Consider the following 72,036-nt stretch of genomic DNA (forward strand, 5'->3'; position numbering starts at 1 on the left):
CACTAATCACTAAACCATAAAAAGAAATATAAACCCTAACTCAAATATCAAAATATGCACATTGTACATAATATAAAATATTATTAAAATAGAATAGTAACGAAAGATATAACATAGTACATGTTGTTGAAATAGCATAGTACAACTGAGAACTTACAGTATAAATGAGGGCACCTCAACCATAACGCCATCAAGATCTGTAGATTTTAGAAGCGGAGACGTGTGTAGGTAAAAATGATATATGCAACAGAGATTATAGATTTGGAGGTGGTTGTAGTAGCTATGGTGATAGTGGCTCAGTGACACTACAAAAAAAGTCTATTATAATAGATGACTTAAATGAACTGCTATCATAGATGACTTGAAAAATTCCGTATTAACAGTATCAAAACTATACTAAAAGCTCGATAACAAAGCCTCTGAGCGTGTCCACGTTGGAGTGGAAAATCAACCAGTAATATTGCGTCAAACTTCCACGTCATCTTCGATTTATTTATTTGTGGGCTTGGTTTGTTTTCGGCCTGTTAGTTCTGCAGCTCATCCATGTGAAGCCTGTTATTTTATTTCGGCCTGCAAAGTAACCCTTTTTCAATTAAACTTTTTAACTTCTAACAAAATACCGTAATATCGTTCATCGCTTACCTTTCGACTCCCACGATTAATCTTCTCTCCGAATCCTTTCAACGTTTTGCTTCTCACCACTATCTACTCTACAATCCTTTGCATTCAATGGATTCCTTTCACATTACTCTCCATTTGTCTATTTATACATCTCCTCTCTTAGCTTATGTCTTGATTACAATTGATAAGATTCTCTCAGACAATCTTCCCGTTGGAACCCAGAGGAAACGCTCCAGTTTCCAGCGACTGCAAGACCACCAAGAAGACTGTCGCCTCCTCCGTAACTGCGAAACCGAACGGAAAGTCAACTGCTTCCTCCGCGATTGTGATGTAACCTAACGGCAAGACTCATGTTTCATCTGCTATTCCGGTAAAGCCAAACGCTGCGACCGCTCTCTCCTCCGCGCATGGCGACCAAGTGATGTTCTTCAGAGATGTTTCACTTGGCCCACACAAAGTCGAGTTGAAGTTTCGTCTGATTCATTATTGGGAGGCTCGAATCCTCACACGAAAACCCTCATTAGACAGGCGATGCTCCCAATCGACGAAGAGGTTCGTCTACGAAACTTTTTCTACTTTAATATTGCTCGATTGAGATGGTATTTGTATTAATCGTGAATTTCAAATGATATATAGGGAACTGTCATTCAAGGTTAGCCAAAGTGAAAAGATATAACTGGCGGCACAGAATGGAAAGACACAAAAGCTTTACAACACTCGCTTGAGGCTGTAAGTTTATAGAGATACTAATCTCAGTTTCAGTTTCCTTTTATTTTTAACTTTTTGGACTGAGCCTAATCTAATTTAGTTTATGCACTTTGTTGCAACATATTGACCCCTATACATCGGTGTGGACACAATATTTATTTTTACCACAAGTTGCTCCGCTGTCAGAGTAGAGACCCTTACTTCTACTGGTTACTTCTAACCAACTCCTATTCCCATTTATGACAAAAGATTTGAGACGAATCAAGAAAAATAAACTTAGATGCGTGTTTGATTGAAATGTTACATGTTTGATATTGACGAGGGAAAAGAAGTAAACGTTGTGGGGAAGTGCCTTCAATTTAAACTTAAACAACAGTGCATCAATTACACTGGTCTGGTTAGTATCTTTTTCTTTTACCTGCTCCGATAAAGTTGAAACCTATTTCTTTTTGTTGTCATGTTTATGATTTGTGTATATGGAAAGGAAATCTTCTGAGGTTGTTGTGGAAGACAGAAACTCTTCTACAAGAACAGTGGAGAAATTTTGGTGCGCAGCACATCGACAGTGTTATACATTGGGGAGAAGAAGGGTCCGTTTCAACATTCAAGCTTCTTCGCTGGAAGAGCAATGGTGCTGCATGAAGTTTTGTTGTTGAGAATGGTAGTCTTAAAGGCTGCTTGGCTATGGTCCATGCTAGGTTGCAAATTTTAAATTTTAGTATAGTAGATTTTATAAAAAATAGATTAAAGTTTTCAGCGTGCTGCAAGTATTTTTTTATGCTAATAAGAAAATCCTGAAAAAAATGTGTTCAAAAAGCTTAAGGAAATAAATAAGATATTTAAAAAAAATACATTACTCTTATTTGGTTTCAGTTTCAGGTATGGGATTGTCTAATTCTCATGGCATGAGGGTTGGTCTAGGAATGACATCAATCATCAAACTATCATTGTAAATTCTGTGTACTAAAAGAGGTCTTTTAGTCGGATGACTCACACGTTTGATCACCACAAGGACAACGAGCGTCTTGAAGAGTGTCTTATTTGTTTGCTGCAGATAATTTTGAGTATCTTCGGGATAGTTTACTGCATTTGAATGACTTCTCTTGGTTTTGATTATCTTAGGAGGGTGCGTGCAGACTTCCACCTGTCTGTAACTTTGCTACAGGAGACTTCATTGCAGCAGTAGGGAAAATCGCAGAGGCTCTTTCAGATTTAGTGATGGGATCCATCTCGGTTAATCCTGCATCTTAGAAATGGGAGTTGTGTATCCGTCTATGATTCACGCAACAACGCCTGGTGTTCAAGTGGTGAAATTCGGTGATGACGTGGTCAACAATACACTCCACACTCTGTGAGTCTCTGGTTCCTAGCCTTAACATTCATAGTTAGTACCTTGTGCGGTATCTCACGAAACTATCGGTTTTATATAGGCTTCTTGACCTTCTGGAATTTTTTTATTTAAGGAACCTTTCCTTTTGCGTGGAGTTCCATACTTCGTAAAGACTATCCCCAAATTCTAATCATAACACCACCTAGCACCGTGTGGATGAAGACTTACCTCAAAAAGCCTCCGTCAATGATTGAATGGGAATAAAAGATGAGTATGATCAGTTTGGCTTTTTTCGTGTGTTTATGGACGTCTGTATTCATGCTTATTACTATTACAAGCAGGCTATATAGTTTCTGAAAAACCTAATATTATCGATCTAAAGCTTGCTTAATGTTAACAAAGGTTACTTATATACGTGTTGTAGTTAACTTACTCATCTTAAAAATGAGTTGTATTTAACTTCATTTATGTTTTATGTAAACTTATGTATGTTATAATAAGATATACTCGAATTTAATAATATACACAGGTGTGCATACTTTTTTAAAATGACAACAAATGATATTAAAATTGGATAAAATACAATCTTAACTATTTTAATACCTTGTTTGAGAAACCCACAACTATACGAGATTCTAAAATAAGTCAAAACAAGAAAAATAAATTTAGAAAATGTTGAAGTTTTCTCTACTACAACACAAATATATCTCTACTTCTATTCATGTTTATCAATTGAAAATTTCTACTACCAATATTCCATGAACTCTACATATCTGACATTATGGCATCTGTCATGAATAGTTTCTTCAAATATAAGAATCTATAGGCTGCTTTTCAAAAACAAAAGAATCTAAAGTTATGTTTCTATTGACAAAAACATATAATTACAAACCCCTTTATTTTGATTATAGATATAATAATAATAAAAAACTAATTTAATTTTACTCCAAATATTTATGTTTAGTTCTTATAAAAAGTAAATGCCCCTTACCCTAAAATCCTGAACTATATACATTTACATTAAAATACTGAAACCACGGTTAGGTGATAGTTTTGACCCAAAAAATATTAATATATATTTATAATTAATTTATGAACATTATTATTAAAATAGAAATTTTTAAAAATTGGATTCCGTGATCAACACTTAAAAATCTTGAAAGAAAAATAACCACAAATTACCTTCTCCATTTTTTGTTTCATATAGCTAAAATTTATTTTACAAAAACTTTATCACCGGGAGATAATGGAAAAAGTTATTTAAAACTAAAATTATCCATTATACCAATAAGTTAAGCCCAAATATAAGTTGAAACTGGTCAAACAAAAAGTAGGAAAAATAAAATAAAATAAATTAAATACTATGTTTCTTTCTTACTAAATTTTCATTTTGACATTTTTCACACAAAATAAAATATGATTAAATTCATGTTTATCCCTAATAGTTACATATGTTTATGTAATGTTCATTGAGATCTTAATGTATTTTAAGATCACAATCATTTTTTATGATAAATACTAAGATTAAATATGTATAACCTTTAAAATTATATTGAAATTATAAAATGACATAATTTGTATATTAAGAAGAAAAATGTCAAACAATGCCACTTATAAAACCAAATAAACATACAAATACAAATCAAATATAAATATAAAATATTAATTAGGTTCAAACATGATTCTCGAAATCTTATCTAAATCTTAAAAATTATCAACTACTTCAAAGAAAGATAAGAGTCAAGTTCAACAATGAGTTAGAACTACACATTCTAATTGTAGCTAAAAAGATAATAATCGAGAAAACACAGCTATGAACATCTTCCCGGCATCATTTGTGCTGTTTTTGTATTTTAAACTCAGTTTTGGTACTTTAGTAGACTAATTAAAAATTTTATTACAAAAATACGAGAAAAAAATATATGCAGCATTCAAACAACAACAGAAACAGAGCATATATCCCTTTATATACTATATCCTATATAATACATATAAAATTATGAATTATTTTATATTCACATAACAAAATTAATTGTAAATTTTAAAAAGTAATTATCCGCGCGTAGCGCGGAAAGACGATCTAGTTATACTAAAAACTCTTAATACTCCACTCTAAAGCCATCCAGATCACTTAAAAAAAATCATCCAATAGTAAAGCTTTATTGTGCCACGTCAAACTGGCTTCACATTTCACAACATAAATCAGGGCCATTCTTATGGGCTGGAGATACATTTCTAAATGGCCCATCTTTAACCCGTTGAATCGTTGATGGTTAATCGTCTTCTACTTGGTCGTCACCGTTTCGGCTCTCTGTAATTCGCCGTTACGACCCAACTTTGATTAATCAATTATGTTCTTCACACTTTTATATAGAGCTTTCAATTCCTCGACATGTTTTGTTACTCATCGTGTGCAGGGTTTCAGTCTATGTGGATTAATTTGTCACCCGGGAAGCTTCAATAACGCTGCTTGGAAGTTCGTCGTCTTGGATTCTCTTCCTCCTCTGGTACGTATCTCCTTCAATCCAATTTCTCAGATATTCATTGACTCAAATCAACCAGAAAATCTATTTGTTGGTCTACAATCGCGTCGTTCTAATGGTGAATCTAAGTGGGTGAAGGTTGGTCTACAATCGCGTCCTTTGAGCTATTTTCTGAACATTTTTCAGGTTTCCGTTCGACGCCAGAAGTTTACCGGAGATTTTTTTTGGTAATCAGTTACGGAGAGATTTGTCATGGCGTCATCTTTAGTGACAAGATTCACAATCACCAGAGAGTCTCTAGCGGATAGAGAGTTGCTGGTGAAATAAATAAAAAACTTCAAGCTCCAACACGTCTGTTTTGGTAGGGGATCAAAACTGTGAGATTCACAGATGTTAAAATCGTAGGGCTCTTAATCAATCGTAGCTTTTGATTCTTTTTTTTACCTCCTTTTTAAATATTTGATCTAGCGGTTGTAGATGAGTCAAAGAGGCCGCTACACGCTGGGTATGAACAGATTTCTGAGAGAGATGACTGGAAAGTCGACGCCGGCAAAAAGTATTTCTTCACAAGAAACTACTCCACCATTGTTGCTTTTGTAACCAAACTCATGAATGATTGTGAGATCGATTTATCTAAAGTTTCTATCTTTGTGAACAGATATGTAGCTGGAAACGGATTCCATATTATTGGTGCTCACACTGATATAGCCCTTGCCTCAAACTCAAGCCCGTTTCAAAGGTGGAAGCCTTTTTTTTGTTTCTTTGTCAATTCGCATTTTCAGTTTTGTTTTTTTTTTAAATTTAAAATCATGGATTGGTGTTGACAGATAACTAAAGGTGGATGCTTGGAGAGGTTGGTGTTCAAACTTATGGACGCCATTGCTCCTGACTGATGATGCTCGGGTAATTAGCTTGAGCACTGCATATTCTTTGTTGCTGAACCTACAAATTACTCTCAGTGAAGACTAGGCTGCAAATGGTTGAAGTCTATGATTGAGAGAAAACTGGGAATTGAGAAGAAGACACGGTAAAGAATCTTACAGTCTTTAGATTGTGATAGTTGGAATCTTACAGTCTTTAGATTGTGATAGTTGTTTATACTGAGAAAAGTATCAAATTATTAAATCTCAACGTCAAAGAATACAGATCACTCTCTTACACGTATCACGTACGTATTTATGTACTTTAGAGAAACCAAATAGTACTGATATAGATACTGAGGCAGTCAACAAGTAGTACAAATATATATATATATATTTCACGAAAGACATTCCTAATTTTTATATTTCTGTACACACGTTTCATACGGTTCTGTTGATAAACAATACTAATAATCTCCTCCCCATCTTTCATGATTCAGTACCCAAAAACAATAGTCAGACTTTTAGAAGAAAGAGGTATAGAGACTGGTCGATGCCTAGCTATCATCCCTTGCCTGTAAAGCTTCAAGGTTTGTTGGACACTGATGAAGAATACTTTCCTACATTTTTTACAAGTTAAACGAAAAGGTTGAGAATCTGAATCTAATAATGTAAACCCAAGGGCTGAGGAAGCTGATAAGTGACTATGGTTAGATAGATTAGGATATTTTACAATTAGAGTTTGATAGTTTTCTATTTAATAATTGGTTTTAAGTTTTCCAATTTATGTTAGGGTTTTCTATATTCTAAAAGTTGTATCCCTATATAAGGGTTTCTTATTATTAATAATAGACAAGCTTCCAAAAATTAACTTAATCTCTAAGAGAGATTAGGTTAAGAGGAAGTAAGCGTTTTGGTTCATATCAATTTGGTATCAGAGCCGAACGATTCGATGGAAGACAAGAATTACTGGAAATCGTTATCTGTGAGTTAAGCTTATATGAGATATGTGAGTAATGATATGAGATATGAGTTTTGGAATAAAAGTTATGATTTTGATGATTTACTATTTACGTTAGATTAAAGAAGATTTGGATGTTTTCCTTTTAGTTAAGCTTATAGGTATTTTCCTCTTTTAATTAGGTTATGATATCTTGTGTCATAACCTATATAATGGTTTTATATGATTAATAAAGATTCAACTTCCAACAATTAACCTTAATCTCCAAGAGAGCTTAGGGTTAAGGGAAGCTTAGCTATTTATCTTTCTTTTGTTCACGTGTAATCACGGCACCGGTTACGAGATCACAAACAGCTCGTATCAATTTGGTATCAGAGCCGAACGATTCGATGGAAGAGGGAACAAATGTTATGGAGCAACTTGCTATTATGATGGCAAAGATCGAAAACATGGGGAGTGAGTTGAAGAGTGATTTGAGATCCCTAACAGAAAGAGTGAATGCTTTGGAATCACAGCCTTCATCTCCTAAAGCTCAAGATATTAAGAAGAAGGGGGTTCTTCAAGATCGTTCATCGGCTATCAAATTTTCAACAGAAGAGCTATCCGAAGTTGAGAACTTTAGTAGGAGCAAGGGAGGAAAAGCACTGCCGCTACAAGCAGGGGAAGCAGGCACGTCCCTTGGAGGATACCAACGACCCGGTAACTTCAGTGGACCATGGCAGGCACGAGCGGTGGGCAGAGAACGAGGAAATCGTCGAGCTGATGGAGGAGGAGACTGGAATGTCAGACCAATCGGAGCAGCACCACTCGACTATCTTCCAAATCCTGGAGATTTTCGAAACTCGGAGGGGTTACCGGAGAGAGAATATTATGAAGCTCGTGAGGACAGAAACAACAACTTCGAAAGAAGATGTGTGAAGGCAGCCAAAATAGAGTTTCCACCGTTTGATGGGACAACGAATGCTATGGAGTGGTTACAAAAGTGTGATGATTTTTTTTCTGACCAAAGAATATTCAGTGATGACGCAAAAGTCAGACAAGCATCCTTTGTCTTAACCGGACAAGCTTACCACTGGAACCTCAACTTACGGCGATTGGTAACACATAAGCTTGGATGGGAAGAGTTTAAAAGGGTTTGTAAAAGTCGATTTGGAAAAGCAGATGCAGTAAACCCAGTGGGAGAGTTGTCGAATCTTAGGCACACGGGAACAGTGGACGAATACTGTAGTCAGTTTGAAGAATGCTTAAGCCGACAAACAAGACTCTCGGGTGATCAACAATTATGGCAGTTTTGTGCTGGATTAGCTGATAATTTGAGGGAAGAAGTAGAGTATTTACGTCCTGAGACAATTTTTGAAGCAATGGAGTATGCTCGAGACAATGAATACAAGATTGATGGTGATAAACGAGCTAGGACGTTTGGAGGGCATATGGCTCCACTATCTGGACATTTAGTCCAAAACACTTGGCAAAAAATGCTAGAGAAGAAAGATCATGACAAAGAAGTTCATCAGCCCCGAAAAGAGGAAGCAAAACATGCTCTGCAAAAGCAATATTGGAAGAAACTGACTGTAGCAGAAATGGCGGAGCGTCGAGCAAAAGGACTTTGTTTCAATTGCGATGAACTCTACACGCGAGATCATGTTTGTAACCCAGTCCTTTTTCATATAATGCCTGTCAGGAACGGAGATGATCAAGAGGATGAACCATTCGAAGAAGAAGAGTTCGTGGAATATGTTGAAGGAAGAAGAGAAGCTGCTAGAGGCATGCCTAGAGTTGGAGCTTGAGGACAAGCTCCTAGTCGAGGAGGAGAGTAATGATATGAGATATGAGTTTTGGAATAAAAGTTATGATTTTGATGATTTACTATTTACGTTAGATTTAAGCTTCTCATATCATTCCAAAAAAATCATCACACTTTTGTAACCACTCCATAGCATTCTTTGTCCCATCAAACGGTGGAAACTCTATTTTGGCTGCCTTCACACATCTTCTTTCGAAGTTGTTGTTTCTGTCCTCACGAGTTTCATAATATTCTCTCTCCGGTAACCCCTCCGAGTTTCGAAAATCTCCAGGATTTGGAAGATAGTCGAGTGGTGCTGCTCCGATTGGTCTGACATTCCAGTCTCCTCCTCCATCAGCTCGACGATTTCCTCGTTCTCTGCCCACCGCTCGTGCCTGCCATGGTCCACTGAAGTTACCGGGTCGTTGGTATCCTCCAAGGGACGTGCCTGCTTCCCCTGCTTGTAGCGGCAGTGCTTTTCCTCCCTTGCTCCTACTAAAGTTCTCAACTTCGGATAGCTCTTCTGTTGAAAATTTGATAGCCGATGAACGATCTTGAAGAACCCCCTTCTTCTTAATATCTTGAGCTTTAGGAGATGAAGGCTGTGATTCCAAAGCATCCACTCTTTCTGTTAGGGATCTCAAATCACTCTTCAACTCACTCCCCATGTTTTCGATCTTTGCCATCATAATAGCAAGTTGCTCCATAACATTTGTTTCCTCTTCCATCGAATCGTTCGGCTCTGATACCAAATTGACACGAGCTGTTTGTGATCTCGTAACCGGTGCCGTGATTACACGTGAACAAAAGAAAGATAAATAGCTAAGCTTCCCTTAACCCTAAGCTCTCTTGGAGATTAAGGTTAATTGTTGGAAGTTGAATCTTTATTAATCATATAAAAACCATTATATAGGTTATGACACAAGATATCATAACCTAATTAAAAGAGGAAAATACCTATAAGCTTAACTAAAAGGAAAACATCCAAATCTTCTTTAATCTAACGTAAATAGTAAATCATCAAAATCATAACTTTTATTCCAAAACTCATATCTCATATCAGAAGCTTAAACATATCAGACGTCAGACGTGTGCTTTTAATCTGTTCCAGTGAACAGTTTTTGACTTTGGTCGAATTTCTTGGCTTTCATACCTCCTATTAAAACTTGGAGACTGAAGAAAGCACAGACCGTTTATGCTATAGTAGCTGGTGTCTGAGAACATAAAAGGAACATGACAATGAGGTAAAAAAGGTTATGAAAAGAGAGTACGTTGCGACATTGACTTAACTTCTTGCGGAAACAGCCTCCTGACTCAGGAGAAAGATTGGATTAACGTGTTTGTGATGTAAAAGACGTGGAAGATTGGCTACACTTTGAAATGCGCCAGTTTCCAGTGCTCGGACTTTGACTTTTCCGAGTGAGCTAAGCCTCAAGGAATTTTTAATTTGGTTTTATCAAAGTAAATAACAATAACCAGACTAATACCTAGACCACGTTTCAAAGTAGAAGACAGTTTACAGTTTTTCTTTTCTTTCAGCTGGGATGAGACTTGGTTTTAGTTTTTAAGATTTAATAGTATATTTAGATTTGAATAATCATATTCGCATTTCAACCATTTTACATTCGTTCCACTTTAGAATCAGTTACTCGAGTTTGGTTCAAACATGGCTGAGTAGATATTAGATACAAAAACTGGGACTAATAGCTTGAATGGTTTCATGGCTTTCAGGCAACCAGTTCCGTGTTCATATCTTGCATATATTTATAATGAATTCAATATTAAAACTCAATCAAACTCTAATCAGACACAACAACATGTATCTGTTTGTTTTGATTCATTTCTCAATCTGATGCTAAATAGTCATCATCGCTTTAAATCATAACGTCAAGTTCCTAAACAGTACGATAGACTAAAATTTAACTTCATAGTAATGCAATCAGAGTAACTTACAAAGTCAGCAACAGATGTCAATGCTTGATTACACCACTAAAAAAAATTTGATAGTAAAAAGGTTTTGTAGTATTACTCTGTTTTATATTATATGATCTTTTGGTCGTAAAACTAATCAATTTTTATTTAAATATTATTGATAATATACATTTAAATGAGTTAACCAATCAAAAAATGAAGTACTGTATTATTAGTTAACCAAATTTAAGAAAGTTAAAAATATCTTAAAAATATCAAAACATCTTACATTTTTAAATATCAAATTTTGTCTAGAACATTTTATATTATGGAATGGAAAGAATAATATTCAAAATTTTTGAACAAAACAAAAAGAAGTAAGCTATTAGGTTAAAGGAACATTTTAAATAATTTTTTTATAAAGTACAATTATTTAAAAAATATTTTGAATTGCTGCAAATCATAAGTAATCAGAGATATAAAGTTTTCATGGTGACAAGTATATCCCTGAAATATATAAATAATAAAAAAATACAAACTTAAAAGTGCGAGACATACTGATTAATATTTCTTATTTGCATGAAAACTATTATTTGCTTCATTATTAGCCACAAAGTATTACTTTGACACAAACAATGTAAAAATAAAAGACTTCAAAGGAAAAATAAGAGTTCAGTTCAATACATGAGTTAGAGCTACACTCATAAGATTATAATCAAAAAAACATAATTATGAATAACTTCCCGACATCTCGAGAAGTATTTATGTTTCTGAATTCAATTTTGATATATTGTTCCAACTAACAAAAAAAAAATAATACTAAAAATTCGATGAAAATAAACTTTAGGAAATATTCAAATAATAAAAGTTAGAGCTGGAATTCCTTTTATACTATATCCTATACACTAAATAGTTTATAACCACATAAAATTCTACAAATTTTTTTTGTATTCACACAACTAAAAATCAGTGGTAATATATAGTAGCAATTATCCGCGCGTAGCGCGGAAAGCGACCTAGTAATAATAACGTTAGATAAACGTTATAATAGCGTGAAACCTAAAATATCACTTAATTAATGCTATTTTGACAATTAAGTGAGCGGAAATATAAAATTACCGATTCCGCCAATGCTTAACGGAAAATTAGGTTTAAGCTCCAAAACATTATTTAAGTATCGTTAATAAGACTATCAAAGACATATAATAGCATTTTTATAATGCTAAAAAAATCTATTTGAACCCCTAAATCCTAAACTCTAAACTCTAAAATAACTTTTAAAACTCTAATATTTTCATATTATAACTTCAAATCCTAAAATTAAATTCAAAATTTAATCTTCTTAATCTTAAACTATAATTTTCTACACATAAATCTTAAATCAATTCCGAAATCATACGCAAAATGAAGTGCCTAAGTTGAAACCCTAAACCTATCTTTAAACTATAAACTCTAAACATAAACTTTAAAACTCTAATAATTTCATAATATAATCTCAATTTTAAATTTTAAATTTAATATTCTCAATCTTTATCTATAACTTCCAAAAAAAAAATTAAATCTTAAATTTTATATCTAAACACAATATGTAATTTCATCTTTAGTTTTATAACTTTAACTTTATAACTAAACCCTAAACTCCAAACTCTATTCTCCAAACCTCAAATATACGTCAAACCCTATATGTATTAAATCATAAATTATAAATCTACACATATAAATTAAAAATCTTTTCGAAATTTATTCTCAAATTTCACTCTAAATTAAACATTAACTCTATATATTCTTTAAAAGTGATATAATCAATTTATTTTAAATCTAAATCTTAAAATTTAATTTTACATCTGTTTTCCAAATTTCAATTTCAAAATTAAAAAAAATTAAACTCTAAACTCTATTTCATAAATTCTTAACTCTATTTTCTAATACCTAAATACCAATCACAAAGTAACAGGAAAACAATGGATTATGGATACAAAGAAACAATTACAATATCTGATTTGTTAACATAATGTAGCCAATCAAGTTTTAGGAAAAAAGAATGTAGCCAATCACCTTATAGGGTGCAGATCACTCATTGTGTAACTACAACCATTGATAAAAGTTAATCTAACGGCACAAATGCACAGAGATTAAAATGCACAAATGCACAGAGATTAATCTATCGTGATTTTCTCTCTTCCCTCTTACAGTGAAAAATCTGGACTCTCAATCAATCTCTCTTTCTCTTCATACCTTTGCCATCTTATGTTCTCTCTCTCATTATGTAGTTAATTAAATTTAATTTCTCTGTTCTCTGTTTTTTTTTCAGATCGAATTTATTTTTCCTGCCATGAAGTTCACCTCGTCTCCCGCTCCGTAAGCTTACCACCTCACCTCTTTTCGACTCTACTCGCCTCTGTTGAATTCTCCTTGCATCATCTCAACTCTCCTTTGTTCAGTTTCTTCCTTCTTTGACTTCAATGTAAGCGGAGATGGTGAAGCCTCGGAAACTGCGTCGGAGGAGGCGCACAGAAGCTGTAGTGGAGGAGACTCTGAGGCCGGAAGCAGAGACGACGACGTCTCGGGTCAAGGCTTGAGGAGGAGGCCAGGCGCATGACTGTCGTAGGAGGCGCACATGGAGAAGGGCGGCTGGAGTGTTCCTTTTACTAGGTTTAGTGTTTTTATTTGTTTAGGGTTTTCGGTTTAGTGTAAATCGAATTGGATAAATTGTTATAAGGGTCAATTTGCTCAATATTCATATTGGCTCTGACAATTAAGAATATAGCCATACAAAGAAATATGTGTCTTTTTGTGCCAAAATAAGATTTTATAGTCCTTTAAGGAGAGTGAGCGTGAGAATCAGCGAGTGTATTTCAAACGCTCGAACTATATACTATTCTATATATAACATAGATATAGAATAGATTATTGAAAACATAAATGTAAACCCTAAACCCCAAACCCTAAACCATAAACCCCGATCTTAAACCCTAATCCCAAACCTAAACCTTAAACTCAAACCATATATCCTAAACCCAAACCTTAAACCATATACCCTAAACCATAAATTCTAAACCCAAATTCTGAACCATAAACCCAAACTCTAAACCCAAATTATATACCCAAACAATACCCTAAACCCAAACCCTAATCATAAACCTTAAACCCAAATCCTAAACCCTAAACCCAAACCATATACCCGAAACCCAAACCATATACCCTAAACCCAATCCCTAAACCATATATCCTAAACCATAAATCCTAAACCCAAATTCTGAACAATAAACTAAAACTATATACCCTAAACCCAAACTATATACCCAAACCATATACCATAAACCCAAACCCTAATCATAAACCTTAAATCCAAACCATTATCCATTATGTGACTATGTTATACATATTATGGTATGGAAAATTCGACACACCCACAAATTTTGAATATATGAAATTTTCTAAAATTTCTTTAGAGAGAGCTGATGAGTGGCGACGGTGTTGGAGAACAAAACAATGTAACTGATAGTGAGTAAGAAGAATCAAGAGGCAGAGAATGAGATGCAAAATGCAAAAGAAGAAAAAAGAAACGTATCATACTATACTGTAATTTAAAATACAGTATAGTATTATAAATTGAGAGAGAGAGAGAGAAACCCTAAACTCAAATCATAGGCAAAGGCAAAGACAAATAAATAAACACAAATTCATATACCCTAAAGCCAAATCTAAAATCCTAAAACCAAACTCTAAACCCAAATCATATACCATAAACCCAAACCCTAAACCATAAATCCTAAACCCAAACTCTGAACCATAAACCCAAACCATAACCATATACCCTAAACCCAAATCCTAAACCCTAAAACCAAATCCTAAACCCAAACCATATGCCCTAAACCCAAACCCTAAACCATAAACCCTAAACCAAAAGTCTGAACCCTAAACCCGAACCATATACCCTAAACCCAAACTATGAACCCTAAACCTGAACCATATACCCTAAACCCGAACCATATACCCTAAACCCAAATCATATACCCTAAATCCAAACCATAATCCTAAACCCTAAACCCAAACCCTTATCTATTACGTGACTATGCTATACATATTATGGTATGGAATACTCGACACACCCATTAACTTTGTATATATGAAATTCTCTAAAATTTCTTTAGAGAGAGAGATGATGAGTGGCGACAGTGTTGGAGAACAAAATAGTGTAACTGATCAAGTAGTGAGTAAGAAAAATTAGAAGGCAGAGAAGGAGATACAAATTGCAAAAGAAGAGAAAAAAAATGTATCATATTATATTGTAATTTAAAATAGTATGGAACATATGACGCATGATATAGGGATAAGGATTATGAAGAAAATTAGAATAGTTTACACGATGGAAAAAGAGAGAGAAAGATGGATGGAAGAGAAGGAGAGAGAGGATGACAAATAGATGGAACATAACAACAATTCTATTATATATTCCGTAAATAGAATATAATACAAAATATATTATTTGAACATTATATGGTAAAAAAAAAAGAAATATAACACAAGAAGGAATAGAAAAAGATGAGATGAGAAAGAGATAGAAAGAGAGAAAGAAAGAGGAAGATATGGATGTAGATATGGGAGAGAAAAAACATGAGAGATGAAAGAAAAATTATATAATTTATAATTCTATTCTATATTTATAAGTAGAATAACACATAATTATATTATAACTGTATATATTAAATTTTATAAATATATGTTAGTTTTACAAAATTCAAAACATGTCATATACAGAAAAATCTATGTTTTTTATAAATATGTAAAAAATTTGAATAAGTTATTTTTGAACTGATAAAATTAGCTAAAAAGAGATGGGAAAGTGAAAAAGGATAATATAGAGAATATTGTTGAAATATTATAGCCAAGAAGTTCTTATGGGTATAAATTTTTTTTTTTTTTGCTATTGTCATGGCCTGCAATTTCTCTTATTATAAATTGTTGTGTTTTACTTTTTTTTTTCTGGTTTAGTTTTGTAAACCTAAATTTATTTATATAGCAATTTTAATTTAGAGAGAATTGTCTGATGTGCCACACTTTTAGGGAACAATGTGAAGTCAGTACCCCATGGAAGAAAAATTGTATAACGAGGTCTCCTTTTTTCAAAATACCAGCGCTACCCTTCATAATTGGCAAGCTAATGGCAAACCGTTGGCAAGCTAAGGGCAATGATACGTAATGGCAGGTTAATGGCACAGCTTCACGGCAAGATAATGGCAATGATAAAAAAGTTTTCGTTTAATGACAAGGAATTTGTTCTTCTGATTGATCAGCATTTGCTCCTTTGTTGATCTTATAAACCTTTTATATGTCGTGTGCAAATCCTTTTATGATCATCACGTGTTATTTTGGAAATCTTGGTCTCTAATGTTGTCTATTATTGGTTATTGTGTGAGCAGGAATATATAATAATTATTCTTGGTTCAAAATGATAAAAAAATTATTGGGTTATTAGAGACATAAATATAAAAAACCTCTTAAACAAAGATGTTTTGAGGAAGAATTGAGTCCTCCTGTTAGAGGTAAATAGATAAGATAGATAGGTTGACCAAAAAAAGATAAAGATAGATTTCATTTATCTATTCATCAGATGGGCTGAAACCTCTATATGGCCGCATGATTGTTTGAATAGGCTTTATTTTCTCTAATGAGGCTTAGTCACCTGATTGTTAGTGTGGCAAATGTTAACAGCAAAAGAAAGCAATAAATCATCTCAAACCTTGGCAAGCAAACCCTTGGCATCTCCCAGATTAAGCCTTATGTATTCTATTACATTTTTTAAATTATGCAACGAACGAAATAATTTCTAGAATAATTACAATTATTCCTTTTATGATCATCATGATTTTGTCTAATCTAGACACAGCCAGAAATCGGCAAGGGAATAATCACCTTAAACATCGGCAAGTGTTGCTGTTCCCTTCCCTATAAACTACCATTCGCTTTGATGATGTAATAGATGCTTAAAATTCGCTTTGGAACATGTCTTGCTTGTTAAATCACGTAAGAGGCTAAGAATTGTCAATTCAAAAGAGCATTAATAGCTACATTGATTCAATCGATTTTAGAAATTTAATTTGTGAACTAATATATCACAATCATGTCAGAAGAAGAGTAGTATGTGGTCAAAAAAACATCATTAGTTACATAGATTGAATTTTCAAACGCGATTTCTATATAAGAAAATATGATATATAAATTGCTAAACCAATAATATCTTAGTAATAAAATAGTATATTAGGCATCACAAAATCTAACAAATTTGTACACACTAAAAATATTAAATATGCGACAATTTCAATAAAATTCTAACTTTCAGAAACCTAAAAATAAATTAATAACCATAAACCAAAATCTAACAAACCTAAAATATGCGATCAACTGTAAGAATAAACATATAAAATCATAGATGTAAAAGGATAGATGAAACGATATTAGGAAAATTAATTAAAAACATAATTATAAGTTCATCATCCACCATAATTATACAATAAACGGTTGTTAACAACCATAAAATAAGTTCTTAAATTAAACATTACAAAATAAAAGATAACAACATTAGAGATCTGGGAAACCACCACCAAAAGACCTTCACCGAGCTTCATTATCACCGAGATTAATCATACATTTGAGGTTCATCCAACTTGTACCAATCAATAGTAGGAACACTCACATCATTCATCCTGGCTTGAGCAAGCTGAAGATCGGATACAAGTTTCTCCCTCTCATCCATAATAGAGCCAAAGATGGGTTCGAGTTGGTCAAGAATAGAGAGCTTTGATTGAATCTCCACGACATTGAGCTCCTCTTTATGCTTCTCCTGGATAGCCTCCTTTTGCTCCTTCACCAGTGCAAGAATAACCTTGTAACGGAGCTTAGTCTCCATCTTACCATCCATGTGTGCTTCCATTGGACTTTTGAGTTTGAGTTCTTGTTTGTTTGCCATGGAGAGTATCTTGAGCGAGTTCAAAGCAGATAGAAGTAAGCAAAACACATTGAAAACAATTAATATACAAAATGGTCAATAAAATGGTATAAGAAATTAGTACATGTTCGTCAAACATATAAAACTCTACAAAAATGATCTTGATCTTGATCTTAGAGAGAGAATACAGAAAGGCGAGATGTTGTTAGGGTTGTTTATGAGAAGTGAATAATAATGCATCAAAAACACAACTTGATCCATCTTATTATATGTATCACAACTAAAAAAACTAAAATAATATTAATTGTAACAAAGTAAACAGAGAGACACACCTTGATCTTGATCTTAGAGAGAGAATACAGAAAGGCGAGATGTTGTTAGGGTTGTTTATGAGAAGTGAATAAGGAGAGTTTATATAGAAAAGAAGCTTGTAGAAGCTTGTAGAAACGTGTACGTAAAAGATTTTTACATGTATAATTATTTCAGAAAGTATTATGACTGCATTAAAAGTAAATAAATTTTACATAGAAAACCGAAAACGACTTATAATTTGGAACAAATGAACTTCTCTAAAACGACTTATATTAAGAAACGGAGGGAGTATAAACATGTATAATTATTTCAGAAAGTATTATGATGATAATTGTATGGAAATTAAGTGGCTATATACATAGATATGAATAATTATAATAAAATCTATTGTTTAAGGATGTTGTTGTTTTGACCAAAAAAAAAGGATGTTGTTGTATAAGCCCAATATATAAGTTGTATAAGCCCAGTATATAAGCCCGAAAGTTTGCAACTATACTCGACTTATATATAACCACAAAATATAAGTTGTATCAGAAATTAATAGTATATATTGCTGCATTAACTCTCTGACAAAGGTGTTAGGTTAGCATATAAAATACGAGATCCAAGTTTTATTAGAGTAATTGAGTAAGTATTGTAAACTACAGCATGTAGTTTACAAAATTCAATTTTAGTTAATACAGACAAAACAGAGTATTGATAACTATACATATAAAATACGAGATCCAAGTTTTATTAGAATAGTTGAGTAAATATTATAAAATTTAAATCTTGCCATTTTTGGGGTATAGTTTAGGGTTTGGAATGAAGGAAGGAGTACACGTAAACAAATTCTAGAGCTTAAAAACAAGATTATATTCGCATACCGAGATTTGCTGTAGTTTACAAAATAAAAAAAAAAGATTATATTCGCATAAATTTAGATAATTTTATAGCCGATACAAATATAAATAGAAATTTAAATACTAAATTTCAGTTTACCTTTTTATAAGTTTAAGTATTAATATTGAATATTTATTTATTTTGACTTATTTCATATTTGTATGTTTTGACATACTTTAATACATAATTTTTATAAAAAAGTTTGACGTTAATTTTTGAAGAGTTGGCATATCTCGTATTTTATATATATAGTTATCATTGAGGTAGCAATACTCTGTTTTCCTGTAGTTTACAAAATTCAATTTTAGTTATCATACCCCCCGAATATCTACAGAGTATTGCTGTAGTTTAGATCATATGTAAATATAAGATAATTAATCGATTTATGGTCAGTTTAATACAGACAAAACAGAGTATTGGAGAAGAGGGATGTAGCCGAAGAAAACCGAAATACCTGGTCCGTTTTTTCTGCCGATTAGCCAAGATCGTGATCCGCGTGACAAATGTATCAGCCAATCAGAGAGCCGAAGAAAGCCTAGAGAGCTGGTCCATTGATTTTGTTTAATCTAGAGGTTGACAATAATTGCAACTTCAATGGGGTCTTGAAATAGTCATGATTCATCATCTTTAAGTGCAAGAGAAGATTTATGTACAAGTAAACAAATTTTAGAGCTTAAAAACAAGATTATATTGGCATACCGAGTTTTGCTGTAGTTTACAAAATTCAATTTTAGTTAACATCACCCGAATATCTACAGAGTATTGCTGTAGTTTATATCATATGTAAATATAAGATAATTAATCGATTTATGGTCAGTTTAATACAGACAAAACAGAGTAATGATAACTATACATATAAAATACGAGATCCAAAATTTATTAGAATAGTTGAGTAACTATTATAAAATTTAAATTTTGCCATTTTTGGGGTATAGTTTAGGGTTTGGATTGAAGGAAGGCGTACACAATGAGGAAGAATATAAGGCATGTAGAGGAAGAAAACCGAAATATCTGGGCCGTTTATCCTGACCAATAGCCAAGATCGTGATCCGCGTGATAAATGTAACACCCAATCAGAGAGCCGAAGAAAGTCAAGAGATCTGGTCCATCGATTTTTTTCTAAATCTAGCGGTTGATATTAATTGCAACTTGTCTCGACCTTGTCACGAGTCATCATCCAGGTGCAATGGAAGTTTTTCGTAGAAGCAAACTAATTCTATAGGAGAAAATCAAACATCTCCAAGATAGAACCAAACCAAGTTTTTGTCACAAAAATAGCATTACAAGGAAGAAAATGACCAAAAGAAATTTTATTGAAGGGTAAATATGCATTTATAACCCTTGGGTTAATTAATCTGAGACTTAGGGTTTAGAATTAAGGGGTGGGGTTTTAGGCATGTGTTCAAAAGGTGCCATTTTGGTCATTACCCTTTTATTTTTTTAGTGCAATTTTGATGGCAAAAACTTTTTAAAAGGGCTATTTGAAAGATTTGCCCTATAAAATTTAAATGTTTGATGTTTTTGAGTAATTTTTTAAGAAATAAGCTAATTCTTATTTTAGAAAAATGGGTTTAGGGTATGGGGTATAGTTTAGGGTTTGGAATGAACAGACGCGTACACGGTTTGGAGAAGAGGGATGTAGCTGAAGAAAACCGAAATATCTGGTCCGTTTATTCTGCCGATTAGCCAAGATCGTGATCCGCGTGACAAATGTATCAGCCAATCAGAGAGCCGAAGAAAGCCTAGAGAGCTGGTCCATTGATTTTGTCTAATATAGCGGTTGACAATAATTGCAACTTCAATGGGGTCTTGAAATAGTCACGATTCATCATCCTTAAGTGCAAGAGAAGATTTATGTACAAGTAAACAAATTCTAGAGCTTAAAAACAAGATTATATTCGCATACCGAGTTTTGCTGTAGTTTACAAAATTCAATTTTAGTTAACATCACCCGAATATCTACAGAGTATTGCTGTAATTTATATCATATGTAAATATAAGATAATTAATCGATATATGGTCAGTTTAATACAGACAAAACAGAGTATTGATAACTCAATGATAACTATACATATAAAATACGAGATCCAAGTTTTATTAGAATAGTTGAGTAAGTTTTATAAAATGGGTTCTTATAAAATTTAAATTTTGCCATTTTTGGGGTATAGTTTAGGGTTTGGAATGAAGGAAGGCGTACACAATGTGGAAGAATAGAATGCATGTAGAGTAAGAAAACCGAAATATCTGGTCTGTTTATTCTGAGCAATAGACAAGATCGTGATCCGCGTGATAAATGTAACATCCAATCAGAGAGCCGAAGAAAGTCAAGAGATCTGGTCCATCGATTTTGTCTAAATCTAGCGGTTGATAATAGGTTGAACCACATTAAGGCCGATCATCTGGATTCTTACCCAGTCATAAATGTGTATAAATTAATAGGTTCAGCCGAAAGAAAAAATCACAGTTTCTTACCTATATATTACTCAACCAAAAATATGGAAAACAAGCACAACAAAACTCATCACTAACTCCTATTCTTAAGCCTAAAGCAAAACTCAAAAGAAAACTTGATGAAGGTAATAACTCATATGAGTTACTCCTTTGTTTCTTAAAAGAAAGTGCAGCGACCAGTGAACATGGTTACATGGTGGCTCAAATGCGTATACAAATTGAAGCCAAAAAATTAGCTCTGAAAGAAATGGAGGTGGAAAATAAAATATTACTAACGAGTTTAAGCTCTATAGGCGATAATAATATACGTGAGTATATTCGATCCGAACAAGCAAGAATCATACAGAAAAGGAAAGAGCAACAGCAACATCCCCCCACTTCACCAATCTGTTCTTGTACTTTTAAGTTTTCGTAATATATTGTAATCGATACGAACAAGCAAGTCCAATTACGAGTTATCGAAAAAATAAGCAAGTCTTAATATTTGTGTGCGTGAGCTGTTTGATTAGTGTTGATTATTTATGTCGTTCATATCATCTTTTTTTTTTGTACTTTTGGTTACAATCTATACCAGTTTCTTTTATTTTCAAAGTTTGTGTCACATACCATATAGTACATAAAATATGCTATCAGAATATAAATAATTATAAAAAAACCCATCTATGATATGAATCAATCTATTAGGTTGATAAATTCAATCTATTATAAATCTCCAAATCAATATATTATGAATAAATTCCTTTCAATCAATTGTTACGTGTTCCCAACAGCTACTCTTCTATTGATTATCAGCTTTACCAACTACTGACAACAAAATTATAATTGTAGCTTTACCAACTATTTACAAAAGGTTTTTTATTTGGATTAATTGCATGTTGGAGAAGTAGATATTAGGGGTGGCATAAATGGTGTGACCCAGTGTAGTAAATAATTCAATTTATATGGTTAGGTGTATTGGTAAAAGTGTTTTTATTTTGGAAATATGTAAAATTAAATGTATTCTTAATCTGTGTGCATAATAATGTTGTGCTTTTATATGAACTTGAAAACATAGGGAGTTGTAACTAAATCTAAACAAATATTGCAAAAAATGTTATGTATAGATGAGGTGCTTTAATAATTGGGAATCTTATCTTCCAACCAGTAACTCCTGTCGTTCTTATTTTTTTTATAAATGAAACTCATTCTTCCATTATTGTAATTGTACCACTACCACAAATCTCACCTTGCAAAAAAAAAATACAATGGATCCACCAGATTTTCTTTTTGATATCCAATCTTACAAAAGGCAGTCTGAAATCGAAGAAAGATTTATCGTTAACCACTCTAGGGAGCGTCGAAAGAAAATCGAAGATAGAGTTCCATCTCGTAGCAAAACCGAATCCTTTTATTCAAAACTTTTATCTTCTCAGTGATGATATCAATTACACTCACCCTCAAAGCCTTCCAGGTAACTAGTTTAAAAAAAAAAAAAAGTTACCTGGAAGGTTTTGAGGGTGAGTCTAATTGATATCTTTCACTGAGAAGATAAAGTCTTTAATAAAAGGTTTTGGTTTTGAGCCGTCAATCCCACATTTGGCTTGAAAATGCTCGATCACTTCCAGGTAGGTAACTAGTTATTTTTATAAAACGTAAATCTCCAAAATAACATTTAATTTTTTTTATCATAAAAGTAGCATGAAAGATAAAAAAAAACTCTAAAAAAGTAAGCATTTTACAAGCGGAATTTTATATGAAACGTGAAATCATAGAGAGTTGTAACTAAATCTAAACAAATATTGCTAAAAATGTTATATTCTCACGTTATGCTTTAATAATTGAGAATCTTATCTTCCAATCAATAACTCCTGTCGGTCTTATTTTTTTATAAATGAGACTCATTCTTCCATTATTGTATTTGTACCACTAACACAAAAATCTCACCTTGCAAAAAAAATTCAATGGATTCACCAGATTTTCTTTTTGATATCCAATCTTACAAAAGGCAGTCTGAAATCGAAGAAAGATTTATCGTTAACCACTTTAGGGAGCGTCGAAATAAAATCGAAGCTAGAGTTCCATCTCGTAGCAAGAGAAGATATTTCACAGGATATAATGCAGCGGCAAATAATGTCCGTGCTAGATCCGGGTTGCGGGATTCAAATGTCAACCACGAATTACAATCAGATCTGGTGACTTTTGTGCAAAATTTGGAATGTGCCGCGGTTAATGAAAATTTCAAGTGTCTAAACTGAGTACACTGTACTAATTAAGTTACGAGTGTTGTTTTATTTGTTTGGCGGTGTGCTTTTATGTTTATTTTAGTAATTGGTACGTCATTATCTGTATTTTCGTATTTGTCACAACTCTGTCTCTCTCCTTATTTTGTGGATTTTTATTTTTTCTTTAAATTAATATGTAAGTGATAAATAAGAAAAAAACAGATAAACCCGTACCAATCACTCACGTACCCCAACGGGTCCCACAAAAATCGGCTGGGACTATATTCCGAATTAGGGGTGTTTCACGAAGATATTAGCAAGTTCGGACTTTACTCACGTACCACAAAGGGTCCCACAAACATGGCAAAGCTCAGCAAGGCAAACGCAAGCCTAAAAAATAAATCACTGTTGTAAGAGAAAGGGTTTCTTCGTATTGTCTTATCGAAGAGGAGTCTTTTCGACAATCCTATACAGCTTGTTTGCACTACAAACTTAATCATTTCGCTTTTGGGCTTTGGCTAAAGACTTCTAGCGGTTGAAATTTATTTTCATATTGATTCTTATGATGTTAATAATATAATACTAGGTGGGACCCGTGCACATGCGCGGAGTGAAAGTATATGTGAAAAATAGGGGTGTCCAATCCGGATCTTCAGTTTGGTTCTGGTTCTGTTTTTCATTTTTTTGGTATTACGGTTTATAAAAACAGATATCTTTTTAAAATCATATCTACTTTGGTTTGGTTCGATTTATATACTGATAGTTTTTTTTGTTTATTCGGTTTTATACGAAAAGCCATAAATATATTTATCTTTTGTAATATTTTGTGAATTTTACTTTATATGATTAAATATATGTTTCAATAAAACATAAAGATATCGTGGTTTTTAAATAGAAATTTTTTTATTTTACTATTTAAAATAATTAGTAAAAATATTAAATTAATAATAATAATAATAGTTTTAAAGAATAAAAAAATAAAGAATAGTAATTCATTATATTACTAAATAACTAAATATTAGCGCATATATTTGTCAATAAAAGTAAATATTATGTTTTGTTTAAATATTTGGATAGTTAATCAATATATATTTTAACTATTTATGGTATTTCGAGTATCGCTTAGCTATTTTTAAAAATGTGCTTTTAACTATTTTTATATATTTCAAAGTATTTTAGAAAACTTAAGAACATCTTATTTGTATATTCTTTTAGGTATTAAGTTTAAAAATAATTAATATATTTAAGTATATAAATATGGTTCAAATATATTCGAATGCCCGAAATATTCTGGTTCAGATCGGATACGGTTACGGTTATCTAGATAACAAAATTTTGAGACCGTTCAGATATCTAACAAGTTTTGGTTAAAGTTCTGTAATATTTTTTTGGATTGACTTTGGTTTGTTTTTTTTTTTTTTGAATTCAATTTTTTTTGCCAAACCCTATGTTTTTTTATTGTAACAATTTTTTTTTAAAAAGTGATGATGGTTCCTATTGATTTAAATATGTTTGAAAGATAATTTGGCCAACCGTAATTTGACCAGATTCAAAGTTAAGAACAATGTTTCTTTATGAACTATCGTTATTGAATAGTGCGGAAATTCAAGCAGAACGTTGTTAGACTTGCATGGAATGAAGATTATAAAGAAATATGATAACCATCACAAAAAATCCTTGAACTCTAGAAAACATAGCTGATATTAATAGAGGAACATTTTTGATACCCACAAAAAAATTATGACGAAAAGATTAAACTAATATGAAAAATTTAGAACGTCTTTTTGGTATAGGAGAAGAACATGATTAAAAGTTATATCCAGTTTGTAGATTAAATATGTTTGTTTTACTGTTTTATTGGACAACATACGATATGGAGCACGATTGAAACGTCTTTTTCATTTTATTATTACACGTATAAGTGTGGAAAAGTGAGACATGGAAAACGTATAAGTTTTATCACGGCGAGAAAGAGAGAACATGGAAAATATTATAAAACCATACAATTATGTATGTGTATAAGTGTGGACATAAAGTGAGACGAATGGTATTAATTGTAAATCTATACTATATAAAAGTTGAGGCTATAAGCCATTGAGGTTGTCCACATAGGATTTAGAACGACCAATCGTATTACGACAAATCAGATTTTTAATTTTTTTAAATGTAAATATTTCCAAATTCTTTTTTAAAACGAAATTAATATTATATATATAACTTAACCTAAAACAAAATATTAAAATTTTCAGTTTTTATAATTTATTATTTTTAAAATGTTAATATTTCCAAAAATATATTTTAAAAACGAAATTAATATTATATAAATATAACATAAACTAAGAAAATAAATATTAAAATTTGAAAACTTACTTTAATAAATCTATACTATATAAAAATGGAAAATAAATAGAAAATAGCGTCCACGTAAGATTTTAAACGACCAATCAAAATACGACAAATCAGATTTTTAATTTTTTTTAAATGTTAATATTTCCAAATTCTTTTTCAAAACGAAAGTAATATTATATATATATATATATAACTTAACCTAAACATTTTTAGTTTTTTTTACATTATTAGTTTTAAAATGTTCATATTTGCAAAAAAAAAAATTTAAAACGAAATTAATATTATATATATATAACATAAACTAAGAAAAATAAATATTAAAATTTGACAACTTACTTTAATAAATCTATACTATATAAAAATGGAAAATAGAAAAAAAATAGTAAAGTTAACAAAAAAGGAATACATAACATGAATATAAAAATGTCATATTAACATGAATATATAACAAAAATATTAAAATTTGACAACTTACTTAAATAAATGGTAACTGATATAGAAAAATGGAAAATAAAAAGAAAATAGTTAGGTTAACAAAAAAAAAGGAATATATAACATGAACATAAAAATGTCATATTAACATGAATATATAACAAAAAATCAGATTTTTTTAAAAAAAATTTATTATTTTTAAAATTTTTATATTTCCAAAAAGATTTTTTTTATAAAAAAACGAAATTAATATTATATATAACATAAACTAAAAAAATATTAGAATTTGACAACTTATTTAAATAAATGGTAACTGATATAGAAAAATGGAAAATAAAAATAAAATAGTTAAGTTAACAAAAAGGGGAATATTAACATAAATATATAACAAAAACTAAAACATCTAAAAGGGAAATTTACTTAATATATAAAAAAGAAACTTTCTAATAAATGAAGTATTATGTGACTATAAATAGTTGTCTAGAGTTCCAAATGTTTTCAAGATTTACTTTGGGAAAGAGATATATATTGAAAAGAAAAATGATATATTTACGCAATGGTGGCTGCAGTTTCTTCTTTGGTTTTTGATGATTTAAGAAAAAGTTTTAATAAGAATAAAGTTCTTTTTTACCAAAAAAAAAAAGAATGAAGTTCTTGCTAGAGTGATTCACTTTTTGGAAGCACGTAACATCAACAAGGGTGTGCTTATGGGTTTGGAGTTATTTCTTATTGATCAAAAGGTACAAAGAATAAAAATTGAGGCTATAAGCCATTGAGAGCATCCACGTAGGATTTTAAACGACCAATCAAAATACGACAAATCAGATTTTTAATTTTTTTAAATGTTAATATTTCCAAATTCTTTTTAAAAACGAAAGTAATATTATATATATAACTTAACCTAAAAAATTAACATTTTCAGTTTTTTTTAATTTATTATTTTTAAAATGTTAATATTTCCAAAAAAAAAATTAAAACGAAATTAATATTATATATATAACATAATCTAAGAAAAATAAATATTAAATTTTGACAACTTACTTTAATAAATCTATACTAAATAAAAATGGAAAATAAAAAGAAAATAGTAAAGTTAACAAAGAAAAAGGAAATATATAACATGAATATAAAAATGTCATATTAACATGAATATATAACAAAAATATTAAAATTTGACAACTTACTTTAATAAATGGTAACTGATATATAAAAATGGAAAATAAAAAGAAAATAGTTAAGTTAACAAAAAAAAGGAATATATAACATGAATATAAAAATGTCATATTAACATGAATATATACCAAAAAAATTCAGATTTTTATTTTATTATTTTTAAAATGTTTATATTTCCAAAATTATTTTTTAAAAACGAAATTAATATTATATATAACATAAACTAAAAAAATATTAAAATTTGACAACTTATTTAATAAATGGTAACTGATATAGAAAAATGGAAAATAAAAAGAAAATAGTTAAGTTAGCAAAAAAAAGGGGAATATATAGCATGAATATAAAAATGTCATATTAACATAAATATATAACAAAAACTAAAACATCTAAAATGGGAAATTCACTTAATATATAAAAGAAGAAACTTTCTAAGAAATGAAGTATTATGTGACTATAAATAGTTGTCTAGAGTTTCAAAGGTTTTCAAGATTTACTTTGGGAAAGAGAGAGATATTGAAAAGAAAAAAGATATATATACGCAAAAGTGGTTTCTGCTTCTAAGAAAAGGTTTTAATAAGAATGAAGTTCTTGCTAGAGTGATTCACTTTTGGGAAGCACGTAACATCAACAAAGGTGTGTTTATGGGTTTGAAGTTATTTCTTATTGATCAAAAGGTATGAAGAATTTTATTTGGACATTATCAATCTAAAATTTAATAAGATTATTAATTTTAATATATATATTTTTTTTGACTAAGCTTAATTATCTCATCGATCGAGAGGATCAAAGTGCATTTGTTGTGAAAAGAACGATAAAATGAGAGGATTAGGTTTTCTATTTTCTGTGATTTTCTCACCGAACATTTAGTGATTAGGTTTATCTTTAGAATTATTTTTTTTTGGGCAACCTTTACATTATTTATGTTTCTGTCGTAAAAAAATAAGTTTCTAAACCAGAACTATACCATTCCACAAACCAAGAGTAAACCAAATATGAGAAAATCAGGTACTATAAGTGTTTAAAAAATAGTTTTAACTTTTAACACGTTCCATCTAAATCCTTATAACTTCTGATTACAATTAATATATTTGAAATAACTAAACTAAAAATTTAATAGAGAAAATGTCAAATTTATCGAAAAATATTGTTATCACATATATAATTATATCCATTAAACCAATTTAGAAACTTTTCTTATATTTTTGCATCACTTTTGATATCTGCTTATAAGATTTGTAATTAGCTATCAGAAAAACACAATCATAATCGAAATATATATTAAATAAAATAAATAATTATAAGTTTAAAATATATTTACTGCTCCAATTTTTAATAAGACCCAGAAAAAAATAAAACCAAATAACTTAGACACACACGATCTGAAAAGTAATATCGAATTCGAACCAAAACTACTAAAATATGAACAGATCTAAAACTTTGCTATATAGAGAACCAAAACTAAATCTGACTCCAACCAAAATATTTCAAATATGCGAAAATATCCTATCTAGATTTATTTATTTAGATGTATTAATTATTTTTAGGCTCAATATCAACAAATCTAAATATATAAGATTTTTTTGAAATTTCCCAAAACACCTAAAAATATGTTAAAGAATCAAAAATATATATCCAAAGTAGTTAAACAATACTCAAAATATTTGAAATTTTTTTTGATTCTCCATTCAATACTCAACCAAAACCATTTTATGTTAAGTTTAAGTATTTGATATAAATTATTCAAATTTATATATTATATTTTTTTTTTCATTTCAATTTGTTTAGGAATAAGTGTATATGAATTTAAATTATTTTAAAAATAGTTTAAACGGGTTATAATCTGAATTAAACCGCAAAAAAAATTCGAACAAAACTCAAATTAAATTTTATAAATACCCGAATATAACTTAAATATTTAATCTCAAAACTCTAAAACCGAATAAACATGTGAACGAAATCGAACGTCCAACTTATAGTTTTAAGGAAAGAACTTATAATCAAAAATTATTTCACAAATAATAGTATAGATTGTAAAGAGTATACTTATATAGACAAAATAAAAATAAAAACTAAATGTTTTTTGATATATTTTCATAAAGACAAAATTTATATAAATTAGTTATAGTTTTATATTTTTAAAAACGAATAAAATATTATTAACACAGACTCGCGCGTAGCGCGAGTGAAAAACCTAGTCTATACTATTAAAAGTACAGTTTTGAAGCACCAGGGAGCGTCCACATCAGCGTTAAATAATAGCTCCTTTTAGGACACGTGGCATTATACATTTTTCAATCAATATGCAATATAAAAAAATAGAAATATTACATTTAACATTTATATATAGATTGTATAGTTTTACATTTTTATACGAATATCCTAAAAAATACATCGCTATAAAACCTAATATCCTAACAACATCCACCTCACACCGATCAAAGAAGACAAAAGAAAACTCCAGCAGAGAAACAATGGCTCCACCATCAACCATTGATTCTGTGATTGCTTCACAACTTTTGAGTTGACAATTTTATTGTAATTCTTTTCTTCAGGATCTGGTGAAGCTCACATAGGCAAAAACAGCAAAAACACGAGAACAAGATAAGCATTCTTGATGATGTTAACGGCTTATAAACCGGGAAGGTTAACATTGTTGCTTGTGGCTTCTGGGTGTGGAAACCAGACTCTGTTAAAGGCCTTATCATGTGGAAACAACTCTGATAACTTTTAGCCTGATTCGGATTAATATACTCGAATATACTATTATTTCAGAGCTTAACCTTTCAAAAGACCGGAAAATCAGAGCACTGTTCACAAAAAGGTAACCTAGATTACATTCAGTTCTACTATATATATAGAATCACTGTGATATGTGGCTATTTACTATAGGGAGAATCTACAGCCCTGTCACTATTTACTATATAAGAATCACTGTTTGTGCTCTATGACAGCATTGACAGGTTCACTACTTTGTGGCTATTTACAAATCAGTTTTGTTTGGACTATCTTCAGAAAGGTAAATAAGTAAATCAAATATACTGAAAGCTAATAGACTGTTTGCATGTTTTGCTGATAATTCCATAGAAAATGAGTAAACGGGTAACTAGCAGGCCCTAATACAACTTTATACAATGTTGAAAGTCGACTAAAAACCAAAACCAAGTAAGGCTACATACCTGGGTTTTACCGATATGCAAAACTAGAAGGTGGCTAGCCTTCCAAAGAACATGAACAAAAAGTATTAGATATTTGATTATGTTTTGCAGTTTTTTTGGACGCATTACGTAGCAAAAGAAATTCATAGAACTGATTCTTCAAACTTGCATATCCATCTTTGCTTATTTTTCATTACTTTGCTTCAAAGCATTTATCTTCATTTTTTTTTTTGATATTTTATAAATTTTTAGTGTGATTATCCACTTACTCTTGCCACCTTTTCATACAGTCTTCATCATATTTCTCTGCAACAGCTGAAATAAATCATGATGCATTACAGCCTATGAGGTCTCGATCGTGAAACAAAATATTCTCTTAACCATTGGTGCAAGAAAGATGTGACAGAAATAAAATCAGATTGACTCATTTTGAAGCTGGTGCAAGATGGTGTTATAAGATATTCAGAACGATGTCAATGCAAGTCAGTGAGAGAATGCAGAGAAACTGACTTGATCAGATTAGAACATCAGTAACTCAAGATTTTTTTGTTGCGGCTCTCATCAATGAACTCATTCGATCTATATTATCTTAAAAGCTATGAACCAAATAAAGCCTACATATTCAAGTTTTATCAGTCAAGCATAGTACATAACATAATGAACGTGGCGTTAGCGTCACACTTAATTATATTATTTGTCCGTTGGTTTCTTACACCCAGAAAACTCGTGAGGATGACATTGACGTCAGGCCTTCAGGGCAAGGATATTTGTTGTATTTGGTATAACCAATAAAAATGACACAAAGTAAAGATATATAAGTAGATTATATAAGTGCTCTAATTCTAATGTACAAATAGATCTAAGCATGATAGGTCTCTCGCTAATGTAATTTGGCAATTTTCATGTGAGATCCAGTTGTTTACATAGCTAATTATGAGAGTTATGTACTAAATAATGAAGCAACAATGTAAGGTGGGGATAAATCATTAAAGTGGTTGCCGAACTGTATACTAATCTGTGTTTATGGTTGACTCCAACCATTGAACATGAAAGGAAGGTCTTAAGCACCACATAAGAAGTAAATCACAAGATTCATTCACCACAGAAGAAGTAAACATAGGAGTTGACTACAATGTAAGAAGAAAACTAAAGAAATAATTTGTCAAAAAAGAAAAAAAAAACTAAAAAAGAATTTGTAATGGGAAGATTAAAAAAGTATCTACGGCCGGGTTTTGTATGTCCCCGAAGGTTCAGTTTGGTTTTCATTACCAAAATGGTATAATCATGGTGCACTTAGTAAAATACAACTAGAGAGACATAATGATATACTTCAGTTCAAAATTAGTTACTCAAAGGTTAGCAAATTCGCAGTTACATTATGAAGATTTTTTTTTTTAACTGAGAAAAAAGATAAAATTTTCATTGGGATCATTGAAGCTAAATGTGTACAAAACTATTTACAATATATGAATAAATATGATTTTATATGATTCCAAGTGTTGATTATAACAACTAAACTAGATTTTGACATTGCCTGCAAGAATAATTAAAGTGATACTCTGATTTTTTAAAAACTCCATCTAATTAAAAATAAACATATACATAACAAACTTTTAAGGGATAAAATTCTTGAGCCCTCATATTCTAGATGAAGATTTTAATTCTCGATAAAATTTTATTTGTATGCGACTAGGTAGATAATGAATGTGTTTTTCTTTTTAGAATATACAAAATTAAAATTTTAAATTTTAAAGTATTTAATTATTTATATTTTATTCTTTATCTTTGTAGATGTTATTGTTAAGAACTAAATAATAATGTAGTCATGCATTTAAAAAAAAAATTATTCAGTTACTTATCACTATGTAAAATAAAAAATAGAATCTTCTTGAAAAATATAGTTGGTTATAATATATATTTAAAGAAATATAAATTCTCTACAATTTAGTTTTAATACTGAGATTTAACTCTTTCCACACAAAACAAAATTGGAATATTTTAGAAAATATATGTGTTGAGTGATATATTAGAAATTTAAGATGGTGATACACAAGCTGACAAAAAAAGATGGTGATACACAAAAATATAAAATACAAACTCCTAAGAAAGTAATCAAAATAAAAACTCTGGTAATGAACCAACATAAGTGTGAAAATAAACTATAGAATCAATTTTATAACTAAGTTTATAAACATTTTAAATTTAGTATTAAACCAATGTTGATGTCATTTTTTTAAGGTTGTTTTACAATGGGCAGCAGTCATGAAAACATTGTAGTAACTGACATCAACTCATTTTAAATTCTAAACTCACAAATGTTTTTAATACTTTAATATTGAACTATATCGTAAGTTAAAATGTAAGTTTAGTGATCTAAAGTAAAAAAGTATAATTCAGTTAAGACTAATAATATATTTTCATAATAACTTACTTTTTTTGTCATCATTTTCATAATAACTTACATATGTAAGATATATAATTATTTTGGATAATAACTAAGGTTTAACAAATTATTTACTAATTTCACATTTTCTCACCATCATATACATATTTTAGATTGTAAAAATAATAAACTCATGATAAAAGTTCACTCATATTTAAATCAATTTACTATTTATATTTTTATAACATAGATTAAATATATGTTTAACATATATATATATATATATAATATATATATATATATATATTAAATAAAAATATATACAATGATATTTGTATAAGCCCGGACGTAGGCAAAAAAGTGGAAGAATAAGACTATTCAGATTTTTTGTAAAGGTTGGTGGTAATGATAAGTAAAATGTTTTCATGGGAAACCTCTCTAAAAAGATTTCTCGAGTTTCTCTTGATCTCATGTTGGAGCTCTATAGGGTGTCACATCATCGAATTTTTTTTTTCAAAAGATGCCACGTGGCATTAAGAAAATAAGTAAATAAATATACAATAAAAGAAATATAAATATAACATTAAACATCTATCGTAATATTATCAGTTAATATAAAAGCAAAAAAAAATAGAATAAGTAAATATACAATATAAAAATAAAAACAAGTAAATATGCAACTAAAAATGAAAAAAAAATCTGAATTAAACAATAAAATATACAATATGAGAAATAAAATATTATATTAAACATCTATTGTAATATTAGAATAAGTAAAAAAAATTAAACAGTGAAAAATCTATAATATAAGAAATAAAAAATTACATTAAACGTAATATTCTGATTTGATATAAAAGCAAAATAAATTAAAATAAGTAAATATAAATTAAATATCTATCTGAAAATATATAGTAAAATAAATAATAATTAAATATATAATATAAAAAATAAAAATGATTAAACATCTATCATAATATAAGAATAAAACCAAATAATAAATAAATATACAATCTAATAAATAAAAAACTACATTAAACATCTATATGAAAAATGTATAGTAAAATAAATACTAAGTAAATATACAAAATAAGAAATAGAAAATTACATTAAACATCTTTTGTGATATTACCATTTGATATAAAATAAAAAAATTAGAATAAATAAACATACAATATAAGAAAAATAAATAATAAATAAATATACAATAAGAAAATCGAAAATTACATTAAACATCTATCTGAAAAATATATAGTTTTACATTTTATTATTTTCACATATTTGTATGAGTAAATTACAATATAGGAAAACGTAAATATACAATACAAGAAATAGAAATATTACATTAAACATATATCGGTAAAAATAAAATAAGTAAATAAACAATATAAGAAAAAATAAATAATAAGTAAATATACTATATAGGAAATAAAAATATTACATTAAACATATATCATAATAGTATGATTTGATATAAAAGCAATAAATTTAGAATAAGTAAATATACAAAATAAGAAAAATAAATAATAAGTAAATTTAAAATATAAAAATTGAAAAACTATACTCAACATTTGTCTGAAAAATTATAGTAAAATAAATAATAAGTAAATATACAATATAAAATATAGATAGTACATTAAACATCTATTGTTATATTAGATGCATAAATAAACTATATAATAAAAATAAATATTAGTTATATGTACAATATAAGAAAGAGAAAACTATATTAAACATCTATGTGGAAAAATTATAGTGAAATAAATATACAATATTAGAAACTGAAATATGACACTAAACATCTATGGTAATATTATATTTGATATAAAGAAAGAAAATCAGAAATGAGAAACAATAGTAAGCATCTATCTAAAAATGTATAGTTTTTTTTACAAAGGAAATATGTGTAAATATACAATATGTATAGTTAGATACGTTTACTATATGTTACTCCTTGTGATATTGTTTTCTATTTCTATTAAAAAAATATTAATTATATGTACAATAATTTTAATGTAAAAAATATGAAAACTCTCTATTATGTAAACCATAAGTACAAAGCACTTATGTATTCATACAAACATTCAAAAATATAACGTGAAAAATAGATATATAGTTAACATTTGAAAATAAAAATTCATAAAATACAAATAGAAGAAATCATCAAATAGTGTCCACGTCTGAATACAAATCCCAATTCCGTAAAAGCCACATGGCTTACATTATAAAATAATAATAGGTAAATATGCAATAGAAAAAACAGAAATATTACATTATATATCAATTATAATACATTCGATACAAAAGCAGAAAAAGAATAATTAAATATACAATATAAGAAACAAAAAATAATAAATACAAAAAAATACTACATTAAACATCTCTATAAAATGCATAGGTTTACATTTTTAAGTAACTATACAATATAAGAAATAAAAATACAAAATTAAACATTTATCTGAAAAATGTATAGTTTTACATTTTTTTGTTATTTTCAAATATTAGATGAAAAACTGCTTATCTCTCTCTCTAGCACATCATTATAAATGTTTTTGCAATGAAACAAGACTCATCCTGACTCATTTGAAAAAACGAGCTATCGAAGGTGAAATAGTCACATGTACACATGTTGGTGAAAGAATATCACTCCCAAAAAATCATTTTATCTCCAGTAGTCTCAGACCACTAATTCATACTTAATAGAAGATAATTTCTAAAAAGAGTATGCAATACAATGATGATCATAAACAAAAGAAACATAAAAATAAAAAAATAGCATTATTCAATCCTACGGTTATAGCGTTTGCAAGTGCGACGGAAATATAGAACAAACAGTACTGCATTTTGGATAAAAATATATGTTTCCAAACCAATAAGATGAAGAGATTGGCTAGAAAAAATATGAGAATATTATCATGCACATGATTGTTTTCAGTCCTTTCAGCTTACCACAGAAATGAGTAAGAATCATTCTTACCTAAAAACAAAAAGAAAAGAAAATATATCGAGTTACAACTTTTTGGAATAATTGTAAGGTGTAATGAACAATAACTAAAAAATCAAGTCAAGTCCTAAAATCGCTACCCAACGTAAGTAACGGTTATTAGTTAGATATGTCTTATAAATTTGAATAAACTTTGAAAATTTATATTTTATAATTTGTAATTTGATCTGTAAAATGATTATATTATGTTTATATAAGTTTATAATTTGTAAAATAAATAGACAAATTTGACTTGATAATAATTAATTTATTTTTTAGATAGAAAGGAAAATAGTTTAAATATATTTAAATTATTTGTATATTATTGTCCCGCCCGTAGGGCGGGTTTAATCTTAGTCTATACTAATAAAAGTACAGTTTTGAAGCACCAGGGAGCGTCCACATCAGCGTAAAAATCTTTCTTTCGAAAGATGACACGTGGCATTATATATTTCTAAATTAATATTTACTATATAAATAGAAATACTACATTAAAATATATATAAAAATATATAGTTTTACATTTTTATTAATTTAAATATATTTTTATGGAAATATCCTAAAAACACACGTCGCTATAAACCCTAATATCTTAGGAACATCCACCTTACACGATCAAAGAAGGGTTCAAAGAAAACTCCAGAGAAAAAAAAAACAATGGCTCCACCATCAACCATTGATTCTGTGATTGCTTAGCAACTTTTGAATTAACAACTTTATTGTATTTCTTTTCTTCAGGAACTGGTGAAGCTCACTGGCGCAAAAACACGAGAACAAGATAAGCATTCTTAATGACGTTAACGGAATATCTTAGGAACATCCACCTTACACGATCAAAGAAGGGTTCAAAGAAACTCCAGAGAAAAAAAAAACAATGGCTCCACCATCAACCATTGATTCTGTGATTGCTTAGCAACTTTTGAATTAACAACTTTATTGTATTTCTTTTCTTCAGGAACTGGTGAAGCTCACTGGCGCAAAAACACGAGAACAAGATAAGCATTCTTAATGACGTTAACGGCATATAAAACTGGAAACTCAGGCCTCCACGGTATTTGAATCACTAGATTCATTTATTTGTGTATCTTCTAATGCTTTGGGTTTTCTGTCAATTTTATGATGTTCATATAACATCTTCAACATATATGTCTTCCTCATCGTCATTTATTTTACCCATAATTGTTTCTCATGCTAAAGCTAACTAATTTCTGCAATATAAACTGTCCTTTTGATAGATTCCTTGAATGATATTGTGCATGGGCTGAGAAAATTTCAAAGCTTTTAATGTATTGTTGGCAGGCTTGATGACAAGAAACATAGAAAGGAATTCATAATAGAAAGAAACCTGTCTTTGGAGGAGAAAGTGCAGTGTCAGCATTGGATGTTTTAATGCGCTTTCAATCAAAAGCAGAGCATGACGAGCTACTCCATAATCTTGTGAGCGAGTACTGCATGGTGAAACCTCCCAAAGATCTCAAGGTAAGGACATTACTACTCTTGATATGTGCATTTGGTTGTTTGATGTGTCAGACGTCGTCTTTTCTGATCCGGTGGTGTAGTTATTTAGTAAGTATTAAGGCGAGAAGCCACGTGATAGTGTTTCCATTTGTTTAACAATAATATTAAGATTGGTTGTCTGTAAAGGAAGAATTTTGGGTTTGTCTGGTGGTTTTTAAAGGAGAAGGGAAATAAGGGTTTTGTGGTTTTGGGTATGGAAGATAAGATTATGACGTTGGATCCGAAGAAAAGTGAAGAACGTAGCGAGCTTGAAGCTGTGTACGCCATTGCATCTCTGCTTCCTCTTCTTTGTGTGTGTGTGTGTATGTGTGAGAGAGCTATTAATGAGAAACAGAGAAGAAGAAATTCATCTAGGTATATGCAACATTCAACAAAATAAGGTAAACCAACTAAATATAGAAAAATCATTGTGTTTGATTGTAGTAACTACTAACCAGAGTAGCTTTACTGTGTTTTTTCCACAGAATGTTGGAAAAGCTGTACTAGGGAGCTATTCAAGGGTACTTTAATTTCTGAATCTTAACATATTTGTTTGGATTGATCATGTTCCCTACGTACACAAAAACATGAAAGGTAGTGAATAAGTTGTTATATGCTTTCGACTTAACTTCTATGTTTTTTCTTCTCTTCATATCCTCATCCAGTATTTAGATCAATGTTAATGTTAAGTTTTTTGTATATCATGGGATTTTCTTTGGTTGAGCCCAGCAGCAGAAGATCCCAAGGGTTGATCAAGTGTAAGTGCAGTTGGCGGTAAAAAGAGATATGATAGTCTAACAACAGCATATGAGGTGAGATAAATTTATATTTCTTTCTTTCATTTGTGTTATATTTCTTTGTAGATATTTAGATTTTTACTGGTAAATTTTTTAACATAATTCAAATTTTACGTTAGGATATCAAATATAATTAATTTTGGATCCAAAAAATAATCCAGTACCCACTATAAATTTTTGTTCATGAGTTTATTAGATTTGTTATACAGTATGATGTAGTATTTTATTTTTTAAGAAAACTATTTTTATTAAATTATTCATTGTAAAAGTTATGTATTGTATGGTAATCAATTTTCCGTTGATTTATATTAATTATCTTAATAGAACAACATATAAACAAATATGTAAACATTTTGGTTTTTATATTTATACTATTATAAAGGCAGAAATTGATAGATATAGTTATATAAGAGTCAAAATAGAATAATTCATCTATTAAATATTGTCTCACATTGACTTTAAAAGTTAAGATGGTTTATAATAAAAGGGTTAAGTACATCCTTTTTAAAAATCAAGAATATTTTATAATACAAAATTCTAGAGTATTGGTGATTTGATAAATATTATTGTTTTGATTGCCACTTCCAAAGATCAACTATTACACAGTCTTAGCAAAACAACAAAAATTATAGTACCTAAAGTTAAAAAATACTTTTATGTGAAGATTAATACAATTTTCATGCATATATTTAAAATTTACTTACTATTGCATTTCTCTTAATATTATTTAAAATATATAAATTAGGGATTTTAAATTATTTTAAAATCCAGCTCGTAGCTATTTTATTTCAAATCTTAACTATATAACTATTCTTTTAGATGTTGTATTATTAGTATGTTTTGTGTGAATACAAGAGTACTTTTTATTTTGGTTTAAGTAATAGAAAATTTTCATATTTTTAAGTTAAAATTATTGTATTTAATGTTGATTTGAGCATATTTACGATGTTTTAATTTTTGTTGTTGTTCTTATGCTTAACCTAAGTGATATTGGTGTGCTTAACTATTTATTATCTTTTTCTAGAAATAGAAAATAATGGTACAAGGAGTAACATATATTTAATTCAGTTAAGATTAATAAGATATTTTCATAATAACTTACATATGTAAGATATATAAATATTTTGGATAACAACTAAGGTTTAACAAATTATTTACTAATTTCACATTTTATCACCATCCCATACATATTTTAGATTGTAAATAGAATAAACTCACAATAAAATTTCACTCATATTTAATTCAATTTCCCAATTATAATTTTATAACATAGGTTAACTATATGTTTTAAAAACATATAAATATACATATTTAAATAAAAATATATACAATGATATTTGTATAAGCCCGGGCGTAGCCCGGGCAAGATCTCTAGTCTATACTATTAAAAGTACAGTTTTGAGGCACCAGAGAGCGTCCACATCAGCGTTAAAAAATTCTCCAGAAGATGCCACGTGGCAGTAAAAAATAAATAGAAGTAAAATAGACAAAAAAATAAAGAAAAGATGATATTAACAAAAATATCATGTTTGAAAATGTAAATATTTCCAAAATAACTATTTTTAAAAACGAAATTAATTGTACATATATAACTTAAACAGAAAAATCAATTTTAACATATGAAACTTCACTTAAAATGCTAATTATTAAAATTAAATGGAAAATTACAAAAAGAAAAAATAACATTAACAAAATATAATGTATTCTTAAGTATAATATAGCCAAAGTACATTAAAAGGATAAATTAATATTAAAGTAACAAAACAATAATGAAATGTTTGATAATTTTGTGAAAAGGAAAAAAAACTATATTTTATATGTATATAAAATATAATTATTAAAATTAAATGGAAAATTATAAAAAGAAAAAATAACATTAACAGGCTCTAGGGAACGTCTACATTAGCGAAAAAAATTATTCCAGAAGATGCCACGTGGCAGTAAAATAAATAGAAGTCAAATTGACAAAAAATAAACAAAGGATGATATTAACAAAAATATCATGTTTGAAAATGTAAATATTTCAAAAATAAATATTTTTTAAAACGAAATTAATTGTACTTATATAAATTAAACAGAAAAATCAATTTTAACATATGAAACTTCACTTAAAATGCTAATTATTAAAATTAAATGGAAAATTAGAAAAAGAAAAAATAACATTAACAAAAATATAATGTATTCTTAAGTATAATATATCCAAAGTACATAAAAAAGATAAATTAATGTTAAAGTAACAAAAAAAAAATGAAATGTTTGATAATTTTGTGAAAAGAAAAAACTATATTTTATATGTATATAAATAAATGAGGTGCTTTTTTATATGTGGCAGTAAAAATAAATAGAAGTAAAATAGACAAAAATAAAGAAAGGATGATATTAACAAAAATATCATGTTTGAAAATGTAAATATTTCCAAAATAAATATTTTTAAAAAACGAAATTAATTGTAGATATATAACTTAAAACAGAAAAATCAATTTTAACATATGAAACTTTACTTAAAAATTTAATTATTAGGCTCGAGAGAGTGTCAACATCAGCAAAAAATAAAACTTCTATAAAATACCACGTGGCAGTAAAAGTAAATAGAAGTTAAATAGACAAAAAAATAAAGAAAGGATGATATTAACAAAAATATCATGTTTGAAAATGTAAATATTTCCAAAATAAATGTTTTTAAAAAAGAAATTAATTGTACATATATAACTTAAACAGAAAAATCAATTTTAACATATGAAACTTCACTTAAAATGCTAATTATTAAAATTAAATGGAAAATTACAAAAAGAAAAATAACATTAACAAAATATAATGTATTCTTAAGTATAATATAGCCAAAGTACATTAAAAGGATAAATTAATATTAAAGTAACAAAGAATAATGAAATGTTTGATAATTTTGTGAAAAGGAAAAAAAACTATATTTTATATGTATATAAAATATAATTATTAAAATTAAATGGAAAATTATAAAAAGAAAAAATAACATTAACAGGCTCCAGGGAGCGTCTACATTAGCGAAAAAAATTATTCCAGAAGATGCCACGTGGCAGTAAAAATAAATAGAAGTCAAATTGACAAAAAATAAACAAAGGATGATATTAACAAAAATATCATGTTTGAAAATGTAAATATTTCAAAAATAAATATTTTTAAAACGAAATTAATTGTACATATATAAATTAAACAGAAAAATCAATTTTAACATATGAAACTTCACTTAAAATGCTAATTATTAAAATTAAATGGAAAATTAGAAAAAGAAAAAATAACATTAACAAAAATATAATGTATTCTTAAGTATAATATATCCAAAGTACATAAAAAAGATAAATTAATTTTAAAGTAACAAAAAAAAATGAAATGTTTGATAATTTGTGAAAAGAAAAAAAACTATATTTTATATGTATATAAATAAATGAGGTGCTTTTTTATATGTGGCAGTAAAAATAAATAGAAGTAAAATAGACAAAAATAAAGAAAGGATGATATTAACAAAAATATCATGTTTGAAAATGTAAATATTTCCAAAATAAATATTTTAAAAAACGAAATTAATTGTAGATATATAACTTAAAACAGAAAAATCAATTTTAACATATGAAACTTTACTTAAAAATTTTAATTATTAGGCTCGAGAGAGTTTCAACATCAGCAAAAAATAAAACTTCTATAAAATACCACGTGGCAGTAAAAGTAAATAGAAGTTAAATAGACAAAAAATAAAAAAGGATGATATTAACAAAAATATCATGTTGAAAATGTAAATATTTCCAAAAATAAATGTTTTTAAAAAAGAAATTAATTGTACATATATAACTTAAACAGAAAAGTCAATTTTAACATATGACACTTCACTTAAAATGCTAATTATTAAAATTAAATGGAAAATTAGAAAAAGAAAAATAACATTAACAAAAATATAATGTATTCTTAAGTATAATATATCCAAAGTACATTAAAAGGATAAATTAATGTTAAAGTAACAAAAAAAATAATGAAATGTTTGATAATTTTGTGAAAAGAAAAAAAACTATATTTTATATGTATATAAATAAATGAGGTGTTTTTTTATATGTGGCAGTAAAAATAAATAGAAGTAAAATAGACAAAAAATAAAGAAAGGATGATATTAACAAAAATATCATGTTTGAAAATGAAATATTTCCAAAATAACTATTTTTAAAAACGAAATTAATTGTACATTTATAACTTAAAACAGAAAAAATCAATTTTAACATATGGAACTTTACTTAAAATGCTAATTATTAAAATAAAATGGAAAATTAGAAAAAGAAAAAAATAACATTAATAAATATAATGTTTTTAAGTATAATATATCCTTAGTACATTAAAAAGATAAATTAATGTTAAAGTAACAAAAAAATAATGAAATTTTCTACTTTTTATGCGCCTAAATCATGAAACTTTATAATATATAAAATATTGGTATTTTTATAAATAGTCATCAATTTTTTTATTTTTTGTAACTAATGATGACTCTCTACAATAGATAACATTCTTATAATTCATATGGTTATTCATGTTTCTTATTGGTTTTCTAGATTTTTCATATACAATGAAAGAAATGTAGTAATTGGCAGTATCAGAATGAGTAATAGATTGTTGTGTATTAGTTACAGTATATGATGAGTATAGTAGGATCTTTGATGTTTGAGTTAAGAGTTACATGTTGGTTATTTTAGAACAGTCTGGATTACAATGTAATAAAGCTTAGGTTAGACAACTTCTAAATAAGTTTCAAAGACATTATTTTCAGTGTTTCAAACCATGTGAAAGTCTACACAATTGGGAGTGAAATTACAGGCTGTGATAAAAATCTGGAAATCTATACTAATAAAAGTCGCCTACAAAGAACGTTCACATCAGCGAAAAAACTTCTCTTGAAAGATGATACGTGATATTATTACCAAAAATAAATAAACAAAAATTAAATATACAATAGAAGGAAAAATAAATAATACGTAAATATATCATTTGAGAAATAGAAATATTACATAAAACGTATATCTGAACTGCAAATTTAAATAAATAATAAAATAAATATTCAATATAAAAAAATAGATAATAAGTAAATATATAATATAAGGAAAAGAAATATTACATTAAATTTCTATCTGAAAAATGTATAATAAATAAATATACAATATAAAAATAGAATTTCGAGGCTCCAGAGAACATCCACATCAGTGGAATGACTTCTCCCGAAAAATTACACGTGACATTATTACCCAAAAAAAAGTAAATATACGATAGAATAAAAAATAAATAATAACTAAATATACCATTTAAAAATTTTAAATATTACATTAAACGTATATTTGAACTGCAAATTAAAATAAATAATAAAATAAATATACAATAAAAAATAGATAATAAGTAAATATACCATACAATAAAAAGAACTATCACATTAAATATCTGAAAATGTATAATAAATAAATAAATATACAACATAAAAATAGAAATATTACGTTAAATAAATATATAAGAAAAAATAGAAAATAAGTAAATATACAATATAAAAAATATAAATATTCTATTAACATTTATAGTAATAATAGAATAAGTAAATATACAATATATAAAACTAAAAATAAGTAACTATATAATATAAGAAAAAATAAATATTACATTAAACATCTAACGTAATATCATCATTTGATATAAAATTTTAAAAATAGATATATAAATATACAATATAGAAAAAAAATATAAAAAGTACATATACAATATAAGAAATAGAAAACTGAACTAAACATCTCTCTGAAAAATATATAGTAAAATAAATAAAAAATAAATATACAGTATAAAAATAATAAAATATTAAGATATCTATTATAATAATAAAATAATAAATATAAAATATCATAAAAATAAATAACAAGTAAATAAAATATATAATAAAAATTACATTAAACATCAATCTGAAAAATGTATGATAAAATAAATAAAAAGTAAATATACAATATAAGAAATAAATATTAATTTAAACGTAATATTACAACTCGATATGAAAACAAAACAAATAGAATAAGTAAATAAACAATATAGAAATAGAAATACTATATTAAACATCTATCATAATATTATCATTTGATATAAAAAAGAAAATTAGAATAAATAAATATACAATATAAGAAATAAAAATATTATATTAAAGATTTATCGTAAAATTATTTATAAAAAATATAAATTAAAAAAACAAAAAATAAGTAAATATAATATAAGCAATAGAAACATTAGTTTAATCCTAGAGACTGCATTTTGAATAAAAATATATGGTTTCCAAACCTGTAAGATTGAGAGATTGGCGAGCGAAACATTATCGATTTTTTTTACCATGAACATGATTGTTTTCAGTTTTCTTCTTTCAGCTCATCACACAAATGAGCAAGAATCATTATTCTCTAAAAACAAAAAGAAAAGAAAACATAACGAGTTACAACTTTTTAAAATGATGGTAAATAATATTGAACAATAACTAAAAAATCAAGTTCAGATCTATTATAAACAAACACACCAGCCATAAACACACGCAAGTAATAGTAAGACACAACCAAATCTATCATAAATAATTGTAACAAAAAAGAGTCAGAGACACAACCAAATCTATCAAAAACAAACACATCAACCATAAACACAACCGCGATTAATATTTCAAGTTAAATAGCATACTATATTGATTTTCAAGATGTACACATAGTAGGATCTCAAAAGCAACAAAGGACCCCTTGCCACAAACCTGAACTTTAAAATTTAAAAAACAAGAGGATGCTAACAAAGAACAAATGTGATAACCACAAAAGATGTCATAAATGGAGCAAACAGCGAAATCTACTACGAGAAATCACAACACGAAACAGTTATAATAGTGTAAATATAAATATACAAAAATAGAGCCAAAGGATGATAAAATCTTATACTTTAGACATCGGTAAACACATATCCATTTTTTAAAGTTGTAGCCAAACTAAACTTAGTCAAAACTCAATATCATAGGAACCTATCAACTGATTCAGATAATTATCCCAACTTTAGCTATAGAAAAGAGAAGTCAAGGCAGCAATTACGAAAAAGAAAGAAAGAAACTGATCACCATGATTGGGAAAGAACATGAACACGCTTGAGAGCGAGAAGAAAGGTGAAGGAGAAGAGCAAACTATGCGCTGAAACCGTTTCCCTACACCAATATTTCTTTACCCTTAAGTCTCTAAATCAATTAGAGAGATCCTTTTTGACACAGTTATGTTAAATTAGAGTTTTTTCGTGGAAATTTTCAAGAAGTAAACACATAAAGTAAGAAAAAATGATTTGTTTTTGGAAAACAGTTTTTTCGAGTATATTAAGTATTAACAGAGGATGAGTTTCCACGACAAAGCTAGACGATGACAAGTTTAGTTTACGATAATACACTTTTACTTTTTGTATGTGACTGTATATAAAAGTGAAGCGAAATTTGAAATTTTAAAATTAGATTTATATTAAAGCTACAACTATTAGTTAGATATTTCTATGTTGTTTGACAAAAAAAGATATTTCTATGTTAAAAATAATTGAAGTAATATTGTTAGAAACTAAATTAGAACAAATATTTAAAAATAATTCTATTTTTGATTTGTAATTTATTTTTAAAATAATTTGACGTGATAAAAATATAAATTTTAATTTAATTTTTATCTAGAACTAAATTAAACATTTTAAATATATTTAAATTATTTGTATGTTTAAGTACCCGCCCGTAGGGCGGGTTTTGACCCTAGTATTCTAGTAATGAATGGGTCTTATATTAACATGGATGAGAGTAGCTCTTGTGCTCACAGATCAGCAAATGGCATGCCCGTAAATATGTTGCACTTTAAAGGGTATTATTTAAAAATGCTTCTCTATTAATAAGAAAGAGATTTAAACTGTGCAAATTTGATTTTATATTAAACTTTATGTTTATTTTTAAAATTATCGATGTTGTATTTATTTTTAGGGCCGATAGATGTTGTAGCTTTTATGTTAATTTTTAAAATTATTCATGGTGTATGATTTTAACAGAGATATAAACCATTAACTTTATAAAACTGAGCATTATTACTGGCGTAAGTAAAAAGTAGTGTTAGACACTGTATACTTTTAAGATAGCTCAGCTCCTCCTCCACTCACTGGTATAACTGTAGATAACCGAAACAACTAGGAACAACTGCTGTAACTTTGGATAACTGTAGCAAGTTTCTGGTGTTTTTTTTTGTTTTGCAGGGTACAATGAGCAATCGCGTGATATCGTTGTGCAGAAGGAATGTGGCGGTTTCTGATATACCTGTTAGTCCGGAAGAGAGCTACAAGATGATGTACAGCTATTTGTACATGTTAAAGCAACTGAATCCGGGAACAAAAACCTGTGTGAAATTGGATGAGGGATCTAAATTCAAGTACCTATTCGTCGCCTTGGGTGTTTGCATTGAAGGGTTTGCAGTTATGAGGAAAGTGATAGTTGTGGATGCGACATGGCTGAAGAACGGATATGGTGGTGTTCTAGTGTTCGCGAAAGCTCAAGATCCTAATCAACACGATTATCCACTTGCGTTTGCAGTGTTAGATGGAGAGAATGATGCTAGCTGGACTTGGTTTTTTGAGATGCTTAAGAGTGTTATACCAGACTCTTCTGAACTGGTTTTCATGAGTAACAGAAATAGAATAATGATCTCCGCTATAGCAAACGTGTTTCCTCAGGCTCACCATGGTCATTGTTTATGGCATTTGAAGGAAATTGTGAAATTGCATGCTTGTGGCGTCAGAAAGGATATAGTCGGGCATAGATTCATGGAGTTGGGCAGATATTACACGGTGGCTGACTTCAACTCAGCTTACGATTCGTTTAAGATAAGCTATCCTTCAGCCTACAAGTATGTTGAAGAACAAACTGAAAAGGACAGATGGGCGAGAGTTTTTTTTCCACGTGACATGTACAATTTGGATACAAGCAACAGTGTGGAATCAATGAAGAACGTATTTAAAGAGGCAACGACGTGGGCCTTGATACCAATGCTGGATTGCATCATCGGAAAATTCTCTGATTGGTTCAATCAACATCGGAAGGATGCTGTTGCTGGATCAATTGATAGCAAACTGGTGCCTCGGGTTAAGAACTGCTTGCACGAGCTATGGCATGTTGCACAAAAGCTACCTGTGCGGAAGATTGATAGTTATGTGTTTGAGTACGAGATCACCGACACTGAAGGAAAGATGTTTTTGGTGAGCTTAGTTGAGAGAAGTCGTACTTGCAAGGTGTGGGATTATGAAAAGTTTCCTTGTCTTCACGGACTGGCTGCTTACATATATTATACTACAACCGTTGGCAGTCGCATTCATATCCATGAGCTGTGCTCAGAATACTACTGGTCCGAACTTTGGGCACTGGCATATTCCAGGACACTTTATGTTGTGCCGACAAGTCTTCTTGGAATGTACCGGATTACATCAAGGAGGTGAAGATCATGCCTCCGGATCGCATCACACGGAAGGGAAGGAAAAGAGTTGGATTTTAGTTATTTGGATCTACGAGTAATGCATTAAGCTCTTTGTTGTATGCTTCGGAAAACTGCGTAAAACTTGGTTATCTACTTTGTTTTCTAATGACATTAGTATTATTTATATCAAAACTCGGTTATCATAATATTATATATATCAAAATGTGATAGTTTTACATTTGTTTTCTTTCTATGATAATGCTAACAAAGCTAGGTCATCACATTTCTAATGACACTAGTATTGTCTATATCATAATCAAAACAAGGTTATCATAATATTATCTATATCATATCTCGGTTGTGGTAGTTTTACATTTGTTTTCTATACTAAAGTTTATAAGTATAACAAAATTCGGTCATCACGTTTTTGAAAATTTCTCACGAACTCTTGATATATACATTAAGAAACCTTGTAATTCCAATCACACTTTTCAAACAAGAACTTCTTAGAAAAGGAAAATCTTGAGTTATATCTATTACGACAATTTTATTGTATAGAACAATATAACTTGTATTTTAAAGTACTAAGATCGAAAGTAAAACTAATTATATCAGAAACAAGCAAAAGTAGAACTATGACCAATTTTCGTAACACTAGTATCCTTTGGCCTGCTATAACCTTGCGAACATAATATTGCCTTGCAGATAGTTACCTAGAATTTCTTAGGTGTACCTAGCTATACAGAGCAACGCAAGAGCCTGTAATTGGCAGGGGAATAATCAACTTATCGGCATGCCCACAGCCTGCCATTTCTTTGCGAGCTTAATATTGTCTTGCCAATATTAGGAGGGAAACGAAATTTGTTTTGCCGCCTAAACAATAATTTTTTTTGAAAAAAGTTTCTCTATCTCTCCAATCTATCTCTCTCTCTTCCGAAACACTTTTTCACTTTTCACTTTTGCGAAACCAATCTCTCTCTCCTGTTTCTCAAACTCTCTCTCTCTCTCTCTCGGATTACCTCTCTCTCTCTTAAAATTCTCTCTCTCTCTTAAAATTCTCTCTCTCTCTCTCTCTCTCTGGGAAAATGACGCATCCAGACGAGGAGTACATGATGATGAAGGCAGCGAAGAGAGAACAAGACATGCGGATGTTCGTCTGCGACGCCCATCACGGGATCCCGAACAAGTGTCCTTGTGGGGGAAGAATGGTGCACGAGGTTGCTGCGGACAAAACGTTTGATACTCTGCCTGGAAAAAGATTCTTCACCTGCAAGAAGTTTGAGGTACTTCCCTATCAACAAATCTGGAAAACAAAATCGAAACTTTTCGATTTTCAGATCCGTTCGGAACTAGATCTAGGGTTTATGAGTTATCTTTGATAGAGTTTGTTTTGTTCTGTATATTTCGATTTACAGAGTTAGGGTTCTTCATGTTCTTCTTTTTTTAATGAATTCATCTGTAGATTTGATGTAGATCTGATATACTACTCAGTAGAAATAATAGTACTCAGTAAAACTAATATTAGTTTTATGGTTTCGATTTTATTGTTTATGCAGGACGATGGACTCCACTTCCGTCAACCATGGGTCTTCGCGATCGAGGACGAGGTTAAGGATTTACTGACGCGTTACAATGAAATGGCAGCAGAGATAGCTGCGCTCAAGGACCAGCTCAGGCGTTTAACCCATCCTTGAGATGTCGGATCTAGTATTTCTGTTTGTTGTTTATTCGGTGGAGCTCACAAGTCTTCTTTTGTTGTTGTTTTAAGACTTGTAAAAACTCGGAAAACTGTAATCTTGTTATGTTGTATGCTTGTTCTTATCTTGGAAGGAATTATCCAATTTTTTGTTTCCAACGGGAAGATTTGATTTCGTCCTTCGTTTAATTCGAAATTGGATATTAGGGTTTCATTAACCCGAAATGGGAAGGAAGTCGGTCTGGGTTTTCAATTCCGTCTGGGTTACCTTGGGTTTCTGTTTTTGGGTTATGTTTGGTTCGCGGTTTGAATTAAATCGAATTGAATTTCGATGTGGTTCGGTACAACTAGGTATAACTCGTAAATAACTGAACTTCTTATGGTTTTCTTGTCTTTTACACACTATCCTGATTAAACAAAGATAGAATAATATCGATGTTTTATAACGGGTCCTTTGAAGTTGATACATGAGAATTTTGGATTAACAGTTTACCCTTTAAAAAAAAGTTATGACGTCATCGATCACCAAAAACTAGTAACAGAAATCCGCTTGTATTTTGCAACTCATTTCACAAACATGGCAAGGCTCAGCAAGGCAAACGCAAGCCTAACAAATAAATCAATGTTGTAAGAGAAAGGGTTTCTTCGAATTGTCTTAATCGAAGATGAGTCTTTTCGACAATCCTATACAGCTGGTTTGCACTGCAAACGTAATCATTTCGCTTTTAGGCTTTGACTAAAGACTTCTAGCGGTTGAAATTTATTTTCATATTGATTCTTATTATAGTTTTCATCTCGTCAAATTTATGATGTTAATAATATAATATTTAAACTGTGCAAATTTGATTTTATATCGAACTTTATGTTTATTTTTAAAATTATTGATGTTGTATTTATTTTTTGGGCCGATAGATGTTGTAGCTTTTATGTTTATTTTAAAATTATTGATGTTGTATGATTTAAACAGAGATATAAACCCTTAACTTTATAAAACTGGACATTATTACTGGCGTAAGTAAAGAGTAGTGCTAAACACTGTACACTTTTAAGATAGCTAATTTTTCTAGCCTTGGCGTTATTACCTTGCTTTACGAAACAGAAAATGGCAAGGCAATAAGTTCTATCTGCCAGGGAATAGCAAGGCAATAACGTTAATCAATTATTTTTCTTATTTATATGAGGTTCGTAGTTGTGAAAAGTGTTTTCTTTACAGTATTATTGTTACCCATCATGACAACTTATAAATCTTTGTCGACGCTGATCCCCGGTCAAGAAAACAGTCAACTGATTCGCGTTAAGCTACTACGAAGATGGAAAATCAAATTACCAACACCTCGACTGTACAACTTGAAGTTGATTTTGGTAGATTCTGAGGTAATGTGTTACTAAATTTATAGATCTCTGCTATATACTAATGTTTGGGTAGAATACTTTGGTACCATGGACAAATTTTTATCGTTGAATTGTTGTACGTCTGTTTCAGGGGAAAAAAATTCAAGCTACTATTGGTCATGAATGTGTCTTATACTTTATCGATGACTTGCGAGAAAACAATTGGTATTCTATCAAAGATTTTAAGATAAAGACAAATGTTGGTAAAACCAGGACAACCAACAACATCTTTTAACTCAAATTCACTATATCAACCATAGTTAAGCCCATCCCTTCTGTATCATCTTCATTGTACTTATATCATTCCAGTTTCGTTGATATTATCCATAGGAGGCTTGACTTCCAAATTGCTGTTGGTAAGTTATAGTTGTTCGTGGTTATATAAGTTACGTTTCAGTTTTGTTAATTAAAAAGTTATTATCTTGTGTATGTTTGATGACAATATTTATTTCAGATGTTATCGGCGTGGTAGTTAGTTGTGCACCAATCCAATTTCTTTTAAATGAAGAAGCAAAGATCAACGACCTGGCATTTCTGAGTTTCAAAATAAAAGATCATAGGTATATTAACTATCACTGTATAAATAACACTACATAAACCCTAATGTTATGTATTGTCATAATATGTTTGTTATACATAGGGAACATATAATCGAATGCCAAGCACTAGGTGACACCGCCGTTCAATTTGAGAAAAATCGTGTTCGTTGTCGACAATCTGGAGATCCTGAAATTTGCTTATTACGATTTTGGCATATTAATCAATTCCCAGATGGTATTATTTTGTTCATCTTCATTCGGTTAAATTGCAGACTGCGCTACTACGTATTAATTTCCCTCCAAGTTTAGTTTTTCTTACAGGTATGCACGAATACAACCAGGTACTGTGGAACCCTGATGTACCTGAAGTTAACGAGCTACGAGAGCAAGGTATGTTAAGCATGTATTCCTATCAAGAAATCATATTATTTCTTATTTGGTTATAACTTTAAACACAGATTCTTCTTCGCATCTTAAATCGGACGAACACTCATCAGGATAGAGAGTGATGGTGGCGTTGGAAACTAAATATCGTCATGATTATGTTGAATCTCTGGTTGGATAATTTAGTCAATGTTTTATATTCGATGGTTGGATAATTCAGTCAATGTTTTTATTTAAGCAATGTTGAACAATTACGTTAATGTTTTTTAATTAAGTTAATGCGAAGTTTCTCCTAAGTTCTGCGAAGTTGGATAACTATATAGTTTGATCTATCGATAAAGTTTCTATTATTATTACGATGTCAGACCATTGAAAAAGTGAAACTAACACAAAATCTGACCTATTTTGAAAAGCCGAACAATTGATTAAGTGAAACTTAAGTGAAACCAGAAGTTGGAACACTTGATTAAGAGAAACCAAAAGTTGGATAACAGTTAGAACAACAAGATTTACACAAGACCTAATTTACACAAGACTTTCAACCCCATATTTATTCACATAAGGGTCGCTGTTTATTAAAGACTGCCTGAAGTACTCAACCTCGGACAAACGCGGATTGAACCTGAAGTCCGACATTTCATCTTCGGTCTTAAGCCATAGATCAGCAGGACCAACAATATCTGTATAAATAACGATTTTAGTAAACGTTTAACTCAACTATCACATTTAAAAGTAGACACAGAAACTACACTTACTCCAACAATGGCAGACCCTCCACATCTTAAGGGCCACAATCACCTGTCCTCTTCTGTTTTTAAGACCATCCCGGAAGGCATAGGCCTCTTTGCCAGTTATCACACATTTTATCTGGCTGTCACTATTGAGAGAAAGTGTGTCAATTACAATATAGATAAATTTATCTTGGATAATATGTTACTTTCTACTTACATGTTGTCCCTTATGTAGAACACCATCCTTGGTCTTGTAGGGTCATCAAAATGGGCTTCCGTATCGAAGACAACTCCCATTGTATCTACCATATAAGTTTTACTCAACTAAATCAGTTCGTTTCACTTAGTTTCACTTACCTCTACATAGTTATACAATGTTCTAAATCAGTTCATTTCACTTAGTTTCACTTACTACCTCTACATAGTTACTCAACTAAACAATGTTGCGATTACCAACATCTACATATGTGTAATATATTTTAGCAGAACTCATACATATGGGATAGTTTTGTTCCCTGTAGGACAAGTGAGGGATTGCATGGATGTTCATGAAGTCCATGAAGAGCCGATTGTTCAGAGGCTCGATGGTGCGGACTTGTGTGCTGGGCGTAGCAGTTAGTCTGAGCCGAGACTTAGTTGCCTGGAAACCTCCACTGGAATGTTGAACTTGTACCTGAAAGATTTCCACCCACTCTCCCTCTTTCTCCTCCAAGCCTCTAAACTTATCATTATCTACATAAACGCTCATCTCCATCTTAGACCCCTACATTAATAAATAAAGTACAAGGATCACTGTTGGTTATAAATATTAAAATAAAAAGTTAGAGGAACATCATGTAAATTAAATGTATGTCTTTATTATAGAGGAACATCTGGTATATTATTTCATATAGAGTAAAAAATAGCTATGGTTGGAGATGCTCTTAGAATTTCGTAGGTGTACCTAGTTATACACCTTGGGCTTGGGCCTATGGTTGCGGTCTCCTTGCTTTCAGTGGGTGTAATCCTTGTGGAACCCATTTATCACCTTTTTATAGAAAATTAGTGAAAAAAATTTCATCAAATCGGTAGAGAAGATAACTTTTTTTATTGATTGAATCATAAACATTTTAAATTACAAGTTAGAATTTATATGCATTTTAATAGGACCAGTTACTTAAGAATTTCTTAGGTGTACCAAATAGTTACACAGAGCAACGCAACAGCCTGTAATCGGCAGGGGAACAATCACCTTAAACATGGCCAAGCGCTGCTATACACTTGCCGTCGGCCTACTCTAACCTTCCGAACATAATATTGCCTTGCAGATAGTTACCTAGAATTTCTTAGGTGTACCTAGTTATACAGATCAACGCAACAGCCTGTAATTGGCAGGGGAATAATCACCTTATTGGCATGCCCTTAAGAAAATTAGCGATCATAAACATTTTAAATTTCAAGCTGGAATTTATATGCATTTTAATGGGACCAGATACTTAAGAATTTCTTAGGTGTACCAAGTAGTTACATAGCAACGCAACAGCCTGTAATCGGCAGGAGAACAATCACCTTAAACTTGGCCAAGCGCTGCTATACACTTGCCGTCGGCCTGCTATAACCTTGCAAACATAATATTGCCTTGCAGATAGTTACCTAGAATTTCTTAGGTGTACCTAGTTATACAGAGCAACGCAACGGCCTGTAATTGGCAGGGGAATAATCACCTTATTGGCATGCCCACAGCCTTGCGAGCTTAATATTGCCTTACCAGTGTTTCCTTTTTTTTTAGACCTGCCAGTGAGATTATGAATCTAAAGAACCTTCCAAAAGCATACAAAATATTTTAGATAAAATTTATAATTATACTCACACTAAAAGTGTATTTCTTTCAAAAACTAGTATATTTTGGTTATAAATATTAAAATAAAAAGTTAGAGGAACATCATGTAAATTAAATGTATGCCTCTATTATTTCATAGGTGTACCAAGTAGTTACACAGAGCAACGCAACAGCCTGTAATCGGCAGGGGAACAATCACCTTAAACTTGGTCATGCGCTGCTATACACTTGCCGTTGGCCTGCTATAACCTTGCGTACATAATATTGCCTTGCAGATAGTTACCTAGAATTTCTTAAGTGTACCTAGTTATACAGAGCAACGCAACAGCCTGTAATTGGCAGGGGAATAATCACCTTATTGGCATGCCCTTAAGAAAATTAGTGATCATAAACATTTTAAATTTCAAGCTGGAATTTATATGCATTTTAATGGGACCAGATACTTAAGAATTTCTTAGGTGTACCAAGTAGTTACAGAGCAACGCAACAGCCTGTAATCGGCAGGAGAACAATCACCTTAAACTTGGCCAAGCGCTGCTATACACTTGCCGTCGGCCTGCTATAACCTTGCGAACATAATATTGCCTTGCAGATAGTTACCTAGAATTTCTTAGGTGTACCTAGTTATACAGAGCAACGCAACGGCCTGTAATTGGCAGGGGAATAATCACCTTATTGGCATGCCCACAGCCTTGCGAGCTTAATATTGCCTTACCAGTGTTTCCTTTTTTTTTAGACCTGCCAGTGAGAATAGGGTTCTAAAGAACCATCTAAAAGCTTACAAAATATTTTAAATAAAATTTATAATTATAGTCACACTAATAGTGTATTTCTTTCAAAAATTAGTCAATTTTGGTTATAAATATTAAAATAAAAAGTTAGAGGAACATGATGTAAATTAAATGTATGCCTCTATTATAGAGGAACATCTGCTATATTATTTCATATAGAATAAAAAATAGCTATGGTTGGACATGCTCTTAAAATTTTGTAGGTGTACCTAGTTATACACCTTGGGCTTGGGCCTGTGGTTGCGGTCCCCTTGTTTTCAGTGGGTGTAATCCTTGTGGAACCCATTTATCACCTTTTTATAGAAAATTAGTGAAAAAAATTTCATCAAATCGGTAGAGAAGATAACCTTTTTTATTGATTGATTCATAAACATTTTAAATTACAAGTTAGAATTTATATGCATTTTAATAGGACCAGTTACTTAAGAATTTCTTAGGTGTACCAAGTAGTTACACAGAGCAACGCAACAGCCTGTAATCAGCAGGGGAACAATCTCCTTAAACTTGGCCTAGCGCTGCTATACACTTGCCTTCGGCCTGCTATAACCTTGCGAACATAATATTGCCTTGCAGATAGTTACCTAGAATTTCTTAGGTGTACCTAGTTATACATAGCAACGCAACAACCTCTAATTGGCAGGGGAATAATCACCTTATTGACATGCCCACAGCATGCCCTTTCCTTGCGAGCTTAATATTGCCTTGCCAGTGTTTCCTTTTTTTTTAGACGTGCTAGTGAGAATAGGGATCTAAAGAACCTTCTAAAAGCTTACAAAATATTTTAGATAAAATTTATAACTATATTCACACTAATAGTGTATTTCTTTCAAAAACTAGTATATTTTGGTTATAAATATTAAAATAAAAGGTTAGAGGAACATCATGTAAATTAAATGTATGCCTCTATTATAGAGGAATATCTGGTATATTATTTCATATAGAGTAAAAAACAGCTATGGTTGGAGATGCTCTTAGAATTTCGTAGGTGTACCTAGTTATACACCTTGGGCTTGGGCCTGTGGTTGCGGTCCCCTTGCTTTCAGTGGGTGTAATCCTTGTGGAACCCATTTATCACATTTTTTATAGAAAATTAGTGAAAAAATTTCATCAAATCGGTAGAGAAGATCACTTTTTTTATTGATTGAATCATGAACATTTTAAATTACAAGTTAGAATTTATATGCATTTTAATAGGACCAGTTACTTAAGAATTTCTTAGGTGTACCAAGTAGTTACACAGAGCAACGCAACAGCCTGTAATTGGCAGGGGAACAATCACCTTAAACTTGGCCAAGCTATGTTATACACTTGCCGTCGGCCGGCTATAACCTTGCGAACATAATATTGCCTTGCAGATAGTTACCTAGAATTTCTTAGGTGTACCTAGTTATACAGAGCATCGCAACGCCTGTAATTGGCAGGGGAATAATCATCTTATTGGCATGCCCACAGCCTTGCGAGATTAATATTGCCTTACCAGTGTTTCCTTTTTTTTTTAGACCTGCCAGTGAGAATAGGGATCTAAAGAATCTTCTAAAAACTTACAAAATATTTTAGATAAAATTTATAATTATATTCACACTAATAGTGTATTTCTTTCAAAAACTAGTATATTCTGGTTATAAATATTAAACTAAAAAGTTAGAGGAACATCATGTAAATTAAATGTATATCTCTATTATAGAGGAACATCTGGTATATTATTTCATATAGAGTAAAAAATAGCTATGGTTGGAGATGCTCTTAGAATTTTGTAGGTGTACCTAATTATACACATTGGGCTTGGGCATGTGGTTGCGGTCCCCTTGCTTTCAGTGGGTGTAATCCTTGTGGAACCCATTTATCACCTTTTTATAGAAAATTAGTGAAAAATATTTCATCAAATCGGTAGAGAAGATAACCTTTTTTATTGATTGAATCATAAACATTTTAAGTTACAAGTTAGAATTTATATGCATTCTAATAGGACCAGTTACTTAAGAATTTCTTAGGTGTACCAAGTAGTTACACAGAGCAACCCTACAGCCTGTAATCGGCAGGGGAACAATAACCTTAAACTTGGCCAAGCGCTGCTATACACTTGCCGTCGGCCTGCTCTAAGCTTGCGAACATAATATTGCCTTGCAGATATTTACCTAGAATTTCTTAGGTGTACATAGTTATACAGAGCAACACAATAGCCTGTAATTGGCAGGGGAATAATCACCTTATGGCATCCCCACTGACTTGCGAGCTTAATATTGCCTTGCCAGTGTTTCCTTTTTTTTTAGACCTGCCAGTGAGAATAGGGATCTAAAGAACCTTTTAAAAGCTTACAAAATATTTTAGATAAAATTTATAATTAAATTCACACTAATAGTGTATTTCTTTCAAAAACTAGTATATTTTGGTTATAAATATTAAAATAAAAAGTTAGAGGAACATGATGTAAATTAAATGTATGCCTCTATTATAGAGGAACATCTACTATATTATTTCATATAGAGTAAAAATAGCTATGGTTGGACATGCTCTTAGAATTTCGTAGGTGTACCTAGTTATACACATTGGGCTTGGGCCTGTGGTTGCGGTCCCCTTGCTTTCAGTGGGTGTAATCCTTGTGGAACCCATTTATCACATTTTGTTAGAAAATTAGTGAAAAAATTTTCATCAAATCGGTAGAAAAGATAACCTTTTTTTATTGATTGATTCATAAACATTTTAAATTACAAGTTAGAATTTATATGCATTTTAATAGGACCAGTTACTTAAGAATTTCTTAGATGTACCAAGTAGTTACACAGAGCAACGCAACAGCCTGTAATCGGCAGGGGAACAATCTCCTTAAACTTGGCCAAGCGCTTCTATACACTTGCCATCGGCCTGCTATAACCTTGCGAACATAATATTGCCTTGCAGATAGTTACCTAGAATTTCTTAGGTGTACCTAGTTATACATAGCAACGCAACAGCCTCTAATTGGCAGGGGAATAATCACCTTATTGGCATGCCCACATCATGCCCTTTCCTTGCGAGCTTAATATTGCCTTGCCAGTGTTTCCTTTTTTTCTAGACATGCTAGTGAGAATAGGGATCTAAAGAACCTTCTAAAAGCATACAAAATATTTTAGATAAAATTTATAACTATATTCACACTAATAGTGTATTTCTTTCAAAAACTAGTATATTTTGGTTAAAAATATTAAATTAAAAAGTTAGAGGAACATCATGTAAATTAAATGTATGCCTCTATTATAGAGGAACATTTGGTATATTATTTCATATAGAGTAAAAAATAGCTATGGTTGGAGATGCTCTTAGAATTTCGTAGGTGTACCTAGTTATACACCTTGGGCTTGGGCCTGTGGTTGCGGTCCCCTTGCTTTCAGTGGGGGTAATCCTTGTGGAACCCATTTATCACCTTTTTATAGAAAATTAGTGAAAAAATTTCATCAAATCGGTAGAGAAAATAATCTTTTTTTATTGATTGAATCATAAACATTTTAAATTACAAGTTAGAATTTATATGCATTCTAATAGGACCAGTTACTTAAGAATTTCTTAAGTGTACCAAGTAGTTACACAGAGCAACCCAACAGCCTGTAATCGGCAGAGGAACAATCACCTTAAACTTGGCCAAGCGCTGCTATACACTTGCCGTCGGCCTGCTATAAGCTTGCGAACATAATATTGCCTTGCAGATATTTACCTAGAATTTCTTAGGTGTACCTAGTTATACAGAGCAACGCAATAGCCTGTAATTGGCGGGGGAATAATCACCTTATTGGCATGCCCACTGCCTTGCGAGCTTAATATTGCCTTGTCAGTGTTTCCTTTTTTTTAGACCTGCCAGTGAGAATAGGGATCTAAAGAACCTTCTAAAAGCTTACAAAATATTTTAGATAAAATTTATAATTATATTCACACCAATAGTGTATTTCTTTCAAAAACTAGTATATTTTGGTTATAAATATTAAAATAAAAAGTTAGAGGAACATCATGTAAATTAAATGTATGGCTCTAGTATAGAGGAACATCTGGTATATTATTTCATATAGAGTAAAAAATAGCTATGGTTAGAGATGCTCTTAGAATTTCGTAGGTGTACCTAGTTATACACGTTGGGCTTGGGCCTGTGGTTGCGGACCCCTTGCTTTCAGTGAGTGTCATCCTTGTGGAACCCATTATCACCTTTTTATAGAAAATTAGTGAAAAAAATTTCATCAAATCGGTAGAGAAGATAACATTTTTTTATTGATTGAATCATAAACATTTTAAATTACAAGTTAGAATTTATATGCATTTTAATAGGACCAGTTACTTAAAAATTTCTTAGGTGTACCAAGTAGTTACACAGAGCAACGCAACAGCCTGTAATTGGCAGGGGAACAATCACCTTAAACTTGGCCAAGCTCTGCTAGACACTTGCCGTCGGCCTGCTATAACCTTGCGAACATAATATTGCCTTGCAGATAGTTACCTAGAATTTCTTAGGTGTACCTAGTTATACAGAGCAACGCAACAGCCTGTAATTGGCAGGGGATAATCACCTTATTGGCATGCCCACAGCCTGCCCTTTCCTTGCGAGCTTAATATTGCCTTGCCAGTGTTTCAATTTTTTTTTGACCTGCCAGTGAGATTAGGAATCTAAAGAACCTTCCAAAAGCTTACAAAATATTTTAGATAAATTTTATAATTATATTCACACTAAAAGTGTATTTCTTTCAAAAACTAGTATATTTTGGTTATAAATATTAAAATAAAAAGTTAGAGGAACATCATGTAAATTAAATGTATGCCTCTATTATTTCATAGGTGTACCAAGTAGTTACACAGAGCAACGCAACAACCTGTAATCGCAGGGGAACAATCACCTTAAACTTGGCCATGCGCTGCTATACACTTGGCGTCGGCCTGCTATAACCTTGCGTACATAATATTGCCTTGCAGATAGTTACCTAGAATTTCTTAGGTGTACCTAGTTATACAGAGCAACGCAACAGCCTGTAATTGGCAGGGGAATAATCACCTTATTGGCATGCCCATAAGAAAATTATTGATCATAAACATTTTAAATTTCAAGCTAGAATTTATATGCATTTTAATGGGACTAGATACTTAAGAATTTCTTAGGTGTACCAAGTAGTTACACAGAGCAATGCAACAGCCTGTAATCGGCAGGGGAACAATCAACTTAAACTTGGCCAAGCGCTGCTATATACTTGCCGTCGGCCTGCTATAACCTTGCGAAATTAATATTGCCTTTCCGATAGTTACCTAGAATTTCTTAGGTGTACCTAGTTATACAGAGCAACGCACCAGCCTGTAATTGGCAGGGGAATAATCACCTTATGGCATGCCCACAGCCTGTCCTTTCCTTGCGAGCTTAATATTGCCTTGCCAGTGTTTCCATTTTTTTTTAGACCTGCCAGTGAGACTAGAGATCCAAAAAACCTCATAGAAGCTTATAAAATATTTAGATAATTATAATTATATTCACATTAGTACAAGTGTATTTCTTTCAAAAAGTATTATATTTTGGTTATAACTATTAAAATAAAAGGTTAAAGGAACATCAGGTAAAGTTAAAGTATACCTCTATTATAGAGGAACATCTGGTATATTTTTTCATATAGAGTTAAAAATAGCTATGGTTGGAGGAACTCTTAGAATTTCGTTGGTGTACCTAGTTATTCACCATGGGCTTGGGCTTGTGGTTGCAGTCCCCTTGCTTTCAGTGGGTGTCATCCTTGTGGAACCCATTTATCACTTTTTTAATAGAAAATTAGTGATAAAAAAATTTCATCAAATCGGTAGAGAAGATAACCTATTTTTATTGATTGTATCATAAACATTTTAAATTTCAAGCTAAAATGCACATTATAATTTTTATTTTAATAATTGTATCTTTAACTTTTTATTTTAATAATTATAACCAAAATATAATACTTTTGAAAGAAATACACTTCTAATAATGTGAATATAATTATAATTTTTATCTAAATATTTTATAAGCTTCTAGAAGGTTCTTTAGATCTCTAGTCTTACTGGCAGTTCTGAAAAAAAAAAACACTGGGAAGGCAATTTTAAGTTCGCAAGGAAAGGGCAAGCTGTGGGCATGCCAATAAGGTGATTATTCCCCTGCCGATTACAGGCTGTTGCGTTGCTCTGTATAACTAGGTACACCTAAGAAATTCTAAGTAACTATCTGCCACCCACTGAAAGCAAGGGGACCGTAATCACAGGCCCAATCCCAAGATGTTAACCTCACAGAATTCGACTTTTACAAACACATAATCATTCATTACGAAGAATAAAATATGAAATTGTAAAAATCGAATCTGTAGGGGTACACGAATAACATCCGATTAGTCATATAGAGTATACTCAAAAAATGTAACCATCAATAGCAAGGATATCATATGAATAGCAAGAGTAGATCCTGTGTATTTTGACTCTGAAACGCCAAGCCGTGATCTTGGGGTTATAAGAAACCTCAGAAAGCTTATTGTAGTCTGTCATCTTGTTTGTTGAGAGAGGAGATGATGAATCGTTTCTTTGCTTTTCTTTTTATTGAGAGAGAAATGTTATATTATGGGGACTGTGATGGAGTTTTTCTAAATGGAAATAAGTATTCAGTTTAAATGTAAGTGTAATGATTATTATAAGAGACGTGTGAGAGAAGTCGTGTCTTCTTCATTGAGAGAAGTCGTGTCTTCTCCATGAGTCCATCAAATCAACGTTAAATAGAGGAGTTACAAAATAGAAGTTGGGGTTAATAAATCATTAATTACAGGAGCTTTTCATAAACTAAATATTTATATTTAGATTTATTAATCTCATATACTGTTAGTTTCTATCATTAAATATATCCACTAATAAACTGTTGGAGATGCTTTAAGTATAATAAGTTTTGGATACTGATTATTTCTTGCAAAATATAACAATATAATATCTAAATTTCTTACGTTTAAAATAGTTTCAAATATTTTTTGGATTTAAATTGTTACGTTTTTCTTAGTTTCATAAATTTAGACAATCTAAATCACTTATTTTAACTTACTTATACACAGTTATGTGTCTTAATAAGTGAAACTTATACAAAGTTCCAAATTCAAGGGATGCAACTGTTGATAGTCAGAAGGCGTCTTAGAGAAATCGTGTCTTCTCGAGGAGTCCATCAAATCACCCTTATAAATGGACGAGCTTCTGCTTGAGGAATATCATTTAAATTAAAAGTATGCATCTATTATAGAGGAACTTCTGGTATATTATTTCATAGAAAATTAGTGATAAAAAAAATTCCACAAATCGTTAGAGAAGATTAATTTTTTTTTAGTGATTGTATCATAAACATTTAAAATTACAAGCTAGAATTTATATGCATTTTCATGGGACCAGATAGTTAAGAATTTCTTAGGTGTACCTAGTAGTTATACATAGAAACGCAACAGCCTGTAATCGGCACGGGAATAATCTCCTTAAATAACCTTGCAAGCACTGGTATTGACTTGCCCTCAGCCTGCCTTTACTTTGCGAACGTAATATTGGACTTGGGCCTATAATCGGCAGGGAAATAATTAAAAATAGCATATATTCATGGTTGTGGACGGTTGCGTGTGTTCACCTTTTTGTGTATCGAGTACGTCATTAGGTGTCTGACCTTCTGCATCCCTCATCCTCTAGATATCACCGAATACTGATAAGTTTCAGTTCTCTCAAAAATCTCAAATCTGTCTCGACCATCTATCGTAAAACTCCGTAAATTTGTTCATGGCGATTCGTACATTTAACCCGTCTGCTCCCGTTCCATACATTTCGTTTGAAGAGCGTCTCAACACGAACAGAGGCATCTTCAAAGACGACGACTTTCCCATTGGCGAGGCTCAGCAACGCTTTGAGAATGAGAACGCTCGTCTCAAGTACGAAGACATGTGTCTACGTGGGTTTGTTGTGCAGGGTAAGCTTTCCCCTCAAGACTCAGACTTTACCAAAGTGTTTTGCCTTCTAGATAGGGTTGGGTGGGCATATACCGTCATGCAAGTTCGTGCCTTTTGCCCTAGGGTTGTTAGGGAGATGATCTCAAACCTGCGTTACAGTGCTGATGGTGTGTTGATCCGTGGTAGTCGATTTCGTTTCGATCCGAATGTGATTAACACTGTAATGCTCACTCCCACTGTCAATCGATCTTTTGATTGGGAGACTTGCGAACTATCGTTGGCGATCTCACTTCCCACTGGATACCGCTGCTCCGACTGGCCTGTTTTCACACTGAATGCTCTCATTTCTCCATACCAAATATTCTACCGCGTCTGTGAACTAAACTAGCTTCCGGGCCCTGAAACTGATGCAATGATCAAACTGCGCATTCGCTTATTTATGCTCTCTTGAATCGCCGAGCTATCAACTTTGGCGAGCTGGTGTATGATCAGGTTCTGGCCATGGCTCGCCAGTTTGATCAGCAGAAGAAGATCATCTTTCCCAATCTTATCTATCAGGTCCTTCAGTATCAGAAGGAGATCCCCGTGCTTACCGGAGATGAAGCACCCATTGGAGCAGGAGTGAACATTTCGAGCATACGAGCTGATTCGCCAGGACTAAACAACCGCGGCCCGCGAGGACGTAGAAGGATCGATGGGTAAGATTTTCGTCAGATCGTTCGCTCATTCAGGGGGGATCCACGTGATGTTTTCTAAAGAACTTATCTCGGTTAATTGGTTCACATTTTTAAATGTTTTTGAACCATTCTCAACTCTATGCTTTGAACTTTTTAATTTCGGTCTGTAATAACGCTTGAACATATCGTATCTTTAATTAATAGGTGATATCGTTTGCTATTCGTATTAAATATCAAGTATCACTAACTTGGTAAACTATCTTGAGTGTTTTCGAGGGTTTTCATGAAAAGATGTGCAGCTAGTTACTCAGAATTATACAGTGCAACGCAACAGCTGCAATCGGCAGGGGAATAATCACCTTAAACTTAGACAAGCGTTGCTGTTAACTTGCACTCAGCATTCGTTTTTCTTGCGCAATATTTATTGTCTTGCATTGCTAGTTATACAGGCAAAGCCACAACCAGCAATCGGCAAGGGAATAATCACCTTAAACTTGAGTGAAGGAAAATTATTAGAAATTCTAAAGAAATTATTAGAAACTCTGTACTAATCCGCGCAAGAAAAAACATTACAAAATGAAAATGAAACATAACAACTGGTGTTCAAAGCAAATCAACTAAATCCAACATGAACGAATTCGAATTTAGAACATGGTCCACCATTTTTTATCCTAACTTTTCCTGTTAATCAAGAAACAATATAATCTTTTAGTCACTATGTTAAAAGATATCAGAGAAATGTGAATGATTATAACCTTCGTCAAGGTACTCTACTCGCCAGAAATGCAAAGCTAAGAAGGTTTTCTGGTATTTACTCAGCCTTCAACTCTTCATATCAAGTTCTCGGGCAATCTTTCCCAACGCTTCACATTCTAACTCACACCCACTACGTAGTTGTTGCTGGAGGTACACCAAACATCTCCTCACACCCATTACGTAGTTGTTGGTGAAATACAAATAAGATGAATGTAATATTTACATATAATTTCATGATTACTTAATCTAAGAATAGTAACTCACACCCACTACGTAGTTGTTGGTGAAATACAAATAAGATGAATGTAATATTTACATATAATTTCATGATTACTTAATCTAAGAATAGTAATTACCTTTCATCCTTAAGCTTAAATTCAATTTGATATGGAGGTACACCAAACATCTCCTCATAAGGGTCATCCTCAAATTCAACCAAAGTTCCAAATGAAGTAACCCATCCTACCAAGTCCACAAAAGTCAATAATATTTAGGATCTTAAATATTGCTAATACTAAATCATCATATTAATTAAGTCCAGCAGAATAACCAGATGAGACTACGTACCGATTGGATAGGTATTGTCGAAACCCCTTTGTAGAACTTGTTGGAAAGGAACAGGTACATACATAGGGTTATCTGTAAGTGAATACCCATAAAATACCTGTGTACGATCATTAAATATGATCTGGAATCGATGTGGTGTATTCCTAACGAAATCATCGCACGGTGTAACTTCAAATCGTCTGAATACCTTCCATTGATTTTCATCAAAAGAGCCAAAATAGTGTTTTTGACACAAACTTGCAGGAACTATCATTTCGATTCTGCAACCCTAAGAATTTATTATCATAAAAGGAAGAGAATTACTTCCACTATAAAGAAAAATTAAATTAGAGAAGATGAATTTTAACTTACATTCGGATCAGACACAATCAGATGACGTTCTGTCTCATTGGGAGCAGGTTTCATTTTCCATACTCGTAGGATTTTTGCCCATACTTCTACATCCTTTGATGTTTCAGTGAGATCCGAGATTAGGATATTGTTGCGTTCCATTTTTTGTTGGTGAATTTTGCAGATACGAAATATTCTTTCCGGAGTGAAGGAGACAATTTAACTTACTGTGGGGGAGTTTAAATGCAAGGGTAATGATGATTGTAGAAGGTGTAGTGTTGTGGTGTTTAATAAATGCATGTGAGAAGTTTAGTTAAAAAGAAAACTTCCAAATCCAAGATATGCAACTGTTGCTGTGAGAAGTCGTATGTGAGAATGAAAACGAAACATAACATAATATCGTTTGCTATTCGTATTAAATATCAAGTACAGTGAAACCTCTGTAAATTAATAATGTTAGGACTACACCAAAACTATATTTTTATTAATTTATAGAGATTATTAATTTATCGAGATACTAATTGAATCAAAAAATCAATTTGAGATTATGAAATTATATTAATTTATAGAGATATTAATTTATAGATTATTAATTTAAAGAAGTTATACTGTATCACTAACTTGGTTATAGGCAAGGTAACAGCCAGCAATCGGCAAGGGAATAATCACCTTAAACTTGGACAAGTATTGCTCTTCCCTTGCCTATAACCTACCATTCGCTTACGATTAATGTAATGCATTGCCGATGTTTCTTTTTGTTCCTTTTTTTTCAGGCGGTCCCTTTGCTTTAATTCTACATTGCTGCATTAACTCTCTGACAAAGGTGTTAGGTTAGCAATATTGGTGGTCTGGTGGAACACTTTAATTTTCTATTTAAATCACACTGGGGCTTCATTTAGACACCAATAATACTCCTCTATTTAAGGTGCATATTATCAATGTTAAATAAACGCTTAAGGAAAAATAGTATGTCTTATTTTGTCTTTCCAAATCTTCCGGACGAAATCATTTCTAAAATAATTACAATTGTTGGGGAGGAATCATTTTGGAACGTTCGTCCTTTCATTCGGGCTGGAAAGCGCGGATACGGTCTTGTCCATGACCCCTATGTCTTGAAGAGGTGTAACATAAGTCATATGCTCGACTTCGTTAACTGCCAGATCGGCAAATATGATAAATTCCGCAATTTCTTCCTCAAGTGCGTTAATGTTGGGAATATGAACGCTGTTTACTATGAAGGCCTCCATCTATCCATGAAGTGTGGCCTTGAGGAAGGCATCCAAGTCTTGGAAGCAAATGTTCCTAATTACGGAATGTCAACCCTTGCCTTGGGTATATTCAATGTATGTCTTGGTAAAGATATCGAAGCTAACCAAATCTTTCAAGAGTTCGAAGTCAAACACGCAGACCTTAGGTCGGAAGCACTCATTGGAATGGGAGATCAGCTTGAGTTTGAGTTATCATTGTTCGATGCACCATATTTGAACTCATACACCTAGACTTTCAAATATCCGGACGATAAGGTAATCCAGTCACCTGTATGCATCTATAACCATGATTACACTATCGAAAGCAAAGGGTACTGCATAAACTGCAGTCTATTTTTGCTCTGTTACAAAATCTGTGAGATGCTTTAAAAGAAGAGAAACATTTGCTATTTTTTTATTCTCCACGCCGCTTGCAGGCTGTTTCGTTGCTCTGTACAACTAGGTACACTTAAGAAATTCTTAGTAACTAAACAAGCTGAAAAAGTATGGCAAGACAGTAATGTTTTACCCAAGGATAACAACGACGAAAGGCAAGGGTACCGTAAGTGCCCGCCGAAGCCCAAGCCCTAATATATTTTTTTCTTTTTCTAATTACGCTTTGAGTGAAGAAAAAATATTAGAAATTCTGTACTAATCCGCGCAAGAAAAAACATTATAATTGCGCTTGAGATTTTGAATAACTTGATTAACAGACTAATAGCAAGGCAATAATGGCAATACTAATCCGTAATTGACAAAAACAAAGGCAATGCAATATTGTGTATACTAGCGATCAGCAGACCGATGGTTTCATGTCCCTGATCCTGAATATGATCATTAGGATCGACCATGGTGCAAAGAGACGCACCAGTCAGGTCATGTGACCTAAACACAAGGGCATTAAGGCCTGGAAGTAAGGTTAAGGGCATCAGGAATCTAAGATATAGCTAAACCAAGAAGGAGACAAGTATAAAGGAGCTGTACAAAGTGTATGGCAGCTGGACGATGCAGTGAGCAAGCTCGACCAGCTAGATGAAGTGTAGTGCAGCTCAGTGTAGCTCACTGAAGAGTGTGTCAGCTCCCTGAGCTGGATGAACTAGCTCACTCAGCTGGGTCAGCTGGGGATCAGCTCAACTCAGCTGGACTGAGTGTTCAAGTCTTGGGCAGTTGGGCCAGGTCCGGACTTGGGCAGTTGGGCCAGGTCCGGACAGTGGTCGGACCATGTGGACCACCCGGGTGTGCCGGTGAGCCGGTGGGCACTTGTGGTTGAACCAGGGGCTTGGGCAACCAGCCAAGGCTTGTGTGTGACATGTCTAGGAGCAGTTAGGCATGTCAAGGACGTCTGGTAACTGCCATAGGCGAAGGGGTGCAATCTAAACCATTGATTAAATCAATGGACAGAATTAATACCGAAAAGATGCAATGGTTGGAAAGTAACCACCACTTCTTCTATATATATCAGGCAAGTCCGTGCCTTTGCAGGCACGCCAGGACTTCATTCTTCTTCCTGAAACACAAAGAAAAACCAGAGAAAACATAGAGAAAGTCGGATGGCAACATCCAACCCCAAGAGTGGGATGAAGTCAGCAAAGAGGCAGTTTTGTGGGCAATCAAGTGGGAAGTTATGAATGACCCTGTGATGGGTTTTCACCATTGATGAACACGTCCCAGGCTTCCTCTACATCCTTACTACACATCCAAATGGCCAGGGAAGAAGAGAGATGACCGGATTCACTCTCAAAGTCCAAGAGCAGCCTTAAGGGCAGTGGTGTGTAGAAAGGCAGTTTCATGGGATCTGAAGTGAGAAGTGATGGACGACCCTTGGGTGGTGTTTGATCATGGATGAACACACCCTAGGCTTCCTCTGTGTCTTAGGGACACACGCAAATGGTCAGAAGAGAATGGAGAAGGCCGGACTCCACTCCCAAAGGCCAAGACAGCCTTGAAGGTGGATGCAGTGCAGAAACTGTTTTCATGGAAGTTCCATGGAATGGATGATGGGTGCGACCCATGATTGGATCTTATCAATACTGGAGGTATATGATAAGGATTGATAGAGGCGTGCAATATAGGAGCATGGCCAGACATGATACAGGAAGCACAAGATCTAGTAAGATCAAGTATAAGGTAACATGTACATATGATTACTTTGTGGTTTATGTTGGTGTCTCTTGAGGTGCATATGAGGCCAAGTATGGCACGCCCTTGGAGACCATATATTGTGATGTATTGTAGGGATACAGGACCTTCAAGAAAGGGGCGGATCATAGTTGAACTAATTCATCCATGTGTGATGGTAATTAGATGCTATGCAACAGTTAGTGATTCATGGTGGTTCATGAGTGAACCAGATCTATGGTTTTGCATTACCAATGGCTTCAGGCCGTGGCAATGAGGTAATGAATCATATGGTATGATAGGTATCAACCTTGGGTTGGTACAGGATTGGCTGAGAGCCATGAAGAAGAGCAAGACTGACCAGGTTCATTAGGACATGGTTCCATGGCCGGTTAGGTATGTGTGAAGACTCATCAGTTCTGAGTCATGTGGGGTGGTTGGTTGATTGACTCAGGAACTGGTGGGCATTATTAAACCTATTCTATGTTGATCGGACGTGGAGGTACTGAACCATGGAGTGGCCGGTTCAGAGAAATCTCTCCATGGCCTTGGTTGGGCAGGTAGGTTGAGATCTGATAGTTCCTGAAGGAATTGTTCAGATCCGACTTCAAATATCTCTTAATGGGTATTTATCATGAATTATCATGGTGAAAGATTAGTTTTATCTCATTGATTTAGAGGTGGTCAGTTATGGCCATATGGGCTGTTCATGGGCGAGATCAGTATGATCGAGTCCAGTTCTGAGAAATCTGACTTGACCATTCTCTTAGTTATGAATTATCATGATTTATCATGAATTTTAATTAGTTTTTGGAGCATGTTTGCTTGAGGTTGTTTTTGTAACTGAAGAGTTCCCAAAGGTACTTGGTCTGTGGGAATGGCTGGTTGAATGACTAAGTAACCTAAGGGAAGAGTTTATACATGTATAAGGGAGTTGGACGAGTGGATGGGGAGCTAGGCAAAGATACTTCGCAGCTCGATCAGCTGGAAAAGAGTTGGGAACCTCAAGTGAAGTGGTTCAGTTCAGCTAGCTGGATGAGCTAGCTAGACAGCTAAGGCAGCTGAGACAAAGAGCTATCAAGCTCCGTGGATGTGGCAAAGGTATGATCTAGCAATGTTGCATAGATCTAGATAGAATGGTTAGGGGAATGGAACCTCGATTATTGTATGACTTGGATTAGGTTTAGGATCAACCTTGGAGCTGGTAGTAGTTGTGTCTACTGATCATGGCTAAGGTGATTCGACCTCACAAGTGTTAGATTGGTTTTAGACCAGTGGTTAAATAGAGAATATTCCACTGTGCATAAGTTGAAAGGATCTAAGCTAGGGAATGACTAAGGTAGTCTTGAGCTAAGGTCTAAGATAGACTTCGCCCTTAGGCGAAAGTATAGATAAAGATCGAAAAATTGAGAGGTTCGGCCAGGGTATGGACCGAGCGACGTGAGGCATCGACCGCGGCCTAGCCGGCCGGGTTCGGGTCTTACAGATGGCAAGGAAACAGAAACGGTGGGCCAGAGAATAGCCCACCCGGGAAGCAATGGGGACGAGTAAATAAAGAAACAATTACAAAATGAAAACGAAACATAACAACTGGTGTTCAAAGCAAATCAACTAAATCCAACGAGTAAAGTGCTCAGGTACTCTTAATGAGATTCTAACCGATGCTCGTTTGTATGCTAAATCCAAAGGTACCCTGTGATAATTTTCCCGCCCAGCTCTGCGAATTTTGAATTTCCCTTTTTCCAATTTGCTAAAATCCCAAAATTGTATTAAAGACCTTTTTATATTTTCCCCAGTTCTATCTTCAATTTTCTCTCTCTTCCATCTCTCTTCTGCTCAATCGAATAATCGTCTCCTTTCCCTCTCCGTCAGATAAGATTATGTCCAACCCAATAACGGCCGCTTCATCGTCCACGACTGGAGATATTACCGTTACCAGTGGTCTGCAACGAGCAAGAACTGCGGGAATACCTAGAAATTGTTCGTGCGGGGAGAGAATCGTCGAGCTAATATCCAAATCCCGGCCAAATCCATACAGCCGGTATTATCGGTGTCTCTATGCGGCTTCACTTAGGGTATTATCCGTGTCTCTTAAGCTGCACGTTTTTTTGTATTTTTACCTAATGTTGTGGGATCTAATGGAGTATTCGATCTAATGTTGTTTTCGGCATCAGTGTCGTAGTTGTAGTTGTAGCCGGTATTATGATGTACAAGTAACTATGTATTATCCCCATAAACGCTCATCTCCATCTTGGACCCCTACATTAATAAACAAAGTACAAGGATAACCGTCGGTGTGCCAGATTTAAGGTGAATAATTGTCAACATAAATATAAAATCCATCAGGGTAATTAACGATAACAGACCTAGCCAAAAACAACAAAACAACCATAGTGAGTTCAACAGAAAACAACAATGACAATGTGCTAAACTGAGCAACACTCCCCCTGAATGAGTGATTAACCAGCTGAATAAAGATGTCTTCAAATACCCATATATATCACCCAAACAACAATGTCGCAACTTTGCACGTTGATCGGTTATGTCCGTCTTTGTTGCATTTGGAACACACGTACCCCCTTTTGTCCTTCATTGTTGATTTACGTCCGATTATGTCCGTCTTTCGCTGGGAAATCCTTGCCTTATTTGGTTTTGTGTTTGAACCCTTTGTTTTTTTACAACCCTGAGTTGGCTTCTTCGATCCTAGGCTACTCTGGAAAAGTCATTTTCTCACCGTGGTTGATAGAGTAGTCGGTGTTGTAATCTTTCCCGAGTGTTTTGGTTTCTTTCTCGATGACGGATTAGTTGATGGCGTCCTCCGCGGTGGATTAGTTTGCTTCTCTTTTAATGGCGTACTGGGAGCTAGACTACGACAACGTTTCTTTGTTGATGTTTTCCGTGAAGTCTGATTGCCTTCCTTTCTCGCCGGAGGTGGATTGCTAGTACTCAATGGTTGGTTCCTCTTTTTCAAAAGTTGACGCTTGAATTTCTTGGCTTTTTCAATTGCAGATAAATATCTCTTCATCTTAGGTCTACCACGTTGTTTGCCAATTTCGGGTGGCAGACACACTTGACTAAGTACGTCAGCTGGTGGGATCAAATCTTCATATGTAGGGTTACTAGGTTCTGCGTACGGTGCAACCAAGTAGCCCTTTGTGTAAACAGGATCCACCAGGTTTGCTTCAGCAATTTTCCGAGATTGAGCCACTTTAATTGCGTGCTCACAGGGTATCTTATCGAGATCATATTGCCTACAAGTACAACTCCTCTGCAAAAAAAGTAAGTCTATGAATCAAAACTGAGACAAACGAGAACATGGCAGAAGTGAAAGTCTTTCTTCTCATACCTTTTCTATATCAACCATACAATT

At 31.7% G+C, this 72,036-nt stretch overlaps 2 protein-coding genes and 1 long non-coding RNA gene across 15 annotated transcripts; all 3 read left to right on the top strand.

The window, feature by feature from the left end:
* Nucleotides 1–615: 615 nt before the first annotated feature.
* LOC108830957 (uncharacterized) lies at nucleotides 616–3,181 on the top strand. Of its 9 annotated transcripts, none has more exons than XR_001946259.2 (5): nucleotides 616–1,173; nucleotides 1,258–1,726; nucleotides 1,814–2,278; nucleotides 2,452–2,680; nucleotides 2,793–3,181. It is a non-coding gene; the product is annotated as an uncharacterized LOC108830957 (long non-coding RNA). The 9 variants fall into 9 exon arrangements; XR_001946256.2 differs by having other exon boundaries at nucleotides 617–1,173; nucleotides 1,814–2,027; nucleotides 2,203–2,680; XR_001946257.2 differs by having other exon boundaries at nucleotides 617–1,173; nucleotides 1,814–2,027; nucleotides 2,209–2,680.
* Nucleotides 3,182–4,902: 1,721 nt separating this feature from the next.
* On the top strand, nucleotides 4,903–8,904 carry LOC108830958 (uncharacterized). Of its 5 annotated transcripts, none has more exons than XM_056994214.1 (6): nucleotides 4,903–4,972; nucleotides 5,077–5,166; nucleotides 5,329–5,698; nucleotides 5,801–5,881; nucleotides 5,970–6,169; nucleotides 6,503–8,904. In XM_056994214.1, the coding sequence occupies exon 6, from the start codon at nucleotides 7,353–7,355 to the stop codon at nucleotides 8,748–8,750; it is 1,398 nt and encodes a 465-aa protein (XP_056850194.1). In that variant the 5' UTR covers nucleotides 4,903–4,972; nucleotides 5,077–5,166; nucleotides 5,329–5,698; nucleotides 5,801–5,881; nucleotides 5,970–6,169; nucleotides 6,503–7,352; the 3' UTR covers nucleotides 8,751–8,904. The 5 variants fall into 5 exon arrangements, with proteins under 5 accessions (XP_056850194.1, XP_056850196.1, XP_056850198.1 ...); XM_056994216.1 differs by lacking the exon at nucleotides 4,903–4,972 and having other exon boundaries at nucleotides 4,979–5,166; nucleotides 5,329–5,543; nucleotides 5,620–5,698; XM_056994218.1 differs by lacking the exon at nucleotides 4,903–4,972 and having other exon boundaries at nucleotides 4,979–5,166; nucleotides 5,329–5,519; nucleotides 5,620–5,698.
* Nucleotides 8,905–46,036: 37,132 nt separating this feature from the next.
* LOC108831642 (protein FAR1-RELATED SEQUENCE 5-like) lies at nucleotides 46,037–47,722 on the top strand. Its single transcript, XM_018605159.1, has 2 exons — nucleotides 46,037–46,084; nucleotides 46,490–47,722. The coding sequence occupies exons 1-2, from the start codon at nucleotides 46,037–46,039 to the stop codon at nucleotides 47,720–47,722; spliced, it is 1,281 nt and encodes a 426-aa protein (XP_018460661.1).
* Nucleotides 47,723–72,036: the final 24,314 nt, after the last annotated feature.

The sequence above is a fragment of the Raphanus sativus genome, chromosome 9 (assembly GCF_000801105.2).
Source record: "Raphanus sativus cultivar WK10039 chromosome 9, ASM80110v3, whole genome shotgun sequence".
NCBI lineage: Eukaryota > Viridiplantae > Streptophyta > Magnoliopsida > Brassicales > Brassicaceae > Raphanus > Raphanus sativus.

What these genes read in the sequence shown, in the direction of transcription:
- LOC108830958 (XM_056994214.1), top strand. Translation starts at nt 7,353, where the DNA reads ATGGAAGAGGGAACAAATGTTATGGAGCAACTTGCTATTATGATGGCA.
- LOC108831642 (XM_018605159.1), top strand. Translation starts at nt 46,037, where the DNA reads ATGGATGAGAGTAGCTCTTGTGCTCACAGATCAGCAAATGGCATGCCC. An exon ending in GATCAGCAAATGGCATGCCC is followed by an intron (nt 46,085 to 46,489) that starts GTAAATATGTTG and finishes TTTGTTTTGCAG; the next exon opens with GGTACAATGAGCAATCGCGT.